This window comes from Oncorhynchus clarkii, chromosome 1 (assembly GCF_045791955.1).
Source record: "Oncorhynchus clarkii lewisi isolate Uvic-CL-2024 chromosome 1, UVic_Ocla_1.0, whole genome shotgun sequence".
NCBI classification, from domain to species: Eukaryota; Metazoa; Chordata; class Actinopteri; order Salmoniformes; family Salmonidae; genus Oncorhynchus; species Oncorhynchus clarkii.
The window spans coordinates 58,119,005-58,191,093 of NC_092147.1; the positions used below are offsets into that span (position 1 = coordinate 58,119,005).

Genomic DNA, 72,089 nt, shown 5'->3' on the forward strand with positions numbered 1-72,089 from the left:
CCCTTCCCTTTTTCCACATTTTGTTACGTTAAAGCCTTACTCTAAAATATATATATTTTTGAAATCCCTTCTTCAATCTACACACAATACCCCATAATGAGGAAACGAAATCAGGTTTTTGGGATTGTTGGAAATTTGGAAAATTATTCAACATAAAAAACCAAAATACCTTATTTAAGTATGCAGACCCTTTGCTATGAGAATCGAAATTGAACTGAGGTGCATGCTGTTTCCATTGATCATCCTTGAGATGTTTCTACAACTTGATTGGAGTCCACCTGTCATAAATTCAAATGATTGGACATGATTTGGAAAGACACACCCCATTCTCCTGTCTATATAAGGTCCCACAGTTGACAGAGCAAAAAACAAGCTATGAGGTCAAAGGAATTGTCTGTAGAGCTCCGAGACAGGATTGTGTCGAGGCACAGATCTGGGGAAGGGTACCAAAAAATGTCTACAACATTGAAGGTCCCAAGAACACAGTGGCCTCCATCATTCTTAAATGGAAGAAGTTAGGAACCACCAAGACTCTTCCTAGAGCTGGATGCCTGGCCAAACTATGTAATCGGGGGAGAAGGGCCTTGGTCAGGCCGGTGACCAAGTACCCGATGGTCACTCTGACAGAGCTTCAGAGTTCCTCTGTGGCGATGAGAGAACCTTCCAGAAGGGCAACCATTTCTGCAGCACTCCATCAATCAGGCTTTTATGGTAGAGTGGCCAAATGGAAGCCACTCCTCAGTAAAAGGCACATGACTGCCAGCTTGGAGTTTGCAAAAAGGCACATAAAGGACTCGCAGACCATGAAAAACAAGATTCTCTGGTCTGATGAAATCAAGATTGAACTCTTTGACCTGATTGCCAATCATCACGTCTGGAGGAATCCAGGCACCATCCCTACATTGAAGCATGGCGGTGGCAGCATAGTGCTGTAGGGATGATTTTCGGCGGCAGGGAATGTGAGACTAGTCAGGATCGAGGGAAAGATGAATGGAGCAAAGTACATAGAGATCCTTGATGAAAACCTGCTCCAGAGTGTTCAGGACCTCAGACTTGTGCGAAAGTTCACTTTCCAACAGGACAATGACCCTAAGCACACAGCCAAGACAACGCAGGAGTGGCTTCAGGACAAATCTCTGAATGTCCATGAGTGGCCAAGCCAGAGCCCGGACTTGAACCCAATCTAACGTCTCTGGATTGACCTGAAAATAGCTTTGCAGCGACGCTCCCCATCCAACCTGAGAGAGCTTGAGAGGATCTGCAGAGAAGAATGCGAGACACTCCCCAAATACAGGTGTGCCAAGCTTGTAGTGTCATACCCAAGAAGACTTTAGGCTGTAATGGCTGCCAAAGGTGCTTCAACAAAGTACTGAGTAAAGGTTCTGAATACTTATGTAAATGTGATATTTAAGTTTTTTTTGTAATAAATTAGCAAGGATTTCTAACAACCTGTTTTTGCTTTGTCATTATGGGGTATTGTGTGTAGATTGATGAGGGGGAAAAACTATTTAATCCATTTTAGTATAAGGCTGTAACCTAACAAAGTGTGAAAAAAGTCAAAAGGTCTGAATACTTTCCGAGGGCATTGTATGTTCACTCACTGTTCAAATGTGGTGACATCACTGATCCCATCTGCTACCTGCGTTTATCCATTCTTTCCTGCCTCTTCAAACTCCTGGAGCAGATAATGAACACCCAGCTTACCCACTACCTGAGCCATAACCACATCCTCTCCAAGTTCCAGTCTGGTTTCTGAAAACGTCACAGCTGCATAACTGCCACAATCAAGGTTCTCAATTACATCTTCTCCTCCCTGGACAAAAAGCATACCTCTCATCAATAATGTCAAAGACATCAGCCTCTCTGACAGCCCCCTCTGCTGGTTATCCAACTGCTTCACAAACAAGCATGCTTAAATTGTTATCCAAAAGAAAATACAATGTTAAATAATGTTAATAAAACCTCTCTAGGTATTAATTTTATCTTACATAGGGTGTATTAAATACAATCAGAAGTCTCATCCCCAAACTGTGGCCTCTCTCTCTCTCTCTCTCTCTCTCTCTCTCTCTCTCTCTCTCTCCAAATAATCATTATTCATTGATGGCCTCTGTGAGTCCTTGGTTGCGGAAGTTGTTGTATGTCTCCGGGTGGGTGTTGTTATCATGACCAGTGAGCTGAGATTAGGCAGAGCTTTACCTAACAATGACTTATAGATGACCTGGTGCAAGTGGGTCTGGCGACGAATACAGTGCCTTGCGAAAGTATTCGGCCCCCTTGAACTTTGCGACCTTTTGCCACATTTCAGGCTTCAAACATAAAGATATAAAACTGTATTTTTTTGTGAAGAATCAACAACAAGTGGGACACAATCATGAAGTGGAATGACATTTATTGGATATTTCAAACTTTGTTAACAAATCAAAAACTGAAAAATTGGGCGTGCAAAATTATTAGCCCCCTTATTAGCCCCCTTAAGTTAATACTTTGTAGCGCCACCTTTTGCTGCGATTACAGCTGTAAGTCGCTTGGGGTATGTCTCTATCAGTTTTGCACATCGAGAGACTGACATTTTTTCCCATTCCTCCTTGCAAAACAGCTCGAGCTCAGTGAGGTTGGATGGAGAGCATTTGTGAACAGCAGTTTTCAGTTCTTTCCACAGATTCTCGATTGGATTCAGGTCTGGACTTTGACTTGGCCATTCTAACACCTGGATATGTTTATTTGTGAACCATTCCATTGTAGATTTTGCTTTATGTTTTGGATCATTGTCTTGTTGGAAGACAAATCTCCGTCCCAGTCTCAGGTCTTTTGCAAACTCCATCAGGTTTTCTTCCAGAATGGTCCTCTATTTGCCTCCATCCATCTTCCCATCAATTTTAACCATCTTCCCTGTCCCTGCTGAAGAAAAGCAGGCCCAAACCATGATGCTGCCACCACCATGTTTGACAGTGGGGATGGTGTGTTCAGGGTGATGAGCTGTGTTGCTTTTACGCCAAACATAATGTTTTGCATTGTTGCCAAAAAGTTCAATTTTGGTTTCATCTGACCAGAGCACCTTCTTCCACATGTTTGGTGTGTCTCCCAGGTGGCCTGTGGCAAACTTTAAACAACACTTTTTATGGATATCTTTAAGAAATGTCTTTCTTCTTGCCACTCTTCCATAAAGGCCAGATTTCTGCAATATACGACTGATTGTTATCCTATGGACAGAGTCTCCCACCTCAGCTGTAGATCTCTGCAGTTCATCCAGAGTGATCATGGGCCTCTTGGCTGCATCTCTGATCAGTCTTCTCCTTGTATGAGCTGAAAGTTTAGAGGGACGGCCAGGTCTTGGTAGATTTGCAGTGGTCTGATACTCCTTCCATTTCAATATTATCGCTTGCACAGTGCTCCTTGGGATGTTTAAAGCTTGGGAAATCTTTTTGTATCCAAATCCGGCTTTAAACTTCTTCACAACAGTATCTCGGACCTGCCTGGTGTGTTCCTTGTTCTTCATGATGCTCTCTGCGCTTTTGACAGACCTCTGAGACTATCACAGTGCAGGTGCATTTATACGGAGACTTGATTACACACAGGTGGATTGTGTTTATCATCATTAGTCATTTAGGTCAACATTGGATCATTCAGAGATCCTCACTGAACTTCTGGAGAGAGTTTGCTGCACTGAAAGTAAAGGGGCTGAATAATTTTGCACGCCCAATTTTTCAGTTTTTGATTTGTTAAAAAAGTTTGAAATATCCAATAAATGTCGTTCCACTTCATGATTGTGTCCCACTTGTTGTTGATTTTTCACAAAAAAATACAGTTTTAAATCTTTATGTTTGAAGCCTGAAATGTGGCAAAAGGTCGCAAAGTTCAAGGGGGCAGAATACTTTCGCAAGGCACTGTATGTAGCGAGGGCCAGCCGAATAGAGCATACAGGTCGCAGTGGTGGGTGGTGTATGGAGCTTTGGTGACCAAACGGATGGCACTGTGATAGACTGCATCCAGTTTGCTGAGTAGAGTGTTGGAGGCTATTTTGTAAATGACCATGAGGTCAAAGGAATTGTCCATAGAGTTCCAAGACAGGATTGTGTTGAAGCACAGATCTGGGGAAGGATACCAATAAAAATGCTGCAGCATTGAAGGTCCCCAAGAACATGGCCTCCATCATTCTTAAATGGAAGAAGTTTGGAACCACCAAGACTCTTCCTAGAGCTGGCTGCCTTGCCAAACTGAACAATCGTGGGAGAAGGGCCTTGGTCAGGGAGGTGACCAAGAACTTGATGGTCACTCTGACAGACCTCCAGAGTTCCTCTGTGGAGATGCAATAACTTTCCAGCACTCCACCAATCAGGCCTTTATAGTAGAGCTGCCAGAAGGAAGCCACTCCTCAGTAAAAGCAACTTGACAGTCCGCTTGGAGTTTGCCAAAAATCACCGAAAGAACTCTCAGATCATGAGAGACAAGATTATCTGGTCTAATGAAACCAAGATTGAACTCTTTGGCCTGAACGACAAGCATCACGTCTGGAGGAAACCTGGCACCGTCCCTACGTTGAAGCATGGTGGTGGCAGCATCATGCTGTGGGGATGTTTTCAGCGGCAGGGACTGGGAGACTAGTCAGGACCGAGGGAAAGATGATGAAAACCTGTCCCAGAGCGCTCATGACCTCAGACTGTGGTGAATGGTCACCTTCCAACAGGACAATGACCGTAAGCACACAGCCAAGACAACGCAGGAGTGGCTTCGGGACAAGTCTCTGAATGTCCATGAGTGACCAAGCCAGAGCTCAGACTTGAACCCGACCGAACACCTCTGGAGAGACCTGAAAATTACTGTGCAGCAACGCTCAACATCCAACCTGACAGAGCTTTAGGGGATCTGCAGAGAAGCATGGGAGAAACTCCCCAAATACAAGTGTGCCAAGCTTGTAGTGTCATACCCAAGAAGTCTTGAGGCTGTAATCGCTGCCAAAGGTGCTTCAGTGAAGTACTGAGTAAAGGGTCTGAATACTTATGTAAATGTGATATTTGAGTTTTAATTTCTAATACATGATTTCTAGAAACCTGTTTTTTCTTTGTCATTAAGAGGTATTGTGGTATAGATTGATGAGGGGAAAAAACGATTTAATCCATTTTAAAATAAGGCTGTAACATAACAAAATGTGGGAAAAGTCAATGCTCTATGGTTGTCACTAGTTTCCACAACCACAAAGTAATAAACCCTGACGATTTCTAAAATGTCTCTTCCTCAGAGCGCGAGGCTTCCACCGAGGGTCAGGATAAAGATGAGTTTGTGACAGTAGGAGTAAAAAATATATATTTTAAAGTGGACCTTTGCCTTTTGGCTGATCCATCTGTGGTTTCAGGGTGGGTGAATACAGAGATGGGTGCTGTGGAATCAGTGAAGGTAACCAGATGTGGTCTTGTGATAATTGTTGGTGTTTCTGCTGGTCAGACGGAGAAGGCACTCCGCGTTAAACGAATGGGGACAAGAGAGGTGAATTGTTTTGCTCTCAAGTAAAGGGCGCCATTGAGATGAGTGATTACTGGGGTAGGGGTAAATATGAAAGATGACCAACTGAAGGGGAAGATTCCCGGTGTTTGTGATGCTCGTTTTTTGGTGCGACGGCAGACAGGGTGGCATGAGTGGTGTCTGTCATTTAGAGTTGTTTTTTTTTGTCTTTGCCCGACAAAGTGATGTTAGGATATATAGGTTATCCCATATGAGCCTTGTGTTGAATTCATTACGCTGTTACAGGTGTCAAGCTTATGGGTATGTGGCAACAGTGTGTAGGAGGGAGGTTCCTAGGTGGGAGCAGTGTGCAGAAGGGCATGATACAAAGGAATGTGTAGTATTGGGGAAATTAGTGGTACAGTATGTGTTAATTGTAGGGGTGCCCATGGGGCTGGGGATCAGAAATGTCCAGCACCAGAGAGGCAGGATTGAGGTTTCCAGGGTTAGAATAGCGCAGAAGTTGTTGTATGCTGAGGCAGTGAAGAAAGTAGAGGAAGATGGATCAAGGGGGAGGGATCCTGAGAGGAGTGATGTGAGTAGTAGAGCTGTACCAGCACAGAGGGATAGGCCATCAAGTGATATATGCTTCAGAAAGATTGGATTTTTAGCATTTATAGCAATGGCTATCAACTGAACTGCAGGGATGGAACATAAGTCACAGAAAATTGAGGTGGTGGTGTGCAGAGAGGTATTTGGGTGTGCGAGACTTGACGTCAGGAGAGTTACAGGATGTGTTAAGTGGTGGTATCCTATCCTTTCAAGCTGTTGTCCTGAGGTAACAGTAAATAGATTTAAATAGTGGCGTATGGTGGTAGGTTTTAATTGAGTGTAGGGTTAATGGTAGGGTATTTGTTTTTTGTTTTTATTAATATTGTTATTTTATTTGTTATTAGGCTTTTACTCTAAACTCAACAAAAAAAGAAACGTCCTCTCACTGTCAACTTAATTTATTTTCAGCAAACTTAACATGTGTAAATATTTGTATGAAAATAACAAGATTCAACAACTGAGACATAAACTGAACAAGTTCCACAGACGTGACAAACAGAAATGGAATAATGTGATCCTGAACAAAGGGGGATCAAAATCAAAAGTAACAGTCAGTATCTGGTGTGGCCACCAGCTGCATTAAGTACTGCAGTGCATCTCCTCCTCATGGACTGCACCAGATTTGCCAGTTCTTGCTGTGAGATGTTACCCCACTCTTCCACCAAGGCACCTGCAAGTTCCCGGACATTTCTGGGGAGAATGGCCCTAGCCCTCACCCTCAAATCCAATAGGTTCCACACGTGCTCAATGGGATTGAGATCCGGGCTCTTCGCTGGCCATGGCAGAACACTGACATTCCTGTCTTGCAGGAAATCACACTCAGAACGAGCAGTATGGAGGGTGGCATTGTCATGCTGGAAGGTCATGTCAGGATGAGCCTGTAGGAAGGCGACGCCATAGGCGACGCTGTTGCCGGTGATGTCTGGTGAGGACCTGCCTTACAACAGGACTTCAAGCCCTCAGTCCAGCCTCTCTCAGCCTATTGCGGACAGTCTGAGCACTGATGGAGGGATTGTGCGTTCCTGGTGTAACTCGGGCAGTTGTTGTTGCCATCCTGTACCTGTCCTGCAGGTGTGATGTTCGGATGTACCGATCCTGTGCAGGTGTTGCTACACGTGGTCTGCCACTGCTAGGACGATCAGCTGTCTCCCTGTAGCGCTGTCTTAGGCATCTCGCAGTACAGACATTGCAATGTAATGCCCTGGCCACATCTGCAGTCCTCATGCCTCCTTGCAGCATGCCTAAGGCACATTCACGCAGATAAGCAGGGAGCCTGGGCATCTTTCTTTTGGTGTTTTGGTGTTAAGCAGCATGTCAAGTAAATTTGACGAATGTTCTGAACAGACAACAGTAATATCAAAAACTGGAACAAAGAGGATAATTGTCTGAAATTGGAGTGGATGATGCGTGCTTAAATTATAATGAATCACTTCTTGTTGGGAAGCGGTTGTTGAGTAAGAATGCAGATGTAGGAAACCAGTTTGAGGTGTTGAAAATGAAGTTTTCGCTTGGAAAAACTGGAGTCTGTCAGAGTGACCAGGAGTGTTCTTATTTTGATTCATTGTATTTCTGACGAGCAGAGGCAGATTGCAGTTGGCCTCAAAAGAAATCCGGACAACAGAATATTGTATTTTGAACTTCGGAGTAGAGCACCCGTCAAAGGAGTCATCTCAGGAGTGACGACGGATGTTTAGGTTGAATACCTGAAGAGAATTCCTGGTGTGGTTGGTGCCTGGCATCTGACCCACAGGCTGAATGGAGAAAAAGAAGAAGGTCTGTCGGTCCTGTCGTTTATTGATTAAGTGCAATTACCTAAGTATGTGAACCTTGGTTATGAAAGATTTGCCGTAAGAGCTTTCGTCCCCAAACTACCGCTGTGTAAAAATTGTAAAGGATTTGGCCGTGTTTCAAGTGTGTGCAGACGAACAGAGTATACTGAAGAACGGCGTGTAGAAGAACGGCAGTGTTGCAGTTCTGGTGGAGATCGTGATCCTGGGTTCATGGAGGGCCCTGTAAGGGTGAAGGAAATTGTGGTGGCAAAAGTCAGAGTGGTCAATCGAACTATAGCAAAAGTTTGCTGCCAGACAAAATATACCCTATGTGTTAAAAGTTTTTTTTTGTGGAATCCTTTGCTGATGTGAAGCGGAACTGAGGACGGGACGGAAGATGGCGGAAACTGAGGTTTTGTTTTCAACTGATAGTGAGTCAAGTGAAGCTAATAGTAAATAAAGTGAGAATGAGTGGGTTACATTGGCGATGAAAAATGAAAACAAGAGAAGTTAAGAAAGCTATGTTGGAAAATAGGAAACCACTAGACTCGTTTTTGGTCGGAGTCAGGGTTCTGGATCAATGCTACTTGGAAAATCTGTTTAACGTCCCCAGGAAAATCTGGAACGTGTTGGAGGAAAGTGTGGATTTGGTGATACTAACAAGAACGGGTCTTATTTTTTGTGTGAATGTTTTGGAGCGGAAGAAGGGTGTTTTAAAGACTGAAAAAGACATTGGAGTGGAATGTTTCCTGCATGGATTTCCGTAGCAAGGTGCCTATTAAGGGGGTTATTTCTGGGGTGGCGCAATAAACAAAGGCAGAGGATGTAACTGAAGACATCGATGGAGTGGTTGGTGCACGTCGATTGACCTGTATGGTGGATGGAGAAAAGAAGTTCACTTCATCCATCCTACTGTTCTTTGATGAAGAGTCTCTCCTTTCTCAAATCAAGTTAGGATTCATGAGTTACCCTGTAAGAGCTTTTGTGCACAAGCCCCTTCAGTGTCATAAATGTAAAAGAGTTGGTCATGTGTCAAGTGTGTGCAGAAGGGAAGAATATCGTATGCCAGTTGAAGGGAATTGCTGCAACTGTGAATGTGAGCAAGCGCCTGAATTCTTGGAGTGCCCATTTAGGGTGAAGGAGAATGAGCTGGCAAGGGTAAGGAGTGTCCAGCGTGTGTCCAATTTGGAGGCGGCGAGAAAATTGGAAGGTCTGAGTGGCAGGGAAGAAACAATAGTAGTAGAGCCACCACGACCAGTGAAGGTTTCTCATCAACCGAGGGACAGTGAAATGCTACCTGTTAAAAAGGTGGACTTTGTAGTATTTATTGCAATGGTCATAAACTGTACAGCACAAGTGGAGAAGAAGTCTAAGAAAATTGGAGTCACTGTGAATGCTGCTGAACGTTTTTAGTGTCTTCATGATTTCACTGCTGAGGTGGTGCAAGAAATCCTGTCGGTGAATGTACCGTCATCACAGGCCCCTGAGCCTGTTTAGGGATGTATTTTGGAGTGGAATGTTATTGAAGAAGTGTGATGGGTTTTCTTAGTTGATGTGCTTTATTTTGTATGATGTCCTTTACCCTTTTCCCGAAATGTTTTTTTTTGTGTTTCTTATACAATACAGCGTCCAGCTGGTGGCGGTAGTGCACAATTACAATTGGATGCCAACCGTCGTTAAACACCTATCAAAGAAGAAGAAGAAGAAACGCTGTTTCCACGACGCATAGTAAGTAGGTGGTGGGATGTGTAATCGCCAATATACCATAGAAAATAAGTGTAGGTGGTGGTAATGCCACATTTATTGGATGCCAACCGCCGTTAAACTTCATCGAAGAAGAAGGAAAAAAAAATGTCTTACAATTTTATTTTAAACCTATCTACACGGTTAACCTTATGCCTAACTCGAAATTAAGACTAAAAAGCACATTTTTGTTTTCATACGTTTGTATAAAAAAGTATACGATATAGCCCATTTTGACTTTGTGGCTGTGCTATCTAGTGGAAAGCATCACAATAGGAGTTATGTTATGTAACATGGCGATTTGTAAGTATCATAGCTAGGCTAAAGACATTAACATTACTTGTTGTATCTCGATGTAATTGTAATGCAAGTGGTGAAATGGGCGAACTTTGAGACGTTATATCAGCCTCGTTTCATTGATCGAGACTAGACTATTTTCTGTCAACAATGCATTTGCTCTCGACAACGTTCCTTACACAACTATCTAGCTAATTAGCTAGCTACTAGCTCGGGAATGTAACTAGTTAGTAAGGTTGCAACTTGTAGTTTCTAAATAAAACAAGAGTGAACTACTAACGTTATTGATACTAGCTAGCAAACGTTACATAGCTAACTAACGTTAGTTAGCCAACTCTGCTAACGTTCAAATTATGAGTTTGTAATCTAGCTAACGTTAGCTATTGGACCTAATCTAGTAGAATAACTACAGCAGCTAGAGAGAGCTAAATTGATCATTTTCAAATCAAGTCATGACATATTCTATTTAGTTATCTAGCTGTTGGTAAGTGTGTAGTTTAGTGCTGAAATAGTCTCCGAACTGGATAGCCATAGCTACAGATCAAAGAGCTATGTGTAATTTTGCAATCTGTTGACATCTCTTTCCCCGTGTGTATCTGTATTTGCACTGCAGTTGAATCAGATGGTTTTACCTTTCTGTCTCAAGATGCAACAGGATGCCAGTAGAAGATACTGAGAACCAGGTTCCTCTTATCCTCTCCAACCCGGCTAGTGCTGCTCTCACCCCGGGAGGAATGGAGGAGGATGGGGCCAACAGAGGAACTGCTGGATGCTCAATCTCCATCACTGGGACCAGCCAGGGGGACACTGAGCAGCCTGCAATGGCCTGCCCAGATAGCACTGGATCTGGGGAGGGCAGCAGTGGTAAGAAGACGGATAGTCTGGATTCACAAACTCAAATGTTCCAGTGAAGTGCTTACTTACAAGCCCTTAATTACCAACAATGCCGTTTTAAGAAAAATAAGTGTTAAGTAAAAAAGAAAAATGATAAGTGAAAAATATCAAATAAAGAACAGCAGTAAAATACCAGTAGCAAGGCTATATACAGGGTGTACCAATACAGAGACAATGTGCGGAGGCATAGGTTAGTCGAGGTAATTGAGGTAATATGTACATGTAGGTAGAGTTAAAGTGACTGCATAGATAATAACAGAGTAGTAGCAGTGTAAAAGGGGGGTACAAATAGTCTGGGTAGCCATTTGATCAGCTGTTCAGAGTCTTATGGCTTGAAGGGATAAGCTGTTAAGAAGCCTTTTGGACCTAGACTTGGCGCTCCAGTACCGCTTGCCGTGTGGTAGCAGAGAGAACAGACTAGGGTGGCTGGAGTCTTTGACAATTTTAGGGCCTTCCTCTGACACCTGTCCGGTATAGAGGTCCTGGATGGCAGGAAGCTTTTCCCCAGTGATGTACTGGGCCATACGCACTACCCTCTAGTGCCTTGTGGTCGGAGGCAGAGCAGTTGCCATACCAAGCAGTGATGCTCTTGATGGTGCAGCTATATAACTTTTTGAGGATCTGTGGACCCATGCCAAATCTTTTCAGTCTCCTGAGGGGGAATAAGCATTATCGTGCCCTCTTCACGACTGTCTTGGTGTGTTTGGACCATGAGTTTGTTGGTGATGTGGACACCAATGAACTTGAAGCTCTCAACCTGCTCCACCTATAGCCTCGTCGACTAGAATGGGGGCGTGCTTGGTCTTCCTTTTCCTGTAGTCCACAATCATCTCTTTTGTCTTGATCACATTGAGGGAGAGGTTGTTATCCTGGCACCACACGACCATGTCTCTGACCTCCCTATATGTTGTCTCATCGTTGTCTGTGATCAGGCCTACCACTGTTGTGTCATCGGCAAACTTAATGATGGTGTTGGAGTCGTACCTGGCCATGCAGTCATGAGTGAACAGGGAGTACATGAGGGGACTGAGCATGCACCCCTGAGGGGCCACTGTGCTGAGGATCAGTGTGGCAGATGTGTTGTAACCTACCCTTACCACCTGGGGCTGCCCATCAGGAAGTCCAGGATCCAGTTGCAGAGGGAGGTGTTTAGTCCCAGGGTCGTTAGCTTAATGAGTTTTGAGGGCACTATGGTGTTGAATGTTGAGCTGCAGTCAATGAATAGCATTCTCACATAGGTGTTCCTTTTTTCCAGGTGGGAAAGTGCAGTGTGCAGTGCAATGGAGATTGCATCATCTGTGGATCTGTTGGGGTGGTATGCAAATTGAAGTTACGTTAGTCTTCTTGGGCACATGGACTATGGTGGTCTGCTTGAAACATGTTGGTATTACACACTCCGTCAGGGTCAATTTGAAAAGGTCAGTGAAGACGCTTGCCAGATGGTCAGCGCATGCTCGGAGTACACGTCCTGATAATCTGTCTGGCCTTGTGAATGTTGACCTGTTTAAAGGTCTTACTCACGTCGGCTACGGAGAGCATGATCAAACAGTCTTCCGGAACAGCTGATGCTCTAATGCGTGCTTCAGTGTTGCTTTTCTCGAAGCGAGCATAGAAGTGATTTAGCTCGTCTGGTAGGCTCGTGTCACTGGGCAGCTCGCCGCTGTGCTTCCCTTTGTAGTCTGTGAAACATAAGATATTACAGTTTTTAATGGCCCGTTAGTAGGATATGCGTGATCGTAGCTCGTCTATGTTGTTATCCAAGTAAGTTGGCTAATAGGACTGATGGTAGAGACAGATTACACACTCGTCTGTCGGATCCTTATAAGGCACCCCGACCTACGTCCCCGATATCTGTCTCTTTCTCATGCGAATTACGGGGATTTGGGCCTTGTCTGAAGTAAATCCTTCACGTCCGACTCGCTAGCACGAGGTGAGTAATCGTTGTCCTGACATCTAGAAGCTATTTTCGGTTATTAGAGACGGTGGCAGAAACATGTACAAAAAAGTTATAAATAACAATTGGTTAGGAGAACGTGTGGAGACCTACGGTGCCATTATATCATTACTCCTCTGTTGTTCTTAGTGACAGTGACTGTGTGTGTCTGTACTCCGTTCTTAGCCATTAAGAAGTCTGGAGCCCTGCTACACATTGACCGCCAGCTTATCCAGGCTGTGAGTGCCAGCTCCGGGGCTGCAGAGCTACAGGGTCTGGGTGTCGCTGTGTACGACCAGGATGTGTTGGAGCAGGGGGTCTTGCAGCAGGTGGACCAGGCCATACACGAAGCCAGCCAGGCTGCAGCCAAGGCCGAGGCGGAGAAGGAGTACCAGTCTGTACTAGACGATGTCAGGTATGGCCTTTGGCTAGGCTGGGTGACAATTAATCTAGCTAAGTCTAAGGGTTAGACCTGGGTTGGTAGAGCAGTAGAGTACAGAAGAGGTGCTGGGGTATAATTGTAGTTGGAGCAGGTATCGGTCAGGCTGCACATGTGTCAGTTCTGTACTAATGTATGTGTGTGTGTTCCAGGTCATGTATGGCAGCTCTGAAGCATATTAATAAGATAATAGAGCAGCTGACTCCCTATGCTACTTCCAGTAAAGACATTAACAGGAAGATTGAGTCTGTCAGACGGCAGAAAGAGAACAAGGTGAGGAAAACTGCTGTAAGGAATGCGGCTGTGCTATGCAAGCCGTGATCCACTGTTCTTCAATGGATTAGCTCTTGTTAAGTTTACTAGTGTCCGCTTGTTGCAGATCCTCTTGTGGACAGCACATTCTGTCTCCTGATTTGATGCTCCTCCTGCCCTTTATAAGTGATGATGGGGCTGGTTATGATGATGATGATGAGGATATTCAAGATGAAGATGTCTCTCTGCAGGAGAAGCAATTGAAGAAGATCAGAGCAAAGCAGAGGAGACTACAGGCCATCCTGGGGGGAGAAGACACACTGAAGATAGAGGCTGAGCTACTGCTGGAGGACGATGTGGACGAAGGTGAGTTACTTCTCACTAGAGGGATCTGGATTGCCCTGTCCCATTCTTTGCACATTTGCTGTACTCTATGGTCTCTAAATTATTTTAAGAATGTGAAATGTTAGAATAATAGTAGAGAGAATGATTTATTTCAGCTTTTATTTCTTTCATCACATTCCCAGTGGGTCAGGAGTTTACATGCACTCAATTAGTATTTGGTAGCATTGCCTTTAAATTGTTTATCTTGGGTCAAACGTTTCGGGTAGACTTCCACAAGCTTCCCACAATAAGTTGGGTGAATTTTGGCCCATTCCTCCTGACAGAGCTGGTGTAACTGAGTCAGGTTTGTAGGCCTCCTTTCTCTCACTCGCTTTTTTAGCTCTGCCCACACATTTTCTATAGGATTGAGGTTAGGGCTTTGTGATGCCCACTCCGGTACCTTGACTTTGTAGTCCTTAAGCCATTTTACCACAACTTTGGAAGTATGCTTGAGGTCATGGTCCATTTGGAAGACCCATTTGCGGCCAAGCTTTAACTTCCTGACTGATATCTTGAGATGTTGCTTCAATATATCCACATAATTTTCCTCCCACATGATGCCATCTATTTTGTGAATTGCACCAGTCCCTTCTGCAGCAAAGCACCCCCACAACATGATGCTGCCACCCCCGTGCTTCACGGTTGGGATGTTGTCCTTCGGCTTGCAAGCCTCCCCCTTTTTCCTCCAAACATAACAATGGTCATTATGGTTAAACAGTTCTAGTTTTGTTTCATCAGACCAGAGGACATTCCTCCAAAAAGTACAATCTTTGTCCCCATGTGCAGTTGCAAACCGTAGTCTGGCTTTTTTATGGTGGTTTTGGAGCTGTGGCTTCTTCCTTGCTGAGCGGCCTTTCAGGTTATGTCAATATAGGACTCGTTTTACTGTGGATATAGATACTTTTGTACTTGTTTCCTCCAGCATCTTCACAAGGTCCTTTGCTGTTGTTCTGGGATTGATTTGCACTTTTCGCACCAAAATACATTCACCACTAGGAGACAGAACATGTCTCCTTCCTGAGCGGTATGACTGCTGCGTGGTCCCATGGTGTTTATACTTGCGTCCTATTGTTTGTACAGATGAAGGTGGTACCTTCAGGCATTTGGAAATTGCTCCCAAGGATGAACCAGACTTGTGGAGCCACATTTTTTTTTCTGAGGTCTTGGCTGCTTTCTTTTGATTTTCCCATGATGTCGAGCAACGAGGCACTGAGTTGGAAGGTAGGATGTATTTCAAGGTCTATCAGAAGCGTCTAAAGCTATGACACAATTTTCTGGATTTTTCCCAAGCTGTTTAAAGGCACAGTCAATTTAGTGTATGTAAACTTCTGACTCACTAACAGACTTGCCAAAACTATAGTTTGTTAACAAGAAATGTTTGAAGTGGTTGAAAAACGAGTTTTAATGACTCCATCCTAAGTGTATGTAAACTTCCAACTTCAACTGTATGTGTATATATATTATTACCACAAGTTTGGACACCTACTCATTCATGGGTTTAAACATCAAAACTATGAAATAAAACATATGGAATCATGTAACCAAAAAGTGTTCAATAAATCTTCAAATTAGCAACCCTTTGCCTTGTAGACACACTCTTGGCATACTCTCAACCGTTCTCTCAACAAGCTTCAGCTGGAATTATTTTCCAACAGTCTTGAAGGAGTTCCCACATATGCTGAGCACTTGTTGGTTGCTTTTCCGTCACTCTGCGGTCCAACTCATCCCAAACCATCTCAATTTGGTTGAGGGCGGGTGATTGTGGAGGCCAGGTCATCTGATGCAGCACTCCATCACTCTCCTTCTTGGTCAAATAGCCCTTACAAAGCCTGGAGGTGTGTTGGGTCATTGTCCTGTTGAAAAACAAATGATAGTCCCACTAAGCGCAAACCAGATGGGATGGCGTATCACTGCAGAATGCTGTGGTATCCATGCTGGTTAAGTGTACCTTGAATTCTAAATAAATCAGACAGTGTCACCAACAAAGCACCCCCACACCATCACACCACCTCCTCCATGCTTCACCGTTGGAACCACATGTGGAGGTCATCCATTCACCAACTCTGCGTCTCACAAAGACATGGCGGTTGGAACCAAAAATCGCAAATTTGGACTACAGATGAAAGGACAAATTTCCACCGGTCTAATGTCCAATGCTTGTGTTTCTTGGCCCAAGCAAGTGTCTTCTTCTTATTGGTGTCCTTTAGTAGTGGTTTCTTTGCAGCAATTTGACAATGAGTCGAGTGGCGCAGTGTTCTAAGACACTGCTTCAGTGCAAGACGCGTCACTGCAGGACCTGGTTTGAATCCAGGCTGCGTCACATCCGGCCGTGATTGGGAGTCCCATAGGGCGGTGCACAATTGGTCCAGCATCGTTCGGCTTTCGCCGGCTGTCATTGTAAATACAAATTTGTTCTAAGCTGACTTGCCTAGTTAAATGAAATAAATAAATTTATGGCCTGATTCACGCAATCTCCTCTGAACAATTGCTGTTGAGATGTTTGTTACTTGAACTCTGTGAAGCATTTTTTGGGGCTGCAATTTCTGAGGCTGGTAACTATTGAACTTATCCTCTGCAGCAGAGGTAACTCTGGGTCTTCCTTTCCTGTGGCGGTCCTCATGAGAGCCAGTTTCATCATAGCGCTTGATGATGGTTTTTGCGACTGCATTTGAAGAAATTTTCTAAGTTATTGACATTTTCTGGATTTACTGACCTTCATGTCTTAAAGTAATGATGGACTGTCGTTTCTCTTTGCTTATTTGAGCTGTTCTTGCCATAATGCCAAGAATGTGCAAAGCTGTCATCAAGGCAAAGGGTGGCTACTTTAAAGAATCTCATGTAAAATACATTTTGATTTGTTTACCACTTTTTGGTTACTACATGATTCCATGTGTTATTTCATTGTTTCCCACAATTTAGAAAAAAAATAAAAATAAAGAAAAACCCTTGAATGAGTAGGTGTGTCCAAACGTTTGACTGCTAATCTATATATGGTGCATTTGGAACGTTTTCAGACCGCTTCACTTTTCTCACATTTTATTATGTTATAGCCTTGTTCTAAAATGTATAAAATTAAGCCATAAAGTCGAAGGAATTGTCCGTTGAGCTCCGAGACAGGATTATGTCGAGGCACAGATCTGGGGAAGGGTACCAAAAAATGTCAGCAGCTTTTGAAGGTCCCCAAGAACACAGTGGCCACCATCATTCTTAAATGGAAGAAGTTTGGAACCACCAAGACTCTTCCTAGTGCTGGCCGCCCGGCCAAACTGAGCAATTGGGGGAGAAGGGCCTTGGTCAGGGAGGTGACCAAGAACCCGTTGGTCACTCTGACAGAGCTCCGGAGTTCCTCTGTAGAGATGGGAGAACCTTCCAGAAGGACAACCATCTCTGTAGCACTCCACCATTCAGGCCTTTATGGTTGAGTGGCCAGACGAAAGCCAGTTCTCAGTAAAAGGCATATTACAGCCCGCTTGGAGTTTGCCAAAAGACACCTAAAGGACTCTCAGCCATGAGAAACATGGGACTGGGAGAATAGTCAGGATCGAGGGACAGTTTAGCAGAGCAAAGTACAAGGAGATCCTTGATGAAAACCTGCTCCAGAGAGTTCAGGACCTCAGACTGGGGCAACGGTTCACCTTCCAACATGACAATGACTCCAAACACACAACCAAGACAAAGCAGGATGGCTGATAGTCCTTGAGTGGTCCAGCCAGAGTCCGGACTTGAACCCGATCGAACATCTCTGGAGAGACCTGAAAATCCCTGTGCAGTGACGCTCCCCATCCAACCTGACAGAGCTTAAGAGGATCTGCAGAGAAGAATGGGAGAAAGACCAAAATACACAGTTCATTCAGAAAGTATTCAAACCCCTTGACTTTTTTTCACATTTGTTTCATTACTGCTTTATTCTAAAATGGATTAAATTGTTATTTTCCCTCCCTGTGTAATGATCATGCTGTTTAATCAGCTTGTTGATATGCCACACCTTTTAGGTGGATGGATTATCTTGGCAATGGAGAAATGCTCACTAACAGGGATATAAACAAATTTGTGCACAACATTTGAGAGAAATGTTTCTGGGATCTTTTTTATTTCAGCTCATGAAACATGGGACCATTTATATTTTTGTTCAGTGTATATATAATGGTGTGTATAGACAGTATATGAATAGAAAATGTGTGTACAGCAGTAGTTATAATAGGACGAGCCATGACTACAATACAGTATATACATATAATGTGGGTAAAACAGTATGTAAACATTTAAATATTGAACCTGTTTTGTTCTAACAGAGCCCGGCCCATCTACTCTGGGCAGTATGCTGATGCCGGCACAGGAGACGGAGTGGGAGGAGCTAATCCGGACGGGCCACATGACACCGTTTGGAACGAGGGTCCCTCAGAAGGAGGAGAAGAAGGAACCACGCAAGTTCATGCTGTCTGAAAACTCTGGCTTCGACGCTGTAGGTGGATCATTTTTTTCATTGATTGGTTGATCGGTTGATAGGTTGATTGATTGTTTTATTGTTATTGTTCAGTACCTGGCGGACCAAGCTAAGATGGCGGTGGACAGGAAGAGACCTGCACCCCTAAAGCAGAAGAAGAAGACTGCTGTGGGCAAGGAAGGGAAAAAGACTAAAGAAGCGGTGGGTGATTTTGTGTGTGTGTGTGTGGAGATTTAGGTACCATTAATTCCTGAATCTGTGACTCTATGGCTACTTATGTTGAAAAGCATTATATCTTAATGCATTTCATGATGATTATTATTATTATTATTACTATGCTTATCATCATTCATACCATTACTAGGCTCTCCCCTCCTACTCTGTGGATAAGAAGCTCCAGAAGCGAATGCGTAAGCTGCAGAGGACCGCTCTGAAGGCCCACTCTAAGGCCCCGGCTAAGAGGGTCACGTCGATCCCCAAGCCCAGGACGAAGCTTCAAGCTGGGGGAGATGAGATGGACAGCGAGGGGTCTGAGTACCTCCCCAGTGATGAACTGATGGACCCTGAGAGAGAAGAGTGGGAGGACCGAGATGAGGGCTGGGGAGAGGAGGATGAGGTTGACTACTATGAGTTAAAGCCCTACAGGAAGAAGAGTGAAGAAAAAGGGGGGGGGAAGAAGGGGAAAAGGAGAGAGCGTGACGAGGAGTATTACCCCGACAGCTCAGAGGAAGACAAGGGTACAGGGAAAAAGGGAAAAGAGAAGATGAAGAAAGACGACGGAGATGTGGAGTTCTACAAACAGAGGATACGGTAAAAACACACCTTCTACCTGTAAATTTACCTCATTTATCCAGGCTGCCAACACCAACTTTAGAACATTCCTATGAAAACGCATTCAAACATAGATGAGCAGGGCAGGGCAGTTTGTCCCATCTAAGTAACATAGGTTGTAGTGGAAAAACTGATGGTAAAGGTGTAGCTTAATCACTAGTAGGTTAGTCCTTACCTCTTAATTGCCCCCCCCCCCCCCCCCCCCCGTGTCATAGGTTAAATTAAATCAATTTAATTGAATTTCAAAGTAAATTCAAACTACAGGACTAACCTACCAGTGACTAGCTACACCTTTAACATCAGTGTTATTGTAATGTAGGCCTAATTGGGATTGGGGTTGGGAGGGATGTTTTTGGAGAGACACGAGTATAATCTTTGAGCTTTTCAAATCAAAGCGGTGCGGTTTTATCAGTTAGGCTGTATGAATATGTTGAAAAGTAAGTCTAAATGAACGAGCTAAGCCTTTATTGTGTTGCCATACTTATTTAATTAGAATTTGACTTTAATATTGTAAATAAGCACAAATTGCAGTCTGTAGTTATCTAGTCATGAACGGTGTGAAACGATTATATCGGATATCGAGATATTTGGAGTAGCATGTTGTAGAAGAAGTCTCCCCAAATATCCCCCAACCCTACTGCACACATTTAATATTAAGACGCTGCTAATAAGATGACATATTTATAGACACTAACTAAATGGTGTTGGCATGTGTCCTTTCTCTGCACTACAAGCTACACAGTTGGAATGATAATTCAACATCACTGCTCTGGGTACTGATGGTAGGGGGGGGGTCATTCCCTGTCATTTCAGCAAGCCATGACACCCAACCTCTCAGATTGTTCTGAAATAGTTTCTGTAGTTATAAACAAATAAGATTAGCATTCCTGAAAATATTATTTTGTTGAAATGTAATTTGATCTCTTTGAAGTAAATGCATTGCACCCAAATTGTCCATTTAAACTTAGAATATTCATATAATCTTCAATAAATGGTACTGAACATTCGATTTGGACCATAATTATTCATAACAATGAGTAAGCAGGGTTCTGCTCTAACGTTTTCCAACTGGTGGCACTGGTGTTACCAACTTTTTCAGTTGGTGGCACCAGCACATGGTTTGATAATGACTTGGCCTGTGTCCCATAATGTGCCTGCATTCCATACAGAACTGGGCTAATAATGACTAGCCGTCTTTTTAAATTGCCCTTGAGTTCTTACGTTGATTTGGATAGATTTACTGTAACGGCATAGAAAATAGTGTTAAAATAAAGTGCAAAATGTATTTATTTCAGATTTCTAAGTGCCATGTGTTCATTTCTGCAAAATCCTCTAGAGGGCAGAATTAGGGGGAAAATGCAGGTTTTTGCTCTCAAAACACAATTGAATGTTCTAAATCCACAATAATGCTTAAACCACACCAGGGGACCATTGTTTAGGTCTGGGGAAAATCTAAGAAAAAAAAAAAAAAACATTTTTTAAATGGTGTAGTTACCCTTCGGTTAAGGTGTGCACCAGCCAGACAGTTGTGTTTGGCTAGCAGTGTTTCTGTAGTTCGCTTGTGATGGAGTTTTCAAAACAAATGGCCACTCGATTGATTCAAATGATCATGATTCTGCCAGTAGGGCATAGGATACTTTTCTAGTTCTTCTGCTGATGTGTGTGCGTCTGGGAGCGATACTCTATCTATTCTACCATGTTCCTTTCGGCAGGGTTAATACTTGCCTGGCCCCCAAACAAAACTCTTTATCTTTACCCCCCCTTTATCTTTCAGTTGCGGGCTGATCAAGTAGCCTATGCATGGTTCATACAGACATTGGCAAGTCAAATTCAAGGACTTTAAAGGACTTTTTCAAGCACTTCATTGTAATCTCCTATTGAATTGTTGTAATGGCCTATAATAGGCCCAAAATGTATATTAAAAAAAAAAAAAATTGCATAATAATTTTAATAGGCCTACCCGCCGCATTGACATTCGCACTATTTTTACGTTCTAAAATATGTTGAAATAATGATGGCATTGTCTGACTAAATCGACTGCATGCTCCCGACACACACACTAATGAAGTCTGTCCAGGTGGTAGCTAGTCAGTCTCGCCATTTGAGATGTTGAGGGAATACTGTATCATGTGTTAAAACGAAAAGCTATTAAAAACCAGATTCCCTTTGTAATGGAACGCATTGTATGGAAAACCAAGTTGAAGGCAACATTAAATGTTGTCTTGCTTATAATAACCGCATATGGTTTTTACCGCAACAGACTAGGGCAAACACCCTTCATTTGAGACGGCGGGAAACAAACGGAAGTGCCAATATCTCTCATAAAATCTGATAGAAATTAAATTGCAGAATAATTATATTGGAGCAGTAAAACTTCTAAATTGGATACCATAACTTAAATTACTTCAAGGACCAAAGAGCCTAGAGGCAATGTTGGATTTTCAAGATAGGCTATTCCATGATGACTGAATTGCGCATTGCAAATATTCTAACGAGACTGAACTTTTTAAATTCCTGATTTGCATACACATTCTCGCCTTGGCATTTACTGGTAGATATCAGAACTTGGAACGTCTTTCCTACCCCTACCGCTCTCGGTTTTCGCTCCACGCAACAACCAACTGCCCGACCAGAATATCTATAGGCTATATGAGTGCAGCGAGCATGTGATAAGTACTCGATATAACGAACTTTCTAGGCACAAACTGTGTTCAACATCGAGTCCTGACACACACTGCCATAGGCAGTCCCGTGCTGTTGTTGGTTTATTTTTGGTAAATTGCACATTACTGTTTAAATAAATCATGATGATTAAAAAAGTAAATTGTGAACCAAAAACTAACCAGATTATCAATGTTTGTCGCATTGCCAAGTCAAACTGGTCTCAGTATCGAAACCTGGTAAGACATTAGGAATCCAATAAAATGGTCAAAAGCTATCCACGGACCCCAACCACACCTATCCCACCCCAATAACCAGTATCAGTTTTCTATGTTTAACAAGTATATTGAACAAAGATATAAACGCAACATGCAACAATTTCAAAGATTTTACTGAGTTACAGTTCATATAAGGAAATTAGTCAATTGAAATAAATGCATTAGGCCCTAATCTATGGATTTCACATGACTGAGAATATAAATATGCATCTGTTGGTCACAGATACCTTTTTTTAAATAAATAAAAAGTAGGGATGAGGATCAGAAAACACACCAGATACTGACTGGACCACCATTTGCCTCATCCAGCGTGACACATCTCCTTCACATATAGTTCATCAGGCTGTTGATTGTGGCCTGTGGAATGGTGTCCCACTTCTCTTCAATGGCTGTGCGACGTTTGTGGATATTGACAGTAACTGGAACACACTGTTGTACACGTCGATCCAGAGCATCCCAAACATGCTCAATGTCTGGTGAGTATGCAGGCCATGGAAGAACTGGGACATTTTCACCTTCAGGAATTGTGTACAGATCCTTGTATCTCTGTGCATTCAAATTGCCATCGATAAAAAGCAATCGTGTTTGTTGTTCGTAGCTTATGCCTGCCCATACCATAACCCCACCGCCACCATGGGGCACTCTGTTCACAACATTGACATCCGCAAACCGCTCGCCGACACGATTCCATACACTTGGTCTGTGGTTGTGTGGCCAGTTGGACGTACTGCCAAATTCTCTAAAACAACGTTGGGAGAGAAATGAATATTACGTTCTCTGGCAACAGCTCTGGTGGACATTCTTGTAGTCAGCATGCCAATTGCACGCGCCCTCAACTTTAGTCATCTGTGGTGTTGTGTGACATAACTGCGCATTTTAGGGTGGCCTTTTATTGTCACTAGCACATGTGTAATGACCATGCTGTTTAATCAGCTTCTTGATATGCCACCGCAGTCAGGTGGATGGATTATCTCGACAAAGGAGAAATGCTCATCAACAAGGATGTAAACAAATCTGTGCTCAACATTTTTGAGAAATAAGCTTTCTGTGCGTATTGAACATTGTTGGGATCTGTTATTTCAGATCATGAAACATGGGACCAACACTTTACGTGTTGTTTGTATTTTTGTTCAGTGTGGTTTAAAGATGTGGTTTGCAGTATTGCTTCTTCATCCCTTGTGATGTATTTCCTGTGAATCTGGTTGTTATTTCCCCCCGCATTTAGAGAAATTAGCCATTGAAGTCACTTGCATTATTTACCATAATTTAGTGTTTAAGTACCAGGTTTTTCCCACTAGATGCCGCTTTTCCTGCTGCTGCCAGCACACCTTTTTATACATTTTTCTGGTCTCTTGTGTTTATTAAATGGATCGCAACATTTTCTTTGCAACTTTGGGTAGAAAACCAATAGCTTTTGCTCATGATGAAAATAAATTGTGTGGTCGAGCCAGTCCTCTATGAAAGCAATTCAGTTTGTCCTTTTCTGAGCAACCTATTGCTTCAACCCAACTCTCCTTAAATAGTTCAAATGGCAGTTCATATGAAGGCTTTTTCTACAAGCCCAAACCTTTGATGGAGAAATGGGCTAGTGTCTCTAAAATGTTGTGAGTCCTAATAAAAGAATACAATTATAAACCATTGCATGGCAGTTGTATGTTTTTCAATACAATTATTAGAAAACATCTCTATATGTTGTGTGATTTAGTGACATTTACCTTTACACCCAGCCAAATACAATTACCCTTGCAGAAAACTATACAGTGTATACAGTGTTTGGGACTTTAACTCTTTGAAGATCATTAGATAACATAACATTGAAACCATTAGAACTGCTGTTGGTCTAACTAATCCATACCTTTTTTTTAAGAGAAGGACAAACTGAATTGCTTTCATAGAGGACTGGGTTGAATTGTGAGGATGACAGCACAATTTATTTTCACCATCAGCAAAATATATATATATTTTTTTACTTAAAGTTGCTAAGAAAATGTTATATCCATTTAATAAACACAGGAGACCAGCAAAATGGGTAAAAGTATCAGGAACAGCAGCATCTAGTGGGAGAAACTTTGTACTTTCACACTAATTTCTGGTAAATAATGGAAACACTGTTTTCCATTCGTGCCGGCTGCGGCTAATCAACCGGTTACTTACTCGTTTTCAACCGGCTACCTTTTCCACTTAATATTAACTAGGCTATTTAGAGAGAGCCGGTGAGAGAGCCGCTCATTTGGCTCCCTAATTTGCATAGGCTACTGGTAGGACTACCTTTTTGCAATTATCTGCAGATAAATTATGAAAATATTCGATGACGACAGTGAATCATCACTGCAGCAATAAGTAGTGGAGAGACTCATTCTGGTCCATGATAATTAGGGCCCTCACAGAATACAGGCATTAAAAAGGAATAAAACAAAAACGTCTTTTTTTTTTTTTACCTTAGTTAGGGCTGGGCGGTATACCGGTATTGATGCACGGACAGGTTTGTGTTTTTTACTTTACCTCCTATACCGGTATTTGAATTTTTGGTTTGTTAAATGTGATAGGCAGTGTGTAACGTCAATTTTTTTACAGTTTACTTCGCTACTTGGGTCATCTCTATGCCGCTTTCCACTCAGACCTAGCCACGCCCCCTGTCACTCAAGGAGCGCATTTGATGTTCCTCAACCACGAGACCAGTGATGGGCATTCCAGCTCTGTTCAGTGAGCTGGCTCAGCTCACCAAAAAGTGCCGGCTCTTTTGGCTCCCAAACGGCTCTTTAAAAAAAAAAAAATTGTTTTGTATTTTTTCAAGTCAAACAGTTTGCTATGATTTTAAAACAATTCTAATTATATTATTAAATGAAATCAAACTCTACCTTAACCACATACAATCTGAACAGCATAATAATAGAATATTGCACCATATCAAAGAAAAATAAACAAGGTGCAAAACTGCAGCATCCCACTTTAAACATTAAACTGGTCCCTCTTTTCTGTCTTCTTTATTGCCATGTTATAACCAGAAGCACACAACAATGCTGATCATATTTTGCTTTTGAGAGATTTGCATTCAGAAATGCAAGCTGCCTCACTTTCTTCTCTCAGTAATTATTTGTCCCGTTTTCGAGAAGACCCTCTGAGGGAACGGATGTGGCCACTATGCAGAGTCACCCTGTCATGATTTTAGTAAGCCTTGGGTAGACAGAGGCCTTGTTCTTCCACCAGCTCAGAGGATCTGCAGATCTTTGGAGGAGTGGCTCCTCCAAATAGTATCGTACCTCCATTATGGCATCTGTTGAGGGATTCCTTCGTGCTGCATCCCCAGTTGCTCTCTCGTCAAACCGCATCCAAACAGCAGACGTTTGTGGCACTACTGCTGGTGCTTCTGCTCCATCTGATCCCTCTTCTTCCTGTTGCCCTGGTTGTGATTCGCTGCAGACCCTTACACAGGAGTATACTTTTTTAGGCTGTCACATAGCTGACAAGAGAGAACAGTAACTTATTAGTTCAGGTTCATGTTTTGTCCACTGATACTACATTATCATCTAATGCTCATATACATATATAATACAGGGTTAAATAATGATGTAGTAATAACTGCTTACTGTACCTCTCTCCACTGATCTCCACAGTGACCTGCTCAAAGGGTTCCAGGACTCTGCACACCTCCACCACCTCCCAGTCCTTTTGAGTCAGAGCATCAACAGGTGCAATGGCAATGGCCAGGGTATAGATGATGGCATATACCTTTTCAACATATACCATGTTGAATTCCACCTTGTAGTGCAGTCTTGTTTAGGCCTCAACTCAGGCGTCCCCATCTGGCATTTTTCAGCACCTACTGTGCTCCTGTGGAAGCATTCCACAGCTGCTTTCACTTTGTCCACAGTAGGCTTCATCACCTTCAGAGAATCTCTTACAATCAGGCTGATTGGTTATGTTAACTGCATTGTCGCTAACACAACAGACCACTTTTCCATCTACTTGTCGTTCTCTGGCCACTCTCAACAGTTCCTCTGCCAAGTTCTCTGAGGTGTGTCTGTCGCTGAACTCAAAGCAGTCCAGAAGACAGCTAGACATCGAAAAATCTTCAATGAAGTGACATGTAACCGACATGTAAGAAGTGGTTACCCTTGATGTCCAGCAGTCAGTAGTAAGGCAAACTGCAGTAGATATTTGGACTCTTTCCCGCACTGAAGCCTGTGTGCTCTCGTACAGTTGTGGAATAAGTGATTTTGAAAGGGTTTCCTGCTTGGAATTGTGTACATCTGACTATTGCTATAATTTCTAAAACCTCTGTCCTCCACGATCAAAAATGGCTGCTAATCGGTGTCAATCATTTTAGCCAGTGCAATATCAATTTGGCCTTGTTTTGCCTCAGACATAGACTTTGGTATAAACTGGTCCATAGAAGACTGCGTTGCTGTGGGTCGCGGAGTAGGCCTACTTGACTGAGTGGATACATCTCCACGTGTGGAGGTGCTGGCTCCACCACTATCACTAGCAGGCCCGCTAGTTTCTCAAAGCTCCTCTACAGCTAGCTTCACAGTTGGGTGCACAGTTCACATATGCCGGTGTAGGTTGTGCGTAGAACCGGCTTTATATGAGATCTTGTTTTGGCAAATTCTACACTGTGCTCTAACATTGTCTACATTAATGAAATGCACCCAAATGCTACTTTGCTTCCAACTCATTTTACAGCTGTTTTCACAGCTGTCCTTCCTCTCCTCAGCTGCTAAGTGTGTGACTGTGAGTGAGTTGGCTCGGCCCTCCCTCACGCATATTTGGTTCATTGGTTGACACTGCGTGTCTGATTGACAGGAACAACAGGTGAGGCTGTTAGTCTGAGCAGACAGTCAGAACAAGACATTCAGAACGAATGTGTGTGCGCTTGAGTATTTAGGCCTATATTATTTTCTTTTTTTTTATTTTCTTTTTTTTCGTTCTTTGAATTAGTTATTTCTATTCATTTAAATCTTTTAATTATTCATATCTTTATTTTTTTTATAAGTAGATTCGGCTCTTCTGATATACAAGCCGGCTCTTAGAGCCGACTCGTTTTCAAAAGACCCATCACTACACGAGACACTTGCGTTCAGTCTGCGTGGTCAGTGCAGCATATGCAACACTGTTGATGACAACGATGCAGTTGTCACTTTGCTTCTTAATATAAATCTACTAGCATTCTATAATTGCACTGTTAGCTTGTTTCTTACATCTGCAAACAGCTAGTTTGTCTTTTCTTAGCAAGTTGTTCCTAAATCTTGTTAGCCGCTAATGCTAATCTCTAGTTAGCTAATACATGTACTGAGTAAGAGCAAGCGTACTTAGCTATACTGCCTGATAATACCAATGATTGTGTAGACCTAAATCAGCATGTTTGTGCAACAGTGTCTTATAAATTAAAGAGGTAAACGCAAAGAAATAATATTTTAGCTACATGAAGTTGCTAAGAGAGAACATTCAATGTAGCCAAAGATTATAGGGTTCCCTAAGAAACAGCTATCCTAACCTGTCACAATAACTCCTCCCTGGCATTTTCATTCATTGTAATTTCAAACAACACTGTATTAAAAGTGCCCACTATTATATTATAACTATATAATTAGAATAGACATTCTATTCCCATGATTCCAACAGTTAATCCAAGTGTTTTGCTCTAAATTGCAAGACAAATTACAACATTTGGTTAAAAATAAGGCCCAGATTACTTGCCCATATCGTGCAGCCCTATGTGGCTGTGTGGAAATTATCTCAAATGCAGGAATTGATGAAAATTATGACTTTTTGTGGGTTGAAGTTGAATTGAACGCTATAAAACAATCAGAATGGAGAAAGACCCATTGATATCACTTAGAATGTATGTGTTGCCACCCTAGAGTCACGCACTACTCATAAAGCACATTTAGAACTTTTATTATAAAAATTAAAAATAAACATAAAATACATAAAAAAATGTAAAAAAATATATTTAAAAAATACGGTGATATAATATTTTGGCCATATCACCCAGCCCTAACCTTAGTAGGGAATCAACTAAAAATGTATTAAATGAATTATCCCAAGTTTATCATAAGACATGAACGGAATGCATCAGTGATCCGTATTTCCTGCAACTTTCTGAAGAGGCAACGAGAGTGCCCCCCGTGTGTGTGTGTCTCAACAACTTTGTGTAGCTTTTAGTGTTGTGGGAAAAAAAATCTCAATTAAATGTGAACTACAAAGTAGCCTTTGCTTATCTGGCACAATTTTAATGATTCTTTTCGTTAATCCAGTGGGTATTTGGTTTGAAAACTCTACCATCACATGTGCACTACAAAAACACATCTAAAAAAAGGTTTCTTGTTAGGTGCACACTTCAATTAAAAGGTTTCTACACCCCAAAAATCGAAATTGGAATTAGGCAAAAAATATAACTGATTTTATAGGGCCCTACTTAATGATAATTTTACATAATTTTACCTTAAAGATGCAGTCAAACGTGATTTGCCTGTGTTTGATATACATTTCGTCACTATGAAGGTGGAATAGTATTGTGAAAATTATGATAGCCCGCTGTTTGAAAAGTGGTGGGATGGAGTTTTGGTCTGCCCAGTAAATGAGTTAATAGACCAATAAGAAATAATTCTGAACCTCTCTGCCAATAACAGCTAGATTTCAGTTTCCCCTCCCCACTCAGACTACTCCCCGACAGTCCTAGCGAAATTCTTGCTTGAGAAATTGCTCTTTGCTAAGATTTTTTTATTTTATTTTTTATTTAACCATGCAAGTCAGCAAAGAACAAATTCTTATTTACAATGACGGCCTATCCCAGCCAAACTCTTGCCCGGACGACGCTGGGCCAATTGTGTGCCGCCCTATGGGACTCCCCATCACAGCCGGTTGTGATACAGCCTGATATCGAACCAGGGTCTGTAGTGACGCCTCTAGCACTGAGATACAGTGCGTTAGAACGCTGCGCCACTTGGGAGCCCAGTAAGAAGCACATTTTTTTCTTCAACCATTTTAATTGAGAACAATCACAGTAAGGTACTTAATAATTGTTACCCATGAAATGATTTCATATTGAGATAAAAACAGCTGCATTGGACCTTTTTTAAGATGTGTATGTATAGCATTTTTTTACCTTGAATTTATTTTTCAAGGTAATGTGGGCTATTTACTTCATTATTCTGTTTTAATAAAATCCATAATTTGAACAAACATTGTGGCATTTCATATCTTAAATAAATAAGACTTTAATCTCAAGAGAAGACCGGTTAAAGGTGTAATATTCTCTTAATTAGAAAATAGTCCTGGTCATATAGACCTAGACGATATTCAAAATGACTAACTATTTGTATTTATTATGGATCCCCATTAGCTGCTGCCAAGGCAGCTTCCTGGGGTCCAGCAAATTAAGGCAGTTTATACAATAGATTGTATGAATTCATTCTCAGTAATTTAATTTGTAAAATCATGTCTTACACAATACCACAAATGTTTCCAATCTGGGAGATAAACTCGATAAAGTATTCAATAACTTTGCGGTGTATTTCAGATGGAATCAAAGCATTAGTATGTACCAGAGGCTGCTAAAAACACAGCTCCTTCCACAATTTTGCTTAAACCGAGTGGAACACACTGATGCAAGCGGCTTCATTGGCTAATTTCTCTAAACAGGGGAACAGCACCAAATTCACAGAGAATATGTTATAAAAGATGAAGAAGCAATACTCCAAGCAGCAGCGTGTCAAAGCTGATGGTATACTGGTTGATGGAGTGGGATTGGTGTGGGCTGTGGGTGGTTCGTAGGTGGCTCTTGACAAGTCTTTATTAGATTCCCCATGTCTTACTCATTGTTCGGAAGAATTATGGTCCAAATCAGATTCATTGACTATATGAATCCTATCAATTTAAATTGACAATTTGGGTGCAATCAAATAGCCTAATTTCTCAGATCAAATTATATTTCAACAAAATAATGTTTCAGGAATGCTTATCTTATCCGTTTCTAACTACAGAAACGATTTCAGTACAATCTAAATTGGTGGGTTTCGAAATCCTCTTTCTTGTGCTTTTTGAGGTGGAATGACTCAGGAGGCTGAGAGAGCGGTTAAGAAGAGCGAGAGGGACGGGAAGGGAGTGAGAAAGGACAAGAGAGGGACAGGGGGAGAGAAAGAAGGAAAGGAGAGAGAGGAAGGGAAGTGTGTAGAGAGAAAAGCGTAATAAACTGAGCCGATGCCTTGACTTAATTAGTGTGGCTGGTCTCAGCAGGCCAGCAAAGAGCAGCAGTCTCCCAGCCTTAGTGACAGGACCAGGACCAAATGAAGATGGATTCCGGTCCTCTCCCTCTCACACCTTTCCTAGGGAACCCACTCCACTAATTGTCTGTATCAATCTTCATTTGCTGTGTGACGACTCTGCCACTAACTGCCCTCTCGCTCTATGCAGCTAGTCTATTAAAAATACACGTGTCCTGGCTGGTCTAGTGGTAATCCCGTAGCCTCCGGCACACGTCTATGCCGGCATAGGTTTGAATCCGGCCTACTGCACTTTGACACAGCCTCTATCTTTCCTCACTATCACCTTTTCTCTCTATCTGTTCAAGAATGTCAGAAAAGACCATGTAAATATATATATATAAAAATTAAACTGCCTTAGATTGCCCTCCTTAAAACGGCTTAAGAATTCCCTATGCTAACTGATAGTGATTACACCAATTACTCACACATCCCTTTGGGTTTTAAAGAGCAAGGTTCGGGCCGCAAATGTTTAGTGGTCTTGTTTCAGCATGGGACATCTCTGCTGCTCAGATGCACATAAGGGTCTGGGCCCATATTCATAAAGCGTCTCTTAGTAGGTGTGCTGATCTACGATCAGTGTAATGAAATTAGAGGTGGGACCTGATCCTCGATCGGCAGTCCTACTCTGAGACACTTTGTGTTGTGGGCCTAAGTGTTGTAGGGGGAGAGATCCAGATGGGACTGTTGGGCCTTGGGGAGATTTTGCTGAGTCAATACAAGAGTGTGTAGAGGGGGGTGGCGGGGCTATAGTGACTTATGTGACAGTAGCACCTGCTCCCCTGTAGGAGGAGGAAGAGGAAAGGGAGAGGATGACAGTAGTGATGACTGTTTTCTCTTTTTACAGGCGGTGGAGGCGGCTGCGGCTGAGAGAGAGGGAGGAGAAGAGAGAGAGAGGAGAGGAGGAGAGTGACCAGAGTGATGCTGAGTTTGATGAAGGATTCAAAGTGCCTGGATTCCTCTGGAATAAACTCTTCAAGTAAGTAACAAACAAAGTAACAGCTTTTCCCAATTGTCACTGTATTTTGTAATGTTTATGACTAATGTTTATGTTGATACCTGTTGAATATGAACTCTGATAGTGTAAATGATTATATACATAAAGTATGTCTATAATAAGTTGTGTGTGTGGACCAGTTTATTAAAAAAAAACGCATTCAGTTTTAGATTTGGTTTTATCATCACCACAGAACATCATTGTAAGTATAAGTGAAGCGTATTGAACTCAAAGCAGGCAGATTGTTTTGGACTGTATTCAGTTGAGTAACTTGAGTCTGAGTTGAGTAAAAAAGTACTCAAGTAGAAAGTGAGCAAAGTGGCTCACAGCTGATCAGTCTCTACACTTCCGGTCTCTTTATCTGGAATCGTTACTGACAATGACCTAACGATTAATTTACCACCACACACACTGTGCTCTTTGTGTTTGGGCGGGGGTGGATTTTTGACAGACGGGGATGTTTGTGTGTGTGTGTGTGTGTGTGTATATTAACAGCTGTGTGCGCACGTATGTGTGTCTTTTGTCTCTTTCTGTGTGTGCGTGTGTTCCAGGTACCAGCAGACAGGTGTGAGGTGGCTGTGGGAGCTACACTGCCAGCAGGCAGGGGGAATCTTGGGGGATGAGATGGGTCTGGGTAAAACCATCCAAGTCATCGCATTCCTGGCTGGCCTCAGCTACAGCAAACTACGCACACGAGGGTCCAACTACAGGTACACGGGCATGCACACACGTACACCTGACCTGGGTTAAATTATTATTTGAAGTTTTTCAAGTACTTTAAGCATTTGCTCTAGCCTGCCGAGAGGGCCAGGTGGGTGGGGTCTGCATTATTTGAGCTTTTATATTAGTTCCATTGCAACAGGCAAGCTCAATCAGGCGTAGATCAAGTATTTGGATCCTAGAGATAGATGGAGATCACTCCTTGGAAATAACACATTTTTGCATGGACATTGCCATTGAGGACTTTTTAAAGTAGTCTTCTGGGTAGAACTTCCTATGGGTTAATGAAGGATCACACAATTCCATCCAGCTCATCAGCAGGGATCAGCCAAAGAATTATACTTGTGAGCAAACATTACATTACCGCAGGTGGTTTAAATCGCCAACCATGGCTTTATACCTGTTCAAACAACAGACTCCAGGTGGCAGTATGCACCCTTTCAGTTTGTTTACCAATTCAGTAGTAGTAGTAGAAGAAGAAAAATAACTACTTTATAATGGAGATGGCCTCAATTGTGCTGCTCATGCCCACAGATGCCATAATGGGACAGTTACAAAGATTTGTCGTCTAACTAAGTCTATGATTTGGACCCAGGTCTGACGCTCGCACGAACACACACAAACTCTAGCCGTTATGGTGTGTTCAGACTGGGAGTCTGTGTAGTAATGAATATTTCATTAGGGTGATTTGTGCTGGAGAGTTTTAGTCTGAATTATTAAACATGTTTCAATTATTAGACTCCTCTCATTCTCTACTGCAGACACCAAAGGAAACGTGGACATGACACGTGTGTGTGTGTGTGTGTGTGTGTGTGATTCTTAGTGGACGTGGTCACAGGGGCAGAGGGGGCCAATTAAACGTGAACCACATTAAAGCATGTTGAAGGCGGGGCCCACTGGTTCCATACACACACTCCAGAGGGATTGAACCTCTCTGATGGTCAATACTCTGTCTGCTGTCAACGTCCACAAATTGATTGTTTGCAAACTCAATTATGCCTCTATCAATGGTTTCCACCAAGCAGAGGTTCATGGCAGTTAGGGCTGTGACGATAATTTAATAACCGTGTAAAACCGTTTCAACGTTATAACGTTCTTTATCCATAACCGTCAAAATAGGCCTACGTTCATTTTTCGGATAAAAAAAAAAAAAATCGTATTTACTCTGTTGTCGTGGGCCTCCCAGTGGTTAAGGGCAGCGCCAGCTGTGCCACCAGAGACTCTGGGTTCGTGCCCAGGCTCTGTCGTAACCGGCCGCGACCGGGAGGTCCGTGGGGCGACGCACAATTGGCATAGCGTCGTCCGGTTTAGGGAGGGTTTGGCCGGTAGGGATATCCTTGTCTCATCGCGCACCAGCGACTCCTGTGGCGGGCCGGGCGCAGTGCACGCTAACCAAGGTTGCCAGTGTTTCCTCCGACACATTGGTGCGGCTGGCTTCCAGGTTGGATGCGCACTGTGTTAAGAAGCAGTGCGGCTTGGTTGGGTTGTGTATCGGAGGACGCATGACTTTCAACCTTCGTCTCTCCCAATTGGATACCATGAAAAAGGGGGTAAAATAAAATAAATTATTAGAAAGATCTATTGTCGTGTAGCTAAACTTTGCCAAATAGTGGGGGTGTTTACTAATGACTATAATCAATTGTTTTGCTAACTTAGTCTATCCATTAAACGTTCTACATCCTCCTCTTTTTAACTGTCCTTTTGATGCTCAAGCAGCTTTAGAACACTATAGGCTATGACACTTCAATAAAAAGTGTTTTGATTTGTCAACTTTCTTTAATACAATGCACGTTTTCATTGCTTGCTAGTAAATAAATAAATACATATATTTTTTTAAAGCAGTCGACAAGGTTGTTCTGGCTCTGAGGCCTATAATGCGGTAATGTTATGTCAAATGGACAATGTGCCAATCCTCATATCTGCCCGGTCCTGGCCAATATATCATGTTTTAGCATGTTCATGCACGGCCCCATGTTGCAAGGATCTGTACACAATTACTGGAAGCTGAAAATGTCCCAGTTCTTCCATGGCCTGCATACTCGCCAGGCATGTCACCAGTTGAGCATGTTTGGGATGCTCTGGATTGATGTGTACGACAGCGTGTTCTAGGTCCCACCAATATCCAGCAACTTCGCACAGCCATTAAATAAGAGTGTGACAACATTCCACAGACCACAATCAACAGCCTGATCAACTCTATGCAAAGGAGATGTGTCGCGCTGCAGATACTGACTGGTTTTCTGATCCACGTCCCTATGACCAACATGCATATCTATATTCCCAATCATGTAAAATCCTTAGATTAGGGCCTAATTATTTTTATTTCAATTGACTGATTTGCCTATGAACTGTAATTCAGTAAAAAAGTTTAAATAGTAGAATGTTGGGTTTTATATTTTTGCTTAGTGTATATTCCTCACAGTATTTGAAAAATCTTTCCAACACTCTCCCCCTCGATAATCGGCATCGCTGATAAATAGGCAATGGGCATGTTGCATGTATTTCTTTCTATTTTAATCATTGTCAATTACATCTTCATACTATAGCTTGTGGCATCAACGCATGTGACATTGGTTGACAGGTGCTTTTATGGGGGGGGGGGGGGGGGGTGTTTCTTTAAGAATCAAACGCTCCTGTCATGATTTAATCTTGGCTTTTTCAGTAGCTTAGGCTACTTTGTCTCATTACTGCGTCCTCTCTTTGAAGGACATATTTCTATGCAGGGTTTGTGACATTATGTGAATATTTTGGGAAAAGTAGAAAACCCATCGGATTTCATTTGAATGGTTTTGTGCGTCAAAATAGGATCTGTGTTGCTTTTTTTTTATTACAGGAAAGTCAACTGATAGGCATACAGTACCGGTAGACACAAACTACCGGGTCAAAAGTTTTGGAACACCTACTCATTCAAGTTAAATTTTTTTTTATTTTTACTCATGACAGCTTTGCACACTCTTGGCATTCTCTTAACCATCTTCATGAGGTAGTCACCTGGAATGCATTTCAATTAACAGGTGTGCCTTTTAAGTTAATTTGTGTAATTTCTTTCCACAATGTGGGTGGCAGGCAGCATAGTGGTTAGAGCATTGGGACAGTAACCGAAAGGTTACTAAGATCGAATCCCCGAGCTGACGAGGTAAAAATTTGTCGTTCTGCCCCATAACAAGGCATTTAACCCACTGTTCCTAGTCCGTCATTGTCAATAAGAATTTGTTCTTAACTGACATGCCAAGTTAAATAAAGATTAAATAAATTAAAATGTGTTTGAGCCAGTCAGTTGTGTTGTGACAAGGTACGGGAGATGGCCCTATTTGGTAAAATGCCAAGAACAGCTCAAATAAGCAAAGAGAAAATACAGTCCACCATTACTATTAGACGCAAAAACCATGTGTAGCTCTGTGATGAAACTGGCTCTCATGACGACCGCCACAGGAATGGAAGACCCAGAGTTACCTCTGCTGCAGAGGATAAGTTTATGAGTTACCAGTCAGAGTTCAAGTAACAGACGCAGCTCAACATCAACTGTTCAGAGGAGACTGTGAATCAGTCCTTCATGGTGCAAAGAAACCACTACTAAAGGACACCAAGAAGAAGAAGAGATTTGCTTGGGCCAAGAAACACAAGCAATGGGCATTAGACCGGTAGAAATTTGGCCTTTGGTCTGGAGTGCAAATTGGAGATTTTTGGTTCCAACCGCCGTGTCTTTTTGAGACGCGGTGTGAGTGAACGAATGATCTGCATTTGAGTTTTTCCCACCATGAAGCTTGGAGGAGGTGGTGTTATGGTGTGGGGGGTGCTTTGCTGGTGACACTGTCTGTGAATTATTTAGAAATCAAGGCACACTTAACCAGCATGTTTACCACAGCATTCTGCAGTGATACGCCATCCCATCTGGTTTGGGCTTAGTGGGACTATCATTTGTTTTTCAACAGGACAATGACCCAACACACCTCCAGGCTGTGTAAGGGCTATTTGACCAAGAAGGAGAGTGATGGAGTGCTGCATCAGATGACCTGGCCTCCACAATCCCCCGACATCAACCAAATTGAGATGAGTTGGACCGCAGAGTGACGTAAAAGCAGCCAACAAGTGCTCAGCATATGTGAGAAAAGCATTCCAGCTGAAGCTGGTTGAGAGAATGCCAAGAGTGTGCAAAGCTGTCAAGGCAAAGGATGGCTATTTGAAGATTTTCAAATATAAAATGCATTTTGATTTGTTTACCACTTTGGGTGAGGGGGGGGGGGGTTACTACATTATTGAATGTGTTATTTGATAGTTTTGGTGTCTTCACTAATATTCTACAATGTAGAAAATAAAGAAAAACCCTTGAATGAGTAGGTGTTTCAAAACTTTTGACCAGTAGTATACAGTTGACTTAGGTTGGAGTCATTAAAACTTGTTTTTCAACCACAAATTTCTTGTTAACAAGCTATAGTTTTGGCAAGTCGGTTGGGACATCTACAAGACATTTTTCCAGCAATTGTTTACAGACAGATTATTTCATTATTTCCAGTGGGTCAGAAGTTTACATACACTAAGTTGACTGTGCCTTTAAACAGCTTGGAAAATTCCAGAAAATGTCATGGCTTTAGAAGCTTCTGATAGGCTAATGGACATAATTTGAGTCAATTGAAGGTGAACCTGTAGATGTATTTGAAGGCCTTCCTTCAAACTCAGTGCCTCTTTGCTTGACGTCATGGGAAAATCAAAAGAAATCAGCCAAGACCTCCACAAGCCTGGTTCATCCTTGGGAGCAATTTCCAAACGCCTGAAGGTACCACGTTCATCTGTACAAACAATAGCACGGAAATATAAACACCAAAAAAAAAAAAGCCAGACTACGGTTTGCAACTGCACATGGGGACAAAGATCGTACTTTTTGGAGAAATGTCCTCTTTTTGGAGAAATGGTCTGATAAAACAAAAATAGAATGTTTTGGCCATAATGACCATCGTTAAGTTTGGAGGAAAAATGGGGACACTTGCAAGCTGAAGAACACCATCCCAACTGTGAAGCACGGGGATGGCAGCATCATGTTGTGGGAGTGCTTTGCTGCAGGAGGGACTGATGCACTTCACAAAATAGATGGCATCATGAGACAGGGAAATGATGTGGATATATTGAAGCAACATCTCAAGATATCAGTCGGAAAGTTAAAGCTTGGTCGCAAATGGGTCTTCCAAATGGACAATGACCCCAAGCATTCTTCCAAAGTTGTGGCACAATGCAATGGCTTAAGGACAACAAAGTCAAGGTATTGGAGTGGCCATCACAAAGCCCTGACCTCAAACCTATAGAAAATTTGTGGGCAGAACTGAAAAAGCGTGTGCGAGCAAGGAGGCCTACAAACCTGACTCAGTTACACCAGGTCTGTCAGGAGGAATGGGCCAAAATTCACCCAACTTATTGTGGGAAGCTTGTGGAAGGCTACCTGAAATGTTTGACCCAAGTTAATCAATTTAAAGGCAATGCTACCAAATACTAATTGAGTGTATGTAAACTTCTGAACCACTGGGAATGTGATGAAAGAAATACAAGCTGAAATGAATCATTCTCTATACTTTTTATTCTGACATTTCCCATTCTTAAAATAAATGGTGATCCTAACTGACCTAAGACAGGGAATTATTACTTGGATTAAATGTCAGGAATTGTGAATCTGAGTTTAAATGTATTTGGCTAAGGTGTATTTAAACTTCCGACTTCAACTGTATATCTTTCTTTTGACTCCGTTTAATGTTGTGTCAATATGCAACAGATCCTCCATCCTGGCATTTCCGTATTTGTAATAACCTGAATAATAAGAATAAAATGCCATGATAATAGGGAAGTGTTAATTGCTTGTTTCAAATGGGTTTTATTAAGCTGCATGTCCATGTAACAAGTGTACGAATCGGAACGGTTATGGCCAACTACCGTAACATCATTTTCCAAGTCTGTCACAGCCCTAATTTGGCTATTTATGTCGGTATAAACACTGTGTGAATGAACCATAACATGCCAGCAGCCTGACTGAAACACAAACCCTGAACATTACCTGATTGTGTGTGTGTGTGTGTGTGTGTGTGTGTGTGTGTGTTCCAGGTACCAAGGACTAGGTCCTACAGTGATAGTGTGTCCAGCGACAGTCATGCACCAGTGGGTCAGTGAGTTTCACACCTGGTGGCCCCCATTCAGAGTGGCTGTCCTACACGACACGGGATCCTTCACCCAAACAAAGGTAGGGGGTGTGTATTCAGGTGCTTTTCTTGTGCTGTATCTTTTCTCCTGTCAGCATTTTGTGGAGGATTCCGCTCTGAGGGAGATGTAAATTAATTAGTGGTACACTGGTAGATATTAATTACTTTACACTGTAGATCGCACCCAGCAAGTTGTGTGGGTGTGACACAGTGATTAATGGGTGATGCAGGCTGGGCTGTGGGGGGGATACCTACTGTAGTCAGTTGTACAACTGAATGCATTCAACTGAAATGTGTCTTCCACATTTAACCCAACCCCTCTGGGGGCGCAAGTTTTTTATTTATTTTTTTAGTATTTTTTTTAAAAAGGGGTTTCCTTTGGGGGGGCACCAAAGAACGGTTTATGCAGAGTTGGCTCCTCATGCCTCCCCCTTCTTTAATAGTGAAGAGCTGCAAACTCCACATGCACCTTTAATTAACCAGTCTCTATGGTACTGAGAAGTAATGCGTCACCATCAGCTGGCGGTGTGAGGACTGGAGTTCAGTGAAGGTGACATGATAGAAATGTAATGAGTAGAGCTGACACAATTCCCTCTTCTTCCTGAAAGACAAACATATCTGTTCTACACAATACATACATTTTTATTTTTATTCTCTGTAATACCAATTTACCCCACCGAATACATTCTTTTTAAAGGGCAAATAAAAGTCACCGAATTAAGTAGCGTTTTATATCTTCCTAACATGCTGACCACACTGCTCGCGTCGCAAAATAAATGGACACATACATGTTATTCAATCATTGCACCCACACTGCTCCCGCGAGACAGCGAGCGAAAATAGGTGGTTCTATTTGTGACACTCAAGTCCAGCCTCTCAAATCTCCTCATTGGTTTTTAGGAGACCACGTGGGTGATTGAAAGATGAACTGATGTCCACACTCCAGTCGGTTGTAGTAATGCTGTAAAGTTGGTTGCCAACCGCCAAATCAAGTCCAACAAAGAAAAAGAAGCCTGTAGGATGGAGGAGCAATGATAAGAAACAAATTCGGTTAAGGTTTTATCTGAATTAATTATCGGAGTAGAGTACCTTGTGTATTTCAGGTAAAATAACCCAATATTTATATCCCAGCACAAATTAGCTATCAACAGCAAGCTAGATTGCCATAAATGTTTAATGCAAATTTGACCTGTCCACAAATTATTATAATTGGTTCAGAGTTTGAAATATCAAAACAATCTGCGTGTCCTAATCGCTTCTGGTGTGGCTGAACAAAGTCAACGTGCGCATGCAGACGGGCGCGTCTGGTTTGGCCAGCACGTAAGTCTGAGGGTGGTTCCAGACTTGGAATTGTATTAACACACCACCCAGGGCTTTTGCTTGCGACATGTACACTCAATAAAAAAAAAGAAACGTCCCTTTTTTAGGACCCTGTCTTTCAAAGATAATTGGTAACTTCACAGATCTTCATTGTAAAGGGTTTAAACACTGTTTCCCATGCTTCAATGGTTCAATGAACCATAAACAATTAATGAACATGCACCTGTGGAACAGTCGTTAAGACACTAACAGCTTACAGACGGTATAGACAATTAAGGTCACAGTTATGAAAACTTAGGACACGAAAAAGGCCTTTCTACTGACTGAAAAACACCAAAGGAAAGATGCCCAGGGTCCCTGCTCATCTGCATGAACGTGCCTTAGGCATGCTGCAAGGAGGCATGAGTACTGCAGATGTGGCCAGGGCAATAAATTGCCATGTCTGTACTGTGAGACGCCTACAGGGAGACAGGGAGGACAGCTGATTGTCCTCGCAGTGGCAGACCACATGTAACAACACCTGCACAGGGTCGGTACACCCAAACATCACACCTGCGGGACAGGTACAGGATGGCAACAACAACTGCCCGAGTTACACCAGGAACGCACAATCACTCCATCAGTGCTCAGACTGTCCGCAATAGGCTGAGAGAGGCTGGACTGAGGGCCTGTAGGCCTGTTGTAATGCAGGTCCTCACCAGACATCAGGCAACAACGTCGCTGGACCAAACTGGACTGGCAAAAAATGCTCTTCACTGACGAGTCGCGGTTTTGTCTCACCAGGGGTGATGGTCGGATTCGCGTTTATCGCCGAAGGAATGCGCTTTACACCGAGGCCTGTACTCTGGAGCTGTATCGATTTGGAGGTGGATGGTCCATCATAATCTGGGTCGGTGTGTCACAGCATCATCGGACTGAGCTTGTTGTCATTGCAGGCGATCTCAACGCTGTGCGTTACAGGGAAGACATCCTCCTCCCTCATGTGGTACCCTTCCTGCAGGTTCATCCTGACATAACCCTCCAGCATGACAATGCCACCAGCCATACTGCTCGTTCTAGGCGTGATTTCCTGCAAGACAGGAATGTCAGTGTTCTGCCATGGCCAGCGAAGAGCCCGGATCCCATGGAGCACATCTGGGACCTGTTGGATTGGAGGGTGAGGGCTAAGGCCATTTTTGCTGAGTTTATTTAAGTGCACTAAAGAGGAACACTGGGTACATATAGAGGATGCTCATCCCCAGAATCGTTTTACGTGTTTATTTTCAAAGGATAAAGCTAAGCACATTAACAACTTCATAGTTAAGAACACTATAACAATATGGAAGAAACTGAAACGTGTTCTACAAGCACCAATATCACTCCCTAAAAACACCCCCATGGAACAGTCCTTGTATAGCTTTTCAGAATTCACAGATAAATTGGTCTACATGGAAAACTAAAGGCATAGGAACCTTTTAATGACTTGATAATAGGAAATAAAAGTATTTCCATGACAGAAATAAAAAGCAATTTTGGACTGACCAATGTAGATATTTTCAAAAGTTTAATTCAAGAAATGTCAATGTTGAAAAGATATAACATTTAAGGCAAAAACGTGGATGTCGATTTAAAGCACCACCCCCGCACCTCTCACATTCAGAGGGGTTGGGTTAAATGCGGAAGACACATTTCAGTTGAATACATTGTTGGACAACTGACTAGGTATCCCCGTTTCCAGTCTTGTGGGATCCCTATTTGAGTCAGAATAGGATATTCATGTGATGGGTAAGATATACCAAACCTTATAGAGTGCCTATACTACTGACGATCTCCTAGGAAAAAATACTACTGGAACCAAGACTTAAAAAGAACTGACATTGGCACAAGAGGGGAATGTTGGAACATAACACAATTACAGTTAATGAAAATGTATGCTTAATTTACACGTACAAATTTACACGTGACAACATTCTCATTCTACAGTACAACTAACAATGACTCAATAATCCACGCCTTCTGGGAATGCTATAAAGTCAGAAAGTTAGTGAATGTCAGAAGTATTACATTGTAAATTTACTTTTAATATGTCTGCATATTTCAAGACATGGCATATGAGGGTGCAGGGAGATACCTGATTGGTTGGATGATACTTTTCTGTACTTAACTGGAAAGCAACCAATCCACCATCGTTAACTCAATGGAAAGGTGAAATGGTTTATTATCTAAATGTTGAAAGTGCGTGGGCACTCCGTGTGGCGGAGAGTCATTTGGGCGCTTGAGAGTGATGCGGGGGCTGATTTTTCTCGCTCTAGGAGAAGTTGATATCAGAGATGGCAGCATGTCATGGTGTCTTGATAACGTCGTATTCAGCCGTGAGGATCATGCAGGAGACCCTGCAGAGATACGACGGCTGGCACTACGTTATACTGGACGAGGGACACAAGATCCGCAACCCTCACGCTGGAGTTACCACCGCCTGCAAACAGGTACCCTCACACAGCTCAATAAACCGTTGGTCAGCAACCCTGGTCCTGGATAGCTACAGTATAAGTATGTGGTATAGTGTTTTGTTCCATCCAAGCTGCTAATCAAGATTTTTTCTTCCCTTTTACCCGCTTGCTCTCTCTCTCACCCTCTTTTTCTCTCTCTCACACACACCCCTCTCTCTCTACCTCTCCCTACCTCTCTCACTCTTTCACTCCCTTTCTCCGTCTCTAGTTCCGTACTCCTCATAGGTTCATTCTATCTGGCAGTCCTATGCAGAACAATCTGAAGGAGCTGTGGAGTCTATTTGACTTTGTCTTCCCTGGCAAACTGGGCACGCTGCCTATTTTTATGGAACAGTTCTCTGTACCGATCACCATGGGGGGCTACAGCAACGCTTCACCTGTACAGGTAACACACGGACACACAATTTGGCATCAAAGACGCTCTCGTCATTTTCGGAAGAAGGGAGTTGATCTTACTATTGTTACAAAAGGTCATTTCTCAGGATTTGACATCAGGATTTGATTCACATGGAGGGGATGGAAGAGAGGTAGGGGATGGATAGAGGGAAAGAGAGGGAGGTAGAGGGTGGGGGGGGGGGCGCGTGAGAAGGGATGGACAGAGAAAGAGGCGGTGAGCTGCTAAACGATGATCCTCAGTCATTAGTGTCCAGTCATTAATAACTCACCGACTGGATTTAATTATTTAACTGGCTCTAGAGGTAACACACACACATTGACTGGATTTAATTATTTAGCTGCTTTTAGATGGCCATCCGTGTTTCCGCTGTCGATAATAAAAAACCTTTACTAATTATTGAAGTTATTAAATGATGAGCGGGCAAAGCACTCTTTCTCTCTATAGCTCTACCCCTTTCTCGCTCCTCTCTTTCTCTCTCATCTGTGTCCATCTTCCGTCTCCCCACCCTCAACTCGCTCTCCCTCGCTCTTTCTTTCCATAGTCCTCTCTCTCTCTCTCCCTTTCTTCCTCCCTCTCCTCTCTAGCTCTGTGTTATATAGTGCCCTGCAGCTATAACACTTTTTGCCCCCTGCTGGCTGTCCCTCTGATCTCAACCCCCCCCCCCCCCCCCCCCCCCCCAAGTGAGGTGGATGACTGATGAATGAATGGTCAACAAACGGTTTAAAGGGTTAAATCGTGACCCTGGGCTGAAGCCGTTTACTGGATCACACACTATAGGCAGCTGATGAAAGGGAGAGAGTTCCCCCTCTAGAGACCACCATAAGCACTCTGATCAATGTTTAATGGCCCAATCTGCTGAGAGGGGAGGAGTGGATAGAGGGAGGTGGGGGGGCTAAACGACAAACATGCCCCAGGACAAATGTTCCATTATAGGTGTCGTGGTCAAGTGTTTGTTCATCTGACCCTTCAGAAGGCGCGTGTGTGTGTCATGTATGTTTACCCAAGGGGCTGTTGAACCATTGTGTTGGTGTCTTTGCTGTCATTTGTTGTAACTGTTTGTTGTGCGTCTTGGTTGTTATAGGTCCAGACTGTGTAAAATTGTGCGCGTGTCTTGAATCGTTGTCTTTTTGTGTTTTTCTAGGTCCAGACAGCGTATAAGTGTGCGTGTGTTCTGAGGGATACCATTAACCCTTACCTGCTCAGACGGATGAAGGCTGACGTGAAGGCCAACCTCTCTTTACCTGACAAGAATGAACAGGTGCGCGTCTCTTTCTGTCCCTCATGTAGTGGATACCAGAAGAGGCTGTAGTCTTTTTGCAATTCTTTTTACAGTTTACTGTTCTACGTTCTTGAGGAACTGGGAAATAAGAATACTAGCATAAAGAACAAGGCAGTATCACACTGCAGACCTGTTCCTGCACAATGCCAAGCAAACCTCAACGAACCACAAGTATGTAGAATGTGCCCATTAATGAGTTGTACCGGGCGTGCCGCGTCTAGATCGGCGCTGTCCGCCCGCCGTAACTGAACCCGTAGTCGGCTCCGTGTTCCTGTGCGCCATTTTAATAGCAAGGCTCAAGCCACGCCACCTGAGAATACACCATTCTTAACCATTATTTGGCTGTGTTTGAGAAGTGGATAATACATTGGACAACTGACTGTCACTTGACCGATTGCTTTCAAAATAGAAACTGACAATATTCATACCTGTGCTAAACCACCTTTTCTGCTGGACTTTCCACTATCGGGGGGAAAAAAGGATGGCGGTTACCATCAGATATTGTAGACGTAGAACAACATGGGTTTTGACCCACGTGTTTTTCAAAGTTGATGGGCAACTACAGAGATGAGAGAATAGAAAACGGTCTCTTTCCAGTAAGTGTTCCCCTTTGCCAATTTAGAAAATTGTTGATGTTTGTTTAGATGATAATGACAACAAAGCGCAATATATGGATTAATAACGTTGGCATGTGTGGTTACAAATAACAACATTTTTATATTTGACATTCAATTAAATACCTGAATTCCCAACAAAATGTTGAGATTTTAATTTATTTTTCTCATTATACAATTGTCTACGTGCAATAATAGTCCATATTTGATGGGTTTTTACAAATTGAGTTGTCTTACTTAATTATGTAGCTGTTACATTTTTCAGAATGTGTTATTTACCTTCTCAATTTTGACGACCGTTGCTAGTTTTAATGGGTACATCTTGGGGTTTACCAGAGGTTTTATACAGTTGAAGTCGGATGTTTACATACACTTAGGTTGGAGTCATTAAAATTCGTTTTTCAACCACTCCACGTTTTCTTGTTAACAAACTATAGTTTTGGCAAGTTGGTTAGGACATCTACTTTGTGCATGACACAAGTCATTTTTCCAACAATTGTTTACAGATTATTTCACTTATAATTCACCGTATCACAATTCCAGGTGGTCAGAAGTTTACTTACACTAAGTTGACTGTGCCTTTATACAGCTTGGAAAATTTCAGAAAATTATGTCATGGCTTTAGAAGCTTCTGATAGGCTAATTTGAGTCAATTGGAGGTGTACCTGTGGATGTATTTCAAGGCCTACCTTCAAACCCAGTGCCTCTTTGCTTGACATCATGGGAAAATCCCCAAAAAATCAGCCAAGACCCAAATTGTAGACCTCCGCAAGTCTGGTTCATCCTTGGGAGCAATTTCCAAACGCCTGAAGGTACCACATTCATCTGTACAAACAATAGTACGCATGTATAAACACCATGGGACCATTCAGCTACCGCTCATACCGCTCAGGAAGGAAACGCGTTCTGTCTCCTAGAGATTAATGTACTTTGGTGCGAAAAGTGCAAATCAATCCCAGAACAACCGCAAAGGACCTTGTTAAGATGCTGGAGGAAACGGGTACAAAAGTGTCAATATCCACAGTAAAACGAGTCCTATATCAACATAACCTGAAAGGCCGATCAGCAAGGAAGAAGCAACTGCTCCAAAACCGCCATAAAAAAGCCAGACTACGGTTTGCAACTGCACATGGGGACAAAGATCGGGAGGCTTGCAAGCCGAAGAACACCATCCCAGTCTTGAAGCGTGGGGGTGCTTTGCTTCTTCACGAAATAGATAGCGTCAGGAGGGAGGAAAATTGTGTATATATTGAAGCAACATCTCAAGACATCAGTCGGGAAGTTAAAGCTTGGTCGCAAATGTGTCTTCCAAATGGACAATGACCCCAAGCATACTTCCAAAGTTGTGGCATAATGTCTCAAGGACAACAAAGTTAAGGTATTGGAGTGGCCATCACAAAGCCCTGACCTCAAACCTATAGAAAATGTCTGGGCAGAACTGAAAAAGCATGTGCGAGCAAGGAGGCCTACAAACCTGACTCAGTTACACCAGCTCTGTCAGGAGGAATGGGCCAAAATTCACCCAGCTTATTGTGGGAAGCTTGTGGAAGGCTACCTGAAATGTTTGACCCAAGTTAAACAATTTAAAGGCAATGCTACCAAATACGAATTGAGTGTATGTAAACTTCTGACCCACTGGGAATGTGATGAAAGAAATACAAGCTGAAATAATTATCTCTACTATTATTCTGACATTTCCCATTCCTAAAATAAAGTGGTGATCCTAACTGACCTAAGACAGGGACATTTTACTAGGATTAAATGTCAGAAATTGTGAAAAACCGAGTTTTTAAATGTATTTGGCTAAGGTGTATGTTACCTTCTGACTTCAATTGTATATGTGTGTCTATTTTAGTCGGGGCTTCTCCCAATGAATTACAATACCACCCGCCCTCCCTCAGCCCTTTTCTCTATCCTGCCTGACTGGCTCCCCGTGAATAGTGCTGGCGGTGCTGCAGCACCTGTGCGCACACTGTTCATTAGTGTAATCACTCGTTTCTCCGTTGACTAGAGGAGCAGGTCTTCATTAGGGTGGCTAGCTAATATCTGGTTGGATCTCAGACACCTACACCAGTGTTTCCATTGGCCGGATTTTTACAGATTTAAAAAAAATATATAATATAAAATGTTTTAGCTGATAAATAAAACTGGCGCTGGAAAAATACAGATACAGAGCCTATGAGCGGAAAATCTGTCGGACAGCTTCTCAAAATCTCATTCAATGCTGCTGGACTGAAGTTTGTGCTTTTATAAGCCCAGTCATTCCATTACAAATCTAAATGCGATTGTGTGTTTTATACTATTTGTATTTCTCAACTGGTAATTGTAGCGCGCTTCCCGTTCACCTTTCAAGTGCATATAAGGCTTCAGCGTGTCACACAGCACTTTGCAATAACCTGGAGGCAGTATGCATTTTGAAAATGGTTTGAAACCTGAACGTTTTACTTCGTATTATGAGGCATGTCTTACCTTGGTTCAAAGTAAAAAATCTGACCATTGAAGCTTGGAGGCAATTATTTTTTATAAAGACTTCCATATGCTATTGAAACCAGTAGGCTTTTTCTCTCATGTTCTAAACTCAGTAAAAAAAAAGAAACGTCCTCTCACTGTCAACTGCATGTGTTTTCAGCAAACTTAACGTGTGTAAATATTTGTATGAAAATAACAAGATTCAACAACTGAGACAACTGAACAAGTTCCACAGACATGTGACTAACATAAATTGAATAATGTGTCCCTGAACAAAGGTGGTCAAAATCTAAAGTAACAGTCTGCACCAGATTTGCCAGTTCTTGCTGTGAAATGTTACCCCACTCTTCCACCAAGGCACCTGCAAGTTCCCGGACATTTCTGGGGGGATGGCCCTAGCCCTCACCCTCCAACAGAACAGGTCCCAGACGTGCTCAATGGGATTGAGATCCGGGCTCTTCGCTGGCCATGGCAGAACACTGACATTCCTGTCTTGCAGGAAATTACGCACAGAACGAGCAGTATGGCTGGTGGCATTGTCATGCTGGAGGGTCATGTCAAGAGGAGCCTGCAGGAAGGGAGGAGGATGTCTTCCCTGTAACGCACAGCGTTGAGATCGCCTGCAATGACAACAAGCTCAGTCCGATCATGTTGTGACACACTGCCCCAGAGCATGACGAACCCCCCACCTCCAAATTGATCCTGCTCCAGAGTACAGGCCTCGGTGTAACGCTCATTCCTTCGACAATAATCGCGAATCCGACCATCACCCCTGGTGAGACAAAACAGCGACTCGTTAGCGAAGAGCACTTTTTACCAGTCCTTTCTGGTCCAGCAACGGTGGGTTTGTGCCCATGGGCGACATTGTTGCCGGTGATGTCTGGTGAGGATCTGCCTTACAACAGGCCTACAAGCCCTCAGTCCAGCCTCTCTCAGCCTATTGCGGCCAGTCTGACTACTGATGGAGTGATTGTGCGTTCCTGGTGTGTAACTTGGGCAGTTGTTGTTGCCATCCTGTACCTGTCCCGCAGGTGTGATTTTCAGATGTACCGATCCTGTGCAGGTGTTGTTACACGTGGTCTGCCACTGCGAGGACGATCAGCTGTCCGTCCTGTCTCCCTGTAGCGCCGTCTTAGGTGTCTCACAGTACAAACATTGCAATTTATTGTCCTGGCCACATCTGCATTCCTCATGAGGAAAAGCTGAGGAAAAGTACATTGTGGCAGTTATTCCAACATCTTCAAAGTGTGCATCGGAATTCGGTAAGAAGTGCACACCGTTGCATGTTCTGTTAAGATGACTAACCATGGGCTTCCTGAGTGGTGCAGTGGTCTAAGGCACTGCATCACAGTATTGCTGCGTCACTACAGCCTGGGATTCGATCTCGCAACTGGCCGTGAGCGGGAGTCCCATAGGGCGGCACACAATTGGCCCAGCGTCATCTGGGTTATGGGAGGGTTTGGGCGGTGGGTGCCTGCAAGCTGACTTCGGTCGCCAGTTGAACGGTGTTTCCTCCGACACGTTGGTGCAGCTGGCTTCCGGGTTAAGCGGGCGGGTGTTAAGAAGCGTAGCTTGGCGGGTCATGTTTCGGAGGACGCATGACTCGACCTTCGCCTCCAGATCCCGTTGGGGAGTTGCAGAGATGATACAAGATCGCAATTGGAAATCACGAAATTGGGGAGATAAAAAAAAAAGATGCGTACCCATAATCTAAATGTGATTTCTGTCATTCTGAGCACCGTGAGTGGACGCCCTAATCAGGTAACGCACCCAATGCATGTGGGTCTGGGAAATTTCTCAAATGTCCATTAAATTCAAATGCTGCCGGTCAGATTTCCCCGCGCGCGCGCGCACACACACACACACACACACACACACACACTGTTCAGTTCATTAATTGTCTCCCTCGGGACAGAGCCTCTAGGCTGAAACCTCTTGTCTTTGATTTCCGCTCACACACTTGTTTCATCAAGGGGTTTTAAAGTGAAGGCTTGTGTTTCTCCAGGTTTTGTTTTGCAGGCTAACAGAGGCGCAGCGTGAGGTGTATCAGGGCTATCTGGACTCCAAAGAGGTCTACCAAATACTGAATGGAGATATGCAGGTGAGTCTCTCCCTCCTCTCCATTTCCTCTCATCTAACTCTTAGCTGGCTCTCCTCCTCCTCTTTCTGCACTGAGGCTCTTTTGTTATTGATCAGAGAATTGTATCTATCAACATTTTTTGATTGATTGACCTTTTGGCTTTGAACAGTCAAGTCAATTGTCTGTCTATACAAATTATTGTGCTGTAACTACAGGCTGATTTTATTTTCATTTTAAGGCCCATGTAAATATATTGTTTTGTTCGACCATCCTGATCTTGCGAGCTTACATTCTGTTTCACTGTGAAAACGAAACAAAAGTGCAGTGGTCAGGATGGTGGATCAGGGCTAATATATCTCAAGTTATGATCTGGATTGGAAATGCACGTTCTGGCATCCCACTGAAAGACGAGTACCTAGTTCAGGTTAAGCCGGTTATTCTTCCAGGAAAAAGATGGGCCTTATTCATTATTTAACACAAACACTGGAGTACTACCCGAGATGGTCTATAATGTTGAGATATGCCATTCTATGGGTTTTGCTCGACATGATGCATGCATAAAGCTTTCTATAGGGACCTGTATGTTATCTCGGTGTGTCATTCACATTAGGATATGTAAGGTCAGTGGTATGATAACTGATGCCTGGTCAGAGGAATGCTCTACAGTGGTTTTTGAGTGTATCTCTGACCCAAGGAAAGGCTTTTACACCAACCGTTCTTCATCACTGCTCTATATTTCCTTGTGCGCGCGCACACACACTCTCAGTGGTCAGTCCTCTCCTTGATGTGGTCTCTGAATCCATTAACCCACATTACTAATGCAGCACTTGGCTAGTGCACTGCAAACACACAACGCACTCTTTGCCTTCTGCAGGGAATTAGTTATGTCGGATCATTCATTAGGACCCTTATGGAAATAATTAGTCTGAAAATGTGTTTGTTTAAAGGGACCAACATCAATATGATCATGGAAATATAATCAAATGTAATGTTGTTGACTGGAAAGCATATTATTTTCTAGCTTGCTTCTTTTTGTAGATCCTAACAATGTAGATGCAACAAATCAATCAATGCTGTGTTTACCAAATGTTTTTGTGCTATGATCAACCTTAAGTTTTGTGAGCTATCTTGTGACACATCGACTGACAAATGAAACAGTTCTACCACAAAGTTGGGGAACACTATCCTCCTAGTTCACAGTGACTGTTTTATTTATTAATGCATTTATATATTGTGTTTTTATACTTCATTTCCAGGTGTTCTCGGGCCTGATAGCACTGCGTAAGATGTGCAACCACCCGGACCTGTTCTCTGGGGGTCCCAAGATCCTGAAGGGTATACCAGAGGACCAACTGACTGAAGAGGAACACTTTGGCTTCTGGAAACGTTCCGGCAAACTGATGGTGGTGGAATCACTGCTCCGACTTTGGTTTAAACAGCAACACAGAGTCCTGCTGTTCACACAGTCCAGACAGGTATGTGTGTGTTGGGGGGGGGGACAGAGACAATGACTGGGTGGGTCTCAAGTTCCATAGAATATTAATCTGACAATCCTGTTAGGCCTAATCCATAACTCTTTCTTCCTCTCTCTCGCGCCGTCTCTTTCTAGATGTTGGGGATATTGGAGGTGTTTGTGAGGGAGAATGGCTACACCTATGTGAAAATGGATGGTACCACCACCATCGCCTCCAGACAGCCTCTCATCGCTCGATACAACGAAGTAAGGGTCTACAATTCTACCCTTTTCACACTTTCTTGCAGACCTGAACCAAACTGTGCTGGCTCAGATATTTCCTTTTCACATTGTCTTTTTCAGCATGCTTCCAGCAACTATGGTTGACGCGTAGTCAGGCCTGTTCAGTATAGCTTAGGTTTGGATCGTCTCGATTCGGCTCAGTAGTGTGAAAAGACCTTTCAGTAAAAAATCTTAACGCTAAGGGCTAGTGTGGAAACGGCATATTGTCTAGCCTGCTGCCCAGTCTCTGGGTATCTTTGCATATGGTCCCATGATCAGACGTGTCCTGATGAGTGATTTAAAAAGTAGTATAAGAAATTGTTCTGTATATGCTTTGACCACCATTATATCCCAATTTGTCCTATCCTCCTTTCCAGGACAAGTCTATCTTTGTGTTCTTGTTGACCACCAGAGTGGGGGGGCTGGGAGTCAACCTGACCGGAGCCAACCGAGTCATCATCTATGACCCTGACTGGAACCCTAGCACTGACACACAGGTACACACACCGCTGACCATAGGGTCGACAGACTCCATGGTACACAGACATATCTGTGACCAGTCAGTCGTTGCCTAACTATGAATCTCCTGCTATTGTCTTGTCCCCTAGGCTCGATGCGCGTATGTGGAGGATCTCACACACACACACACTCACACACTCTTATCACACTCTCACCCCCATGTCCCTGTGTTGTTGTCCTCTAGGCTCGATGCGCTTATGTGGAGGATCTCGCACACACACACTCACACACTCTTATCACACTCTCACCCCCATGTCCCTGTGTTGTTGTCCTCTAGGCTCGAGAGCGAGCTTGGAGGATCGGTCAGAAAAAGGAGGTGACTGTCTATAGACTACTGACCGCCGGGACCATTGAGGAGAAGATCTACCACAGGTAGGAAGGGAAGGAGGGACACTATATTCATATCACTAGCCATTCACCGAGGTACAGCCCTCACTTCCTGAGGGGTTAAAATACAGACTTTGCATATATCTGAGCTCGCTGCATTTTGCCAAAGGCATCAAGAAGGGTAACATTTACTTTCTCAGGCCCCATTATGATATAATATGCCATTTTAGCAGATGCTTTCAATCCAAAGCGATTTACAGTATTGCGTGCATACAATTTCGTATATAGACTTCCCAAAGAAACCGCGACGCTAACGTTGCAAGCGCTCTAGTTTCAAGTTTTATTTGTCACATGCACAAGTACAGTGGCATGCTTAACTTGCAACCCCTTCTCAACAGTGCAATATTCAATATCAAAATAGGAGAACTATAAAAACAAAAATAAGAAATACATTTTAGGTGCAGGTATACTGCATTAATTGAGGTAGATGTGTACATGTAGGCAGGGATTAGGAGAAAGTGACTGGTAGCAGGATGGATAAATCACAATAGTAAACAATACAGCAGCAGCGTAAGTGGTGGGTGTGTGCGTGGTGGTGAGTGTCAGTGTATGCATGTGCGGGTTGAGACCTGTGAGCGTGTGCACTGTCAGTGCATACAGTCCACGGTGGGGGTAGAGGCTCTCGCTCCCTCTTGGAGCCTGTTGGTCCGAGACCTGATACTCTGGTACTGCCTGTTGGACTGATGCAGAGAGAACAGTCTATGGCAGGGCTGGCTGGAGTCTTTGGCAATTTTTTGGGGCCTTCAGATACTGCTTGGTGTGTGTCCTGAATGGCTGGGACCTCGCCCACAGTGATGTTCTGGGCCGTCCGCACCACCCTCTGTAGGGCCTTGCGGACAAGGGTGGAGCAGTTGCCACACCAGGCAGTGATGCAGCCAGTCAAGACGGGATCCAGTTGCAGAGGGAGGTGTTCAGTCCCAGGGTCCCAAGCTTTGTGACAATCTTGGAGGGGGCTATGGTGTTGAACGCTAAGCCATAGTCGATAAACGGCGTTCTCACATAGGATTTTCCCCTTCATGTCTAAGTGAGAAGGGTAGTGTGGAGTGCAATTGAGATGGCGTCGTCTGTGGCTCTGTTGAGGCAGTATGCAAACTGGAGTGGCTCTAGGGTGTCTGGGGTGATGGTGTGGATGTGTCATGGCCAGCCTTTTCTAAGCATTTCATGATTACAGATGTGAGTGCTACAGGGCACTGTGGCAGGTTACTTTAGATTTCTTGGGAACAAGAACGATGGATGGTCATTTTGAGGCATTTTGAGGCATGTGGAGATTTACAGACTGGAACAGGGGGAGGTTGAAAATGTCCGTTACGACACCTGCCAGCTGGTCTGCTCCTGCCCTGAGGATGTGCCCTGGTATTCTGTCTTGCTCAGTGGCCTTATGAGTGTTGACGCGTTTAAAGGTCTTACTCACGTCAGCCTTATGCAAGGCTTGCGGTATTGTCAATGAAGAGTACATAAAAGGCTTGAAGATCATCTGGTAGAGTGGCATCGTTGGGTAGCTCACGGTTGGCTGGTTTGTCCTTTATAATCCGTAATGCATTTTCGTCCTTGCCCAATGCATTGAGCATTGGAGCCAGTGCAATAGGATTCCACCTTATTCCTGTATTGTCTTTTTTGCATGTTTGGTGGTTCTACGGAGGTTGTAGCGGGACTTCGTCATGTGACCGTGGCTACTTCCTTAGCCTCACGGTTAGCTACGTTGGCTGCAATAGCCCTATGTGTAGTGTGACTCTGTCCTTTAGTTGAACATGTGTCTCAGTGTTAACCCAGGGCCTTTGGTTGGGAGAACATCTGACCTTTACTGTAGGGACAACGGTGCAACGTCATCGGTGCACTTTCTGATGAAGCCGGTGACGGGGTGGTGAAACTTGGCGATGTTGGCGAAGTCCCGAAACACATTTCTTGTCCCGTAAAATACCTCTGCTTCATTGGACCACATCTCCACTGAGTGTGTCACAGGCACTTCTTGCGAAGGGAGGCCAAGGGAGTGACTTGTAAGCGTGCTTGTTGGTCGTATAACAGTAGTTTTAGAGCCCCTAGTGGCATAGAACACTTGCTGGGAAAAGTTAGACAGAAAGAAACAATGTCTGAGTTTAATGCATCAATGTAACAATTTATGTTAAATGGAGAGTTGAAGTTAAAGAGAAGCGAGGGCCAGAAAAGTCATGTTTGGGAAAGATTTGGTGAAGTGGTTAAAAAATATATATTGATAGCAGTGCCAGCTATGTTATGTGTGTCGTTGTGAGAGCACTATACAAATTCCACAGTCACAAGACAGGTTGTCAAATAGGCCTATGGCACGTCAAGGGGAACTGTGGCTTACTATTCAGACGGGTTAAATGGACACTGAAATCTGGACACTAACTGTTGATCTATAACCTCTCGCATATTAACTCCTGCAGAATGAAGCATTTCTTGCAGTAAAATTATACACCAAATGTTGGCAACATTTTGACTCCCAAATAGCCTACCAAAAAGTTGGAAATTATAAGCAGTAACCTGTCTCAAAATCATCCCACAGCGCATTTTCTATATTATCGGGTTAGGGTCGGGGCTTCAGATTTTCACTTTGTCACATATAGTCGGGCGATTGTGGATAGGCTATTAGCAATTGTGTGTGCGGGTGAACAAACAGCTGACCGACCACAGGGCTTCTGGACCTTTTACTGTGTCCACGTTTCAAGTAGCTCTTCACCTATGATAAACTGAACTATTTAGATTCTCCTCCCAACACCACCAGGGAGAGACTGTGTTAATATTCACCTCTGGTGTTTTTCCCTTCAGGCAAATCTTCAAACACTTCCTGACCAACCGTATTCTGAAGGACCCCAAACAGCGACGCTTCTTCAAGTCCAACGACATCTACGAACTGTTTACCTTATCTAACCCTGACGGGACGCAGGGCACTGAGACCAGTGCTATATTTGCAGGTACACACACACACACACACGTGGTTCCGCCTGTCTATTCCTATTGGTTTTGTGTTTGTTTTTATTTCCACTCGTTTTTATTTCCACTCATTGTGTAGGCACGGGTTCTGATGTCCAAGCTCCTAAGAAGCCAGTCAGACCAAGGTCTAACCATAGACACTCTGTAACCAATCACAATGTTAGCTCCACTGGAGGTGGAGCCATCCCTTCCCCATCGCCCCGGACTGGAGACAGGACCACCCCCCTTCGCAGTAACATCTCTTTCAATAAGAACAACAGGCTGACGGACAGCGAGGAAGCCGACCAGGGCGAGGCAGATATTCCTATTGGACAGTCCCAGACAGAATGTGACACACAGCATTCTAGGGAGGAGGGAAGCAATGCTCATATACTCACAGATCCAGACAGAGACCAAAACTCCATTCTGACCCACAAACACAGAGACTCACCCGTGACCAGCCCAAACCCACACAAACATTCACACACTAACTCCGTCAGTCCCAGCACACAGAAACAACGAGACAAACACAGTCCACACAAACACAGAGAGTCTCAAGGACCCGGCCCCAGTCCCTACAAACACCGGGAGAAGAGGAAGCACTGTGACTCGACAGTAGAAGGACCTAAAAACAAACACGGGAATCAGAAACAGGCCAAGGTCGAGGGTCATCGCATCTCTTACCTGGTGAAGAAGAGGAGCTACAAAGGACAAGAGGAGCGCGAGGAGCAGCCGGAGAAACAGGACCAGAGACAGAGCGACGACTATGTACTGGCCAAACTCTTCAAGAAGTCGGGTATGTTTTTATGTTAATACATGTTTCCAAGTAATGAAATATATTTTTGTTGGTAGTTATGTCGCTTTAATGCTTATTCAGGAAAGTTATTATAAAGTGTTATCGTACTTTCCTTTACGCGTTTCAAGAAATCGGGTACCTCTGCACATGAGGCATTATTTGCCAGGTAAAGTATTGTTAGACTGAAGGTGAAGCTCTTCATTTAAATCGTAGAAGATGAACTACCATGAACCAAACTGTGTTTTTGTGTGTGTGTTTTTTTGTTTGTGGTGTTTAAACCACAATTTGTGTTAATGATTTTGTCCTACAATCACAGGGTAAAGTAAAGCTACACAGTGCATCTTTAACCTTCTTCTCTCGGTCTCTCCTCTCTAGGTATCCACAGTGTGATGCAGCATGACTCCATCATGGAGGCATCTAACCCAGACTTTGTCCTGGTGGAAGCTGAAGCTAACAGAGTAGCTAAAGACGCTTTGAAAGCTCTGAAGGTCTCCAGACAACACTGTAGACTGCCCTACAACCAACCTGCCCCAGCTCCAGCCAGGTACACACACACACAGCCTAGCACACACAGACTAACACTGTAGACTTCTACATTGAGTGGAGGATTATGGGTATTGTAGTTTGAATATGTGTGTGGGTGGTTGTGTGTCTACAGGAAGAGGTTTGGTCAGAAGAAGAATCCTTTGCTGTCTGCTCCTCCTGCTACAGTTGTCCCAGCTCAGGACAAATGCAAGGTAACTACACACCTCAACACCACTGAGGTAGACAACATATTTGTATTAGGGCACACAAAATAAAATGTTTTTCACAGGGTGTCTGCTGGTCCTTAAAATTTAGTTTAGCTAAATGAAAGGCCTTTAAAATGTCTTAATGTCAGTTTTCAATGGTCTTAAAAAATTCAACTGGAGACGAGTGTGTTTCCGCAATGTTGTGCAGCTGCTTATTGTTGCCACCACTGCAAAATAAACAGTATAGTGCATTGTCTTCATAATTCCTCTAATGAAAGTGTCTGCCCATGTTCCTGTTTCGCCAGGACCTGCTGCAGTGATAATGAGCGAGCCACTTTTAACTTCCTTTTCCACTGCACTTATTTTAGAGAAAAAAAAGTGTTCTGATTCTAGCTATAAGAAAAACACAGCAATCCTGTGTAATATTCAGGGCATAAAATTAACACCCGCCACCTGACAAATGCAGGTAGATTTTGGCATTGGTGGGTAATAATGTCTAATTCACCAGCCACGTTGGCGTGTGGTAACTCTCCGGGCTCTACAGTGTGAGTGTTTAATTTTTTAAAAAGTGTGTGTTGTGATTTTATAGCAAAATAAATGCTGCAGTAGCTGTTTTCAAAGTATTTCTGCCATTTTGTTTCATATCTACTAATACACAAAGAAATCTGAATCCTAAGGTTATAGCTATCCCACCTTGCAACAGCAACTCTGCCTGTCTGGGGGGCTGTGAGCACTGAAAGATTTGTTTTTAGAATTATTGGGCACAGGCATAAAAGTTGGTCTAATGTCTACTAAAGTGAGACTTTGTCCTCGTGTTTCTTGGCAATTTACATTGTTTTGTTCACAAGCTAGGTTGCTTTTCGATGTTTGAGTTTGCTCTCGCTGCTAGCAAAAAGAGACATTGTTGGCCTCAACTAGTGACGTTCTCACGGGAACATGTGATGACTCCAGCAGCCCTGTTACCAAGGTTACCTTAAAGGGGCAGCTAAAGTGTTTTGTCAGATTCTGTGACTCAGGTCACAGAATATTTTATTAAATCAAGCAATATACCACATTATTTCTTACTAATAATAAATGTCTTGTTTTAGAAACATTACTAAGCATGCTCATCATTTTTTGTGTATCTTTGTGTAATTATGCCAAAAACAAATCAAAGTTGCTGCTAGATTTTTTTTATCTACCAACCACAGTGGCTGATATAGAAAAACGTTTGTTTAAGGCCCTGGTAATACTCATCACAGTTGAAGAGAGGATGTTCTCAGCTTTGTGCAGGTATATAGTTTTTTTATTTCTCAGCTGTCTGTTTTACAACCGAGATATGGATCTGCGATACGGAGCACGCAAAATTAGCATTGTCCATTGCGAGCTCATCGGCCTCTGCGAGCGCATTGGCCTCACTGGGTATTAGGCTATGACAGCGACGTTTTTGGGGGGGGAATTAATCATTACTTTACTGTTAGATTAAAACATGGTTACTTCCAGTGAAAATTATACTTCGAGGTAGTGATCTAGCTAATGTGTTTTTTATTTTCCACTTACCCAGGTGAATTAACACCAAATATATTCATCTGTGATTTTAGTGCACGTAAAGATGTAGGAAAATGAATCTCTATTGAACAAAAAATAGAGACATATTTTAACTGTAAAATATGACAATGGACTAATTGTCAACCTAAAATGCATTACAATCACAGGATTAGGTTGCAGTGCACATCAAAATATCTTGAGTCATGCATTCCTGCCTAGATGAAAAAAGCTATTTGAATACCATCTCAGTAGTCTATTGCACATCTTTATTAAAGCACTGTGAATGCCATCAGAAGATGGTTAGCCTACACATTGTTTTCTATTAGTGACGGTGTGAAGAAATATGGGAATATTAGCAGGTTTGTAGCACACGTAGACCTCAATTGGTATTACATTGCATTTCAATTGGCATTGAACAGGTCTTTAAAAAGTCTTAAATTCAACTTGATGGAACCTGCAGATGGAAATGGAAATTTGTGTTTCTTATTGGACACATCCAGGTAGTCCCTCCATGTTTCGGTCTGTTTACCTCTGTTAGGTGCCTAATGAGCATGACCCTGCTGAAACATATAGTCAGATATTCTCTGTTCTCCATGTTCTTCATTATTCTGTTCTCTGTTGTAACCCGGTGTGTCTGCTTTATCTGTGTAGGACGCTGCCATCATCAAGAAAACCATCGCTAGGAAACCCATCCCGGGGGGTCACTTCAGTGGAGAAGGGGTAGAGGTGGGAGGCTCTTCCTCTACTACGGCCCCCCTCTCTTCCTCCACTCTACTGGCCCGCATGAAAGCTAGGAACCACCTCAGCCTGCCCCAGAGAGAAGGGGATGAAGGAGAAGAGGAAGAGGGGGGTGCCCGTATCCCCTCAGGCCCTCCTGCCCCCCCTACGGAACACGATGAACTCCTGGTGGAGCTGAGAAACTTTGTGGCATTCCAGGGAGCTGTGGATGGACAGGCCAGCACCAAGGAGGTCCTGGACCACTTCACCCCCAGACTGACCCACACCCAGACCCCTGTCTTCAGAGAACTACTCCGAAACATCTGTAACTTCCACAGGGCAAAGGGGCAGGAGGGGACGTGGAGACTTAAACCTGACTACAGATAATGGGAGTAAGGAGAAGGGGAGAGGAGACTCACATCTGACTACTTGTAGTGAGGGTGAGGCAGAGGAGGATAAGTCTGGATTGATGGAGAGGAACTTGAGGCTAAAAAAAAAAATCATTTTGACTGATGGCGAGGAGATAGGAAAAAGAGGGAGAAGGGGACCTGAGTTACTGTAGTAGTTGGGTTGGGGGGGTGCTATTAATGAAAATGTCATATTTATTTGTTTATACCTGGGATCTACTTGAATTCAGACATTTTACATGTAACTGACATTGTAGCTAGAAATTGAATACTGTTATTGTGGCAGCAGGAAATTATGCAGATGTTTTTAATTCAAAATAAGAGTCCCCCTACAAAGACACGTTAAACTTGGGGAATATGCAGTACAACGGTTTTTCACAGGATTGCAACCACCTTTTAAGAAAATGTCTTGATCATTTGACGTACTTTTATTTTTAACCCCATAGAGACGATTTTCACGTCTTAATCCGCCGATGTCGCACTTCCGCATCTGCGGTGAAAGGTGGCAGAGCTAGAGCTGTGTTTGTCAGACCATGAGACATTCCAAAATATCAGTCTTCTCACAAATGTCTGTAGCGTCTGAACGGCCTACAAACTGTTACCCCTATATGGATAGATGAAACTCTCACGAACACAATGTTGTGCTCTACGACCCCCACAAGCGTCTTGGGACTCGTTTGAAGTCGGTACAGATGATCTGCCAACTTCTGTCTGTAGCGTCTGAACAGTTTGGGCTACATGCTAATATATCTCACGAACACGTACACTACCGTTCAAAAATTTGGGGTCACATAGAAATGTCCTTGTTTTTGAAAGAAAAGCAACATTTTTTTGTACATTAAAATAATACAGAAATACAGTGTAATTACTATTGTTGCTGGAAACGGCAGATTTATTTTATGGAATATCTGCATAGGCCCATTATCAGAAACCATCACTCCTGTGTTCCAATGGCCCGTTGTGTTAGCTAATCCAAGTTTGACATTTTAAAAGGCTAATTGATCATTAGAAAACCTTTTTGCAATTGTTAGCCCAGTTGAAAACTGTTGTTCTGATTTAAAGAAGCAATACAACTGGCCTCCTTTAGACTAGTTGAGTATCTGGAACATCAGCATTTGTGGGTTCGATTACAGGCCAGAAACAAAGACATTTCTTCTGAAACTCGTCAGTCTCTTGTTCTGAGAAATGAAGGCTATTCCATGGGAGAAATTGCCAAAAAACAGAAGATCTCGTACAACGCTGTGTACTACTCCCTTCACAGAACAGTGCAAACTGGCTCTAACCAGAATAGAACGAGTGGGAGGCCCCGGTGCACAACTGCAAGAGGACAAGTACATTAGTGTCTAGTTTGAGTAACTGATGCCTCACAAGTCCTCAACTGGAAGCTTCATTAAATAGTACCTGCAAAACACCAGTCTCAAAACACTTTGCTGAGAACGCCACTTGCCCGCATGCATATAGTGCCAACTGTAAAGTTTTCTGAAGGAGGAATAATGGTTTGGGGCTGTTTTTCATGGTTCAGGCTAGGCCCCTTAGTTCCAGTGAAGGGAAATTGTAATGCTACAGCATGCAATGACATAGAAGATTCTGTGCTTTTTACTTTGTGGCAACAGTTTGGGGAAAGCCCGTTCCTGTTTCAACATGACAATAGAATAAAACTTTATAGTCCATCCAGGATGGACATTTTTCTTTGGTATCACCTTCATTAAAATAATCACATACATTCTCACATCATACACATTTAAACCAGTCAGTCCATCATGTTGCATACACTAACAACATGGAAGACATTAATTAATTCACTCACAAACGAGCACTGTCCCAACTGCACTTGATAGATAAGTACATGTACCGATACAATTGACTTTGCATTTAGTAGTTCAACAGCACAAGGAATTAATGAATGTTTGAAAACGTTCTTCTTGGCTGCCCCTGTGCACAAAGCGAAGTCCATACAGAAATGGTTTGTCGAGATCAGTGTGGAAGAACTTGCCTGGCCTGCACAGAGCCCTGACCTCAACCCCATCGAACACCTTTTGGATGAATTGGAACGACGACCACGAGCCAGGCCTAATCACCCAACATCAGTGCACAACCTCACTAATGCTCTTGTGTCTGAATGGAAGCAAGTTCCTGCAGCAATGTTCCAACATCTAGCGGAAAGCCTTTCCAGAAGAGTGGAGGCTGTTGTAGCAGCAAAGGTGGGATCAACTCCATATTAATGACCATGATTTTGGAATGAGATGTTTGACCAGCATACTTTTGGCCATGTAGTGTATTTATACCAGCATTTCTTTAGAAAGTTTACACCAACACTGGTATGTTGAAAGCTATACGTAAAGAAATACACTTTTAGTAAAATACAAGTATATGTAATTGGATTAGTCGTCTACACAACTTAAATTGGTATATTGAGCTGAGCAATGAGTTTAATACAGAGTGCTGGTGAGTCCTTACTCCACCCACTCCATTCACTGCAATGCAATACACAACATATGAGTTACATATTGGCTTATAGAGAAGAAATATAATGCCACCGTAAAAGTGGGGTAGGGATTACTCAATATGGTCTGTAGAATCTAAATAGGGTTTTATTTCTTGGGGGGACTGAGTCTACATACCCAGCCAGCACTTTTACTCCACCCATTCCAACAGTCCCAACGCAATACACTGTTGGCCTATAAATTACATATTGGCTTAGAGGGGTAAAAAAGACTGCCGTTGTGCATTGTGTCCTATGGAATGGGTGTAGTAAAAGGCCAGCAACGCTGGCCATCAATGCCCATGAAATTATACCATACAGATTCTACAGACCCTACTTTTTTCACTGTAAGACCCATATTGTAACTCATATGCTGTGAATTGCATTGCAGTGAATGGAGTGGGTGGAGTAAGGACTCACCAGCACTCTGTATTAAACCCGTTGCTCAGCTCAATTGGCACAAATAAAAAAAAAATCACTGTAAGACCAATATTGTCAACATACCAGTCTGAACATTGTATTTTTCAAGTAGCCTTAAAATAATGTAAACATTTAACAAATATTCCATAAATTCTTTCTTGCATTTGAAGCACAATAAAAATCGACATTGATTAAAATGTCATATCTTTTGAATGAGTATCCATCCACCTTGCAATGTTAAGAAATGCGTGCTTTAATTTAGGTTTCTTCATTACCATAGGAAAGTGATGTCATGCTTAGTGCTGTTTGAAGGATAGTAGTCAGAGATTGACTCTAAGGAAAAATACAATATACATGGAGTGTACAAAACATTTGGAACACCTTCCTAATATTGAGTTGCACATCCTTTTTCCCTCAGAACAGCCTCAATTCGTCGGGACATGGACTCTACAAGGTGTCAAGCATTCCACAGGGATGCAATCCTATCCTTGTGGCATGGGGCATTATCGTGCTAAAAAAAAATCTATTTGAAAATGGATACACCTGATTCAGATGTCCTGAAATGTTGCTCCACTTTTACCAATGGGCCCATTGTGTGCAATGTTGACACGTGGCATAATGGATGCATGTACTCGTTGTTTTCTCCATACCCTAGTCCTCCAATCAGCATTAAATGGCAGGAACCGGATTCATCAGACCATGCAATGTTTTCCAATTCTCCAGTATCCAGTGTTTTTGTTCCTGAGCCCACTGCAGCCGCAACTCTATAAGGTCGTCGGCTGTTCTACCCAATTTGTATCAATGTACGACGAGTTGTGCATTATTTTATTGGTCTTTGGGATCCAATGTTGTACTGGACTGTCAGTTGACTAACTGTTTCCCGCCCGTCTGTTGCTCTGCACAATTCGTGTCAACCTTCTTTGTCCTCTTTCATCTGTGACCCATTTTAGACCACTGGCCTGCCATTGGCTGGATGTCCTTTGGGTGGTGGACCATTCTTGATACACACAGGAAACTGTTGAGCATAAACAACCCAGCGGCGTTGCTGGTGCTCCCGGCACCTACTAACATACCGCGTTCAAAAGCACTTCAATATTTTGTCTTGCCCATTCACCCTCTGAATGGCACACACACAATCCATGTCACAATTGTCTTGAGGCTTAAACATTTTTGTAACCTGTTTCCTCCCATTCATCTACATTGATTTGAAGTGGATTTAACAGGTGACATGAATAAGGGATCATTGCTTTCACTTGATCAGTCTGTCATGGAAAGAGCAGGTGTCCCAAATGTTTTGTACACTCAGTGTATATTAGTAATACAATGGATATTTGTGGTATTATACATTGCTATGTTGTCGGATTTTGAAATATTCCAAAATGAATATTTGTGCTGCTCTTGGAAGAATAAATATTGAAACAAAAGTTGATGCGTTCATTCATACATTTCCTTGGGAGTATCAAGGGGGGAGGTCAATTGAAATGCTCTCCGATACTATCTTCTCTTGTATCGACCCTTGATTTTTCCTGTTTTTTAAGGCTGTTGAACAACTTGATTTTCTAAAACCAAGGGGAGATTGTGGTGAAATATTATGACATTGTAATAACTGACATCGTAATCAAACCTGATCTACCTCAATACCACAAGAAGCTGCTGAGGGGAGGACGACTCATAATAATGGCCGGAATGGAGTGAGTGGAATGGTGTCAACCACATGGAAACCATGTTTTTGATGTGCTTGATACCATTCCGTTGATTCAGTTCCAGCCATTAGTATGAGCCCGTCCTCCCCAATTAAGGTGCCACTGGCCGCCTGTGCTCTATACCCAGCATGGTCTCATAGGCTAGACGTAACATAGTAAACGTAAATCCGGAACAAGCAAATTAGTGTGATTTAGTTTTGTTTGGTATGGTTACATAAAACAGAAGGTTAATTAATTAAGGCCAAAACTAAAGTTGGGTGAGCGTGTAACAAAAAATAGCAGCCCAAAGGTTGCGTGTTCTAATATTATCACGGACAACTTTAGCATTTTAGCTAATTAGCAACTTTAATACATCCTACGAATTGTAATTCATAACATACCATATGAAATGGATGATGGACATCCACAAATGAATACATACCAATACGAAACACAACATATCACACCAATTGCAGTGTCCCGGATTTACATTTACTCTGTTTTGTCTACACCTGAGTCCAGGTTGCTGTATCTGTCAGTTGTGTAGATAGATAGAAATGTGTAGATGCCAGCTTTTATAGACAGACAACATGACTGCATTTCATAATGAAGGAATAAATCATCCATGAAATCTAGTGAATAGTGTATTTATTTGTTTCTAAGTCTATGGAGATCCCTATTTTTTTATAATTGTATAATTCCAACCACATACTTATTCTCTTGTTGAAAATATTTATTCATAATTTATCTTTCAAAATAGCTTTTCTTTTCAAATCAATTCATCCCCCTTTCTACGACACTCATGAGCAGTAGCAGCTCACAGGGGCTTTCTTAAATCACACCTGCCTTTTACAACCGCTGAGCAATGACTTTACCCAACCACTATTAACCTATATTAGTTATTATGAACAGTGCATTTGACTATCAACGGTAGAAACACTACACACAGCTTTTTTTTCCGTGTCGGCATACATGGGAGAAATATATTGATTTGTCCAAAATGGAATCAGATTGACCGCTTTAGTTCTTTTGAGCTCAAATAATTAAAAGCATGCACTATTATACTTTACTTTAGGATTTTCTTTTGGAGCATAGCTTTTCCTGTGTACCAAATGAAGCTCGGCAAAAACCTATGGCCCAATTCCGAAAATATTAAGTAGACTTGCGCAACTATGCTGAACAAAAACATAAATGCAACATGTAAAGTGTTGGTCCCATGTTTCATGAACTGAAATAAAAGACCCCAGAAGTTTTTCACACGCACAAATAGCTTATTTCTCTCAAATTTGGTGCTCAAATTTGATTACATCCCTGTTACTGAGCATTTCTCCTTTGCCAAGATAATCCATCCCTCTGACAGGTTTGGCATTTTAAGACGCTGATTAAACAGCATGATCATTACACAGGGGTACCTTGTGCTGATTACAATAAAAGGTCACTCTAAACTACAGATCACAACATTTGTTACACAACACAATGCAATAGATGTCAAGTTTTGCGGGAGCATGCAATTGGCATGCTGACTGCAGGAATGTCCACCAGAGCTGTTGCCAGAGAATTTAATGTTAATTTCTCTACCATAAGCCGCTTCAATGTCATTTTAGAGAATTTGGCAGTACTGGACTCACACCCGCAGACCACGGGTAACGTGCAACCAGAAAGGGAAGCTCAAGTGCGTGCTCGTGGAGAAGTGTGCTCTTCACGGATGAATCCCGGTTTCAACTGTACCAGGCAGATGACAGACAGTGAGTATGGTGTTGTGTGGGCAAGCGGTTTGCTGATGCCAATGGTGGCGGTGGTTTTATGGTATGGGCAGGCATAAGCTGCGGACAACGAACACAGTTGCATTTTATTAATGTCAATTTGAATACAAAGTGCTACTGTGGTGAGATCCTGAGTCCCATTGAAGTGCCATTAATCAACAATCAACAAGCTGATCAACCCTATGCGAAGGTGTGTTGCGCTGCATGAGGCTAATGGTGTTCACACCAGATACTGACTGATTTCCCTATATGAACTAACTCAGTATAATGTTTGAAATTGTTGTGTTTCTATTTTTGAGAGTGAGGGTTATGCTAATAACCATTCTGATTGAAATATGTTATATTCATGACCATAAATTCATATGAAGTTAGTCAATTATTTTCTGATAGTCTACTTTTTTGCTCTTGGGTTCTAGAACAAGTTAACAACAACGTGGAATAGTCTTCCAGTCTTTGCCCTAATGCTAGTTAGCATTGGCTCCCAGAACTACCACTAGTTTCCTTCAGATGTCCAGATGTTCAATGTCCGGAGACATTAAAATGGTATCCAGGAGTTCATCTGAGTCTGGGCATGTAAAACAAGGGCTTAAACCCAGGGAAACTCACAGTATCCTTGGCTTGCGCACATCACAATGAACGTGGTTCTAGCATTCTTCAGCCGCCAATCATCTAGCACGCTGTGTTTTAGGGACCACCTGCTTGCTGTAGGCCTTGACATCTGACTGCCGACATTTTTTCCACGCGATTCTACATGTAAAATCGTTTGGCACGTACTCTTTGCCAGATAACGCTATTGTTGTGTTTGAGTCCTACTGTAAGTGAGTGACTGGGAGAAAGCTGCAGTTTACACTGACAGACTTCACATGATAAAGAGGGTCGTTACTGACACACACACACACACACACACACACACACACACACACACACACACACATAGATTAAATATCTCTACACTATTAGAAAAAACAATTCTAAGAGTAATACACTTGATTTCAATTTTCTCCTTCCCTTTAGTCGAAAGTCGTAATAACAACTTTATTTTCAGCAGTGCATAAATTAATTACATGCATTTAATAACCAAAATATCATTATTATTCCCCCTTTTAATATAATAAATGCTGCACACAGGGGATGCACTTAATAGCGCATGGGCCGTAACTGCCCATTACCCGACTGTAACGATATTACAGACCCAATTACCTGCCATTAGACCGGCTTCTCCACCTTATGTGCGTTGATCCAATCCCACCCTCCTCTTTCAAATTTCAGGTGCAGTTTGGAGCCTCATTTCGTCTCTCCATGGAGACTCCAGCGTCTGTGCTGTGATGTCCCAGATGCGCTTTAAAACTAATTGAAATGGTCCCGTGGTATATCGTTTATCCGTGGAAGCGATATAAATCGTGGGACCCCTTGCTGTGAAGAAAATCAAAATTCTGGCCATTGTGAATGTTATGATATGCGCAGCCCGTTGTAAAGTGGACCCGGTAACCCACCTAAGGAGCAATTAACGGCCTGGCAGTCAATCTCAAACCCAACAGAAGTCATCTTAGATTTTTAATATAGAAGCAACCAAATAAAGTGTGTGTGTGTGTGTGTGTGTGTGTGTGTGTGTGTGTGTGTGTGTGTGTGTGTGTGTGTGTGTGTGTGTGTGTGTGTGTGTGTGTGTGTGTGTGTGTGTGTGTGTGTGTGTGTGTGTGTGTGTGTGTGTGTGTGTGTGTGTGTGTGTTTATGGTCAGGGAATAACCACTGACATAACAGCGGAATAATCTGCAGGGGAAAATATTTGAATACTCAGATACCTGGGAGAGTTGATGTTTCTCTCACACACACGGAGAGAGAGAGAGTGAGGGAGGGAAAGAGGTCCCACTCACAGTGAGAAGACAAAGCCGCGGTAATCCGATTAGAACCAATTACGCGTGAGATTCTAAAGGCAGCAAGAGCTGAAAGCCTCAACTCGCGAAGACATCTGGACACTCCCAGAGAGAGAGAAAGGCAGAGTAGATACACTCAGATAGGGATGGTGTGGGGGAAAGAGGGGAGTGAGTAAGAGAGGTTGTAGAGAGAGATAGTGACTGTTAAAGTGGATTTGCCGGTCCCTCAGACATACAGGAAACTCTTCGCGTCCTCAGCATCCTCTCCTCCTCGCGCCCTGGACCAGCACAAGACAAATACACAGCAGGTATGACAGACAGATGGAATATTCTATCATAGACAGGCTACATGTTTCATACAATTTACTATAATTTATTACATTTTTTTGCAAGAGACATCTAAGCATTATTTCTGATGTGTCTCTTTGTAACATTTGGTGAGCGCTGCCCTGTCCCATCCTTATGGACAATTTTGATGAGGATTAATCTCCGCTAATAACTTTGGTGTGAGCACATTGCATGCTATTTCATGTTTTATTCCAGTGTTTTATAGCCTAATAATTTGGTTTGTTACGCAAACTACTTATTGTTCGTTAATTTCGGGGGAAGAGTAGGGAGTTTTGCGGAATTTTTTTCTTCTTCTATTTTGTCATTAATATGAACATTGTAATAATTACACTGTTTAGGCTTACAATGGTTGTATTTTGGCCCGTTCCACTGTCAAATATTGATGCAGACCGCTTGGACACATCTTGACTCGTTATTCTCTGATTTGCGACTGAAATTATTTGATTTCTTTTCAGATTTCTCAGTGACATCGGGCTTTCGTACACAGCTCCATAGATAAACAAAGCCCATAAAACCATCATGTTTTACTTTCATTGTCCCCCTCAGCTGGATGGAGAATGCTGTCGGACTAATACGTGTAAGTAGACCATAGCCTAATACTGCAACTTTTGGGACCGCTTCTCCATAGATGGGCTAGAATGTGTTGACAGTTTTGATTTGGAAATAATAAATGTAGGCTACATCCTATAACTTCTATTTCCTTGCAATTGAGTTCAAATATTTGCAGCTTGACGCTACCTCGGAATTCCCTGTAAGAAGAGTGGTTTAAGGGTTATGACTCATGAAATGAAAACTGTAAACATCTGAATAACATATTTGTATCCACTTTTTTAATTGTGGTAAATAAAGTATGTGTGTATTTATGTGTTAGCATCATTTCGTGTAAAATACTACATAACTGTTAACTTGATATATCAAGTTAACAGTTGTGTAGTATTTATATATATATAAATATATTACTGCATGTTCCATAAATGTTTTAAGCGGTTGTCGCGAGTTTTTGCTTGCCTTTTAAGATTATACTTGTTTTTGAAAAAGCATGTTTTAAAAGCGTATTTTTGTTTGTTTTATGAGCCCACCCTAGTTTAAAGTGTGTGTGTGTGTGTATGTGTGTGTGTGTGTGTGTGTGTGTGTGTGTGTGTTAGCCCCGGGGCTGAGGCGGGTGTTTTGTCCCGTCTGCGGCCACAGATGTTGGGTGTCATGCCTCTCAGACCGGGACATCAATGTTTCATGGCTCTAATAAGAGGAATATACAAGCAGATTATAGTCCGTTTCAATGGGCCATCCTATTTACTGACATCCGAAAAAATGAACTCCTGCTTGATCCCTTCGTTTCGATGTGTTCGTTGCAAAGTGTTTCTATGTCAGGTTTAGACTGAAAACAAACACAAATGTATTCAATTTATTTCTCTAAACAAGTGTTTTTATTGAAACATTTCTTCGATGATTTATGTTTTCAGTGAACACCAACGGGTTTGCCAACCATGCCTCAGCAGGTGATTTTGATGACGGCTTTCTGCGGAGAAAACAACGTAGAAATAGGACAACATTTACTCTACAACAGGTAGCAATCAATTATAAAACTCTGGACTGCTTAAAAATATCACTCTGTACATTGGTTATAACGAATTTAATCTTATGTGAGCAAAACCATGCATTAGGCTAGCTAGTTTATACAAATGTAGGCCACATATTTCCATAATATTGTTGATCATTATTAACGATTATTATAATGATGCTTCTCATTATTTCCGCCGTAATAATAAAATGTAGCCTATCACTTCCGTATTACTTGCACTTATTCTAGTTAATAGCATTTTGTTGCCTAGTTACGCTATTCACAGGCCAATATATAGGCCTATCGCTTCTGAAAGTAGGCTAGGGCACTTACCAAAACAGGAATCTTTTGTATATTTCGTTCGAAAACCAACACACCCACATAAATATACCATTGTGTGTAGTGTCGTGAATAATAAACTCACATCACTTTAAAACTCTTAATCTCACATTTCTGTCGTTCTCAGTTGGAAGCTTTGGAAGCTGTCTTCGCGCAGACTCACTACCCGGATGTTTTCACGCGCGAGGAACTGGCCATGAAGATCAACCTGACGGAGGCGCGTGTCCAGGTGAACACGCACGCTCACGCACACACCGGAATGAGGCAGTGGGCTCTGAGAGCACGTTTGACCAGAGAGAGGAGGGTAAATTAAGGCACTCTGTCATTCTCCCGATGCTCTTTAATAACATCAACATAATGGTGAATATTAGATCAGGTTGATTAATCGGTCATTCATAATTAACCAGTGATAATGTTCTTCACTAATTTGTCCGCGTCTCAAAACAAAGGTACATAAAAAAAAACACATCATACATGTGCGTCCATTTCCGCAGCTCAGAAGAAGAAAACAAAAGAAAAAGGGATGCTTTTAAAGAGGGCAGTAGATACAAATGTTAAAACAGCATTAAATACGCGCTCACACACACCCACCCCTTTACATTGTTATTATTATTTTGGGGGCAATTTATAACTGCCCTGCCCTCCACATATGTGTGGTTATAAACTTGGCAAGTTGTAATTCAATTCAGTTTGTCCTGTATGTAATTTCCTGCATTCCAGATTTGCTTTTGGGTTTTGTTGTGAGCGCAGATCTAATTGTAGGAAATATAATAGTTAGGCTTTGCTTCCCCTGGGTCATCTTACTATTGCTTAAAGCCGACAGCGCGCGGGATAATGGAATCCCGAGCTGTAAATTAGGGATTGTAAACAAATTATTCCGGTCTAATCCGATTACAGCATTCCTATTATTAAATCTGAACATGAATCGGCTGCAGCATGCAGGGATATTAAACTTACATTATTATTAGAAAATAAATGTCCTTTCTGTTGTAGTGTTGTTGGCCCGTCTTTATTGTATCGTGTCAATGGGTTTCCCCCTCCTTAAAGCAGGTGCCAAATGGAGATTAATGTAGCAATTACCAGCCATTCAGAGAGACGGGATCACGACTCTTTAGCTGTAAGGTGCAGGGGTGAGATAGCCTGCCTCACAATCACAACAAGCCGCGGTATTGTTGTCCTGACACTAAACTAAACTGTTGTCCTTTTTTCGTACATTGACTGAATGGGATTCGTTTTTTTGGTTGTTGACGTCCTTGTACCTAGGCTTTTGCACAATGGTGACTGTTCTGTCCCGCACAGTTGCTCCACCCCATTCCATTCACACACATCATGATTAATGCGTGTGGGAGTGCAGTCTTAATCGAATCTGATGTTGTCAAACAATCACTAAATAGGGGAATAAACGACTTCATCACAGCTCTCTCTCTAAAGCGCCCTGACTGTCAGTGGGAAGTCATTAAAATATGAGAATGAAAAATTGCTCAATTAAATGTTGTTATAGGCAATGACCTTCTTTCAATTAGGATATAGAAGTTGGCAGTATGTGGCGGGCTGGAGACTATGGGTGGGTGAAGTTTGGGAGAAGTCGCAGTGCAAAGTCACTCAGGCAGAGAGCTTCGGTCTGACACACACACACACACACACACACACACACACACACACACACACACACACACACACACACACACACACACACACACACACACACACACACACACACACACACACACACACACACACACACACACACACACAGCGACATCTTTATCTTTATATTATCATGATCCAAAAATGACATATCCTTTTGATGGATTTGATGACAAGACACAATAGACCCTGTCCATATTTCGGTAATGAGACATGGTTCATAAAATCTGTCTGTTTTCTGACCAACTGAATCTTACCTTCTGCTCCTGTGTGCATAACTACAAAGATGCTGGTCTGGGTTTGTAACATGTCAATATACATCACAAAAGCAGGTATTCATTGGACTACTTTAGATTGTACACGGGAGAGAGATTGCATGGCGCAACAGTGAGTTTTTGACTTCCTCTCCTGTTTAGGTGTGGTTCCAGAATCGCAGGGCCAAGTGGAGAAAGACAGAAAGAGGGAGTACAGACCCTGACGGAGGGAAGGAGCAGATGAACGAGGGAGGCACTCCTCCGTCCAGGAGTCTGAACTCCCAGTCTCCTGTGGATCAGAGCAGGAAACAGAAGGAACCTTTGGAGATGCAGCAAAGGTAAGATAACAGGGACAAGGACATAGGTGCATGAAGACAGGGTTGGCTGTATAGTCTAGCATAGAGTTTGTGGGGAGGCTTCCCCTACAGAGTTAGGCCTCTTCTTTTCCCATTGGACAGTGATGTTGAAGCAGTCCATTGTCATGTGATGCTGAATGTCTCCAATTTGGGATCCTGATTTAGCAACAGTCCACTGTGCTTAAATCCCTCTCTCCCAGTGGCCAGTAACAATACAGCCGCTGTCCACTGTTATGTGGTGCTGAAAAGCAGGGTGCTGAGTGTACAGCTGTCTGTGCTGAAGTCTCAGACCAGCCCCTATTTGCTTGTTGTTTACTTCGGACCTTCCAAATGTGATTAAGTCACCACAAATGCTAACCCACTCCTTTTCCCCTCCTCTCACTCCTCTTCCCCTCCCTACTCCTCTTCACTTTCCTTCAGTTGCAGGATAACCATAATCTCTTATCTCCTCTCTGAGTCATTTTAAACTAACCTCCCTCCTCTCTCTCCCTCTAGTATAAACCGAGCGGTGGGTCCTGGTGGTCCGTTCTTCCCCTCCTGTCTACCAGGAACCCTCCTGAACTCAGCCACCTATGCCCAGGCTCTGTCACATGTTGCCACAATGAAGGGTAAGTTAGCACAGCTAACAGTTAACATGACTAACACACTTGATGGTTAGAGGAGGAGGGTAGTGATGATGGACATACTCTACTGTAAAACAATATCCTGACCCTGTGTGTGTGTGTGTCTTACCAGGAGGTGGTCTGTGCTCATGCTGTGTTCCTGACCCCATGGGCCTGTCCTTCTTGCCCCCCTATGGTTGTCAGGGCAACCGTACGGCCAGTGTGGCGGCCCTGAGGAT

At 42.8% G+C, this 72,089-nt stretch overlaps 2 protein-coding genes across 5 annotated transcripts in view; both read left to right on the forward strand.

Moving 5' to 3' along the window:
- Positions 1-9,513: 9,513 nt before the first annotated feature.
- On the forward strand, positions 9,514-59,614 carry LOC139409548 (excision repair cross-complementation group 6). 4 transcript variants are annotated; one of them, XM_071154870.1, is made up of 24 exons: positions 9,514-9,545; positions 10,504-10,721; positions 12,871-13,099; positions 13,276-13,396; positions 13,627-13,741; positions 18,052-18,221; positions 18,297-18,404; positions 18,568-19,013; positions 31,085-31,216; positions 31,786-31,944; positions 38,039-38,174; positions 41,745-41,918; positions 42,151-42,327; positions 43,481-43,597; positions 48,707-48,802; positions 50,038-50,256; positions 50,391-50,501; positions 50,894-51,013; positions 51,313-51,407; positions 54,207-54,352; positions 54,451-55,146; positions 55,522-55,690; positions 55,805-55,883; positions 58,056-59,614. In XM_071154870.1, exons 2-24 carry the CDS (start codon positions 10,514-10,516, stop codon positions 58,506-58,508), a joined length of 4,476 nt encoding a protein of 1,491 aa, XP_071010971.1. In that variant the 5' UTR covers positions 9,514-9,545; positions 10,504-10,513; the 3' UTR covers positions 58,509-59,614. The 4 variants fall into 4 exon arrangements, with proteins under 4 accessions (XP_071010971.1, XP_071010963.1, XP_071010982.1 ...); XM_071154862.1 differs by having other exon boundaries at positions 9,530-9,863; XM_071154881.1 differs by having other exon boundaries at positions 9,530-9,863; positions 41,748-41,918; positions 58,056-59,393.
- A 7,999-nt stretch (positions 59,615-67,613) lies between these two features.
- The window catches only part of LOC139416657 (dorsal root ganglia homeobox), a 4,774-nt gene continuing 298 nt past the window's right edge, over positions 67,614-72,089 (forward strand). Inside the window, exons 1-6 of the mRNA XM_071165595.1 lie at positions 67,614-67,671; positions 68,555-68,658; positions 69,119-69,220; positions 71,055-71,230; positions 71,744-71,856; positions 71,984-72,089. The exon at positions 71,984-72,089 is cut by the window's right edge and continues 298 nt beyond it. Coding sequence (XP_071021696.1) covers positions 67,614-67,671; positions 68,555-68,658; positions 69,119-69,220; positions 71,055-71,230; positions 71,744-71,856; positions 71,984-72,089 — 659 coding nt within the window. The remainder of the gene's footprint in view (positions 67,672-68,554; positions 68,659-69,118; positions 69,221-71,054; positions 71,231-71,743; positions 71,857-71,983) is intronic.

Coding starts and splice junctions, on each gene's coding strand:
- LOC139409548 (XM_071154870.1), top strand. CDS start 10,514: ATGCCAGTAGAAGATACTGAGAACCAGGTTCCTCTTATCCTCTCCAAC. Junction 13,742..18,051: donor GGAGGACGATGTGGACGAAG/GTGAGTTACTTC, acceptor TTGTTCTAACAG/AGCCCGGCCCATCTACTCTG. Junction 41,919..42,150: donor TTACCACCGCCTGCAAACAG/GTACCCTCACAC, acceptor CTCCGTCTCTAG/TTCCGTACTCCTCATAGGTT.